Source organism: Gymnoscopelus microlampas, assembly GCF_963454915.1.
Source record: "Gymnoscopelus microlampas genome assembly, chromosome: 11".
Classification (NCBI taxonomy): Eukaryota; Metazoa; Chordata; class Actinopteri; order Myctophiformes; family Myctophidae; genus Gymnoscopelus; species Gymnoscopelus microlampas.
In genome coordinates this window covers 15465802-15537890 of record NC_139948.1, presented here as the reverse complement: position 1 = coordinate 15537890, position 72089 = coordinate 15465802, and the positions used below count along the sequence as shown (strand labels likewise).

The window sequence follows — 72089 nt, the reverse complement described above, 5'->3', positions numbered from 1 at the left end:
TGAAGTGCTATCGGGTGCTCTGCTAAAATTGGCATATTGACCCCTGTGAAATGCATTCTGGGAATATCCTGCCTTTAACTTGGCCTTATGGGGCCATTTCTGTTTGTGGTCTTCAGATGTAGCAATGAGGTCATTGTGGTAGGATAGACTTAGCTTAGACCGACAAAGCTAGGTAGGGCCTTTTAGAAATAAAATAATAGAATGAACATTATCATAGCAGCACTGTGCTCTCGTGTCAAACACGGAAGAGGAAGTAATCAATCTATGCAGGTCTCAGTGATACGCTTGTTTTTTTTGCGATTATTATAGCAATTTCTTTTTCAATCATACGAATAATCGAGAAGCAGGTTTTTTTAGATATATTTAGAAATGTTGTAATTTGTATACATCAATGAAGCAATTAACCACTTAAAGCAGCACTATGTAGTTTGGGTAAGTGGCCACTTTGGACACCAATAACATGGCAGCCAACGTCTTTGACTTCATTACCCAAGAGTTTCTGCAAGCATGTCCGACGAGGACACGCTGTGATTGGCTAGTCTTCGCTTTGACAGGCAGTTCTGCCTTGGTGCCTTGGTAAATGCCAGGATGAAACTCGTTGTCTCCCCTATACATAGTAATACAGTCAAGAGCCTATACATTTATGGAAGGATGATTGCTATTGCTTAAAATTTTAACTTTGTAATTTTATGGGACATAATATGCTACAGTGGTGGAAAAAGTACTCTCATTTTTTATTTAAGTAAAAGTAGGCTACCGATACTGCAATGTAGAAATACTCTGTTAAAAGTAAAAGTCCGGAATTCAGAATTTGCTTGGGTAAAAGTACAAAAGTATTGGTATCAAAATGTACCAAAAGTAGAAAGTACTCACAAGTTTTCAAATGTGTAAAGACATTTTTTGAAAATAGCAGATCTACAAGCTCACAATGCATCACATGTATATAGGGCTGAAGTTTAAAGCTTATGGCCTATAATGACTTTCCCAAAATAGGGATTGATTATTAATCGATTATTGTATTAAATTATAAATTATCGCTAATATGAAGATGCATTGGCTATGGTATCCATAGTAATCACCATCATCACGGTGCCCCTGCAAAGTAGGTGGCTGTGAACACGGAAGTAGGGCACTTGTGAGAAGTTGTGACCTATCCATTCTTCCTATCTATGGTGTTGTACCATGGACATGTTCTCAGCTGCCTGAAAATGTTATCAAAACTCACAGTTGCATTGCTCATTGCAGTAAATCATGGCATTTTTTTTTTGTGACAATATAGTGTGGTAGTGCACATTTATTCTGTATTCATTCAAATTCTCTGCATGTTTTCATCTGACCTTTGGACACATTTACAAAATAAACACCACCATTAAGACCAAACACTTTCACTATTCAGTGTCTATAATGGCACTAGCAAGTAGACACATACAGTGAACCATGAATTACTGTGTACATGCTTCTCAGATGTTGAAATACAACACTTCGGAGTTGCAGAGCAATACCTTGTCACGGGGTGCAGATCATATTACCTGACCTACAGTACAATCTGTACACAGTCCAAATCATCAGCGTGCATAAATACATTCCACCCAGTGAAACCTCCAAATATGCACTGGCTACCTACAGTAGCTACACATAAATATACAGCAGCAGCACAATGGAAGCCTCTCAGCTGGCCATAAAAACAAATGTGAAAACATGCAAATAGCTATATTCTGTATAAGGTAATAATGTTGAAGTTGTCTGTCTGTCTGTCTGTCTGTCTGTCTGTCTGTCTGTCTGTCTGTCTGTCTGTCTTTTAATCACACCCAAACTTTCCATAGCAGTGTGTTATGATCAGCGGAAGGTCATGGTTTTTGAAATGTTCTATACTTTAATATTTGACTTTTCTAAACTTTAATTTTAGACTAGAAGTCAAAGGAAGAGGTTGCTTGCCCAAATATGGAGATTCCTGGCATCATAGGACTGACATCATAGATATCTGATCATAGACTGATCTACAAGTACTTTGTGCCTATTTCGTCCAGGCATGTCATGTGATATGTTTACCTTTTGATTATGTAAGGTAGATTCATTTACATAATAATGATGAATCCCTTTCTCACAGTAATCGTTCACAGCCCTATTCTTACATTGACCCCTCCAAGGATTACATAATGTGGACAATGTCAAACCAGTGACCGTCATTATTTTCCATTTGAAAATTCAATTTGTGCCATTCCCTGGAGGCATAAGGCACAATTAAATGTTAAATCCCTTTCGCATTTTGAGAAGTGTTACTACTCTTACTGAACTCAGTGAACTGAACATATTTCATACGAAGCTCACTGAAGAGCTACAGTACGATGGGATGTCTTTAGTGAACCCACAGCAAATTTGCATTGTAAGTGTAATAAATTGACCATTGAGGGCACATTTTTACTACGTGTATCTGCTGTCGTACAGGGTCTCCTCAGCTAGACTAAATATGAGTATTTACTTAACATTACCTCTGTTTCCATGCAACGCCCTCTCTGGATCAAGTACGTGCAGGTTGAACCAACTAACCAGGTCAAATCTGCAGATGTTATTTGCATTGGGCAACCAAGCCTTGCAGCAAAGCTTTGTCTCTTCATCCCAGTCTTCCTCCTGTATTAAAATTAACTCATGTAATCTCCAGGCTAATGAGAAGGATCAGGCCTCACAGTGTGTGACAATATAAAGAGGTTATGGGGCCAGAGCATGCTTGAGCTTAGTTACAGAGATGCTATCCATCTGATCTGCCAAGGGCATACATAACATGGATAGTGTGTCAAGGCGTCAGTAGCCATGAACCAGGAGGCACTGTTACCTCACAGCAAGACCCTTGGTTGACTGGGGCTTCCAATGTTCATTAGGGTTTCCTCTAGGTGCTCCCACACCAAAAGACATGCATGTGAGGAACATATGCTCCTGCTTTACATGGGAATGAATGGAACTATTGTGTTTTTTCTTTTTTTGACAAATCAATTTAAACACTTAAGGTGCTGTAAATGATATTTTGCTTAAAACAAAAACGTTTTTTGTTAAAAAGTTAAAGCTCTCTATCTGACAGGGGGGTTTGAACATACTCAGTTCTCTTGGGGGGGGGCGGGGGGACCCACTTTTGGGATGAAGAAAAAAGAAAAAGAAAAAACCTCCGACATCTGCACTTCATGGAGTACATTTTTTGTACCGAATTAACTGAATTAATAATAATCTTTAATAAAGAGAAAATACATTTTCAGGTGCATTACAAATGTCATTCAATCAGGAAAAAAAATAAATTTATAGTGTTCTTGTTCCAATTGTGTCTGCCTTTTCCCCCAATCATTTCCAATTTCACTGTATCCTGTAACCTCTATGAGTTCTCTCTCCTGATTGGATGAAATTGGTATCCTGACCTGAACATTTTCTGTTTACTAAAGAGCTGGAGAGACACAGAGACCCCTGTTACTAAACAAACACTCCACAGCAAATACTACATATATCAATTATTGTATCTATAGCAATTATCACTATATAGATATAAAGCTATTTAACACTTATTTTAACAACCAAAAAATGATTTACAGCACTTTTAATGTAGCATTACAGTTTCTGCTTACAACTTTTTGAGAGCCAGAATTGCACAAACAAATCAAGTATTGACCTTGTCTTGTTTACAGTGTGCAATATGTCATCTGAAGTTATAGTCCAACACGCCATTGTCCTTTCACGAGCTGAGTAAAGGTTACATTTAGCATTTAGTACAGCCACCTGTTCAACACTCTATAATTGTTTAAGCCCAGCCAGAACTGAGCAATCAAATCATCCTAACCTTGCACATCCTCAGAGCACAGTGGTGACAGAGAGACACAGAGGGGTGCTGTCATTGGACAAGCCCCCCAGCCCCCCCGCCCCCCCTCAGAGGCAGCCTGAGTCTCTGTCCTCACTGGCTCATTGTGCAATCAAGCATCCACAAATGAGAGACCCGCATGCGCTGTGTTTAACCTTCACCCTTCTTTTCCATGGATGCAGGCCCAACCTGGGTAACATTATCCCCATGCAAACAGTCCAACAGTCCAGCTCCTGCTCCCCTCTCTCTCCTCTCCTCTTGTGCTAAGTCGGACCACTCTAGTTCATGTTGTGCCACAGACAGCTGCTGGGCCTGTTTACTGCCAGCGCTGCTTTGCAGGGTACAATTCCTCATACTTGGTCAATGTCAGCCACTGTAGGGCCTCACTGTAGGGCAGTGAGGCAAGTACACAACCCCATTACTTGAGTCAAAGTATTGGCACTCCTGGTCAAATATTGCTCAGTGAACTTGCTCCAGTGCAGTATTTGAGTTAAAGTACTGAAGTAGGTATAGCTTGTGTTCACAACGTATTTACAGATTCATTAAAGGAGTTGTTCACACAAAAAATGACTTATTGTCTCCGCCCGGCCAAACGCATGGCAGAGACTATGTTTTGCACCCTGTCTGTCCGCGCGCGCGTGTGTGTGTTTGTGCCTGTCTGTGAGCAGCTAATTTCCGGCACTGTTGGGCCGATCGCAGCAAAACTGTGCACGCACACTCCCTGGATGCCAGAGCAGAACCGCTGTCAACCTATCGGCCTGTCATAGCGCCACCAGGAGGTTGATTTTTGCTAAACTTATTTTTTCGCTTTACTCGTACATTTTGTACATTTTGTCCAAATATCACACAAATCGGTACACAGTATTTCTAGTCATTAAACAAAACTGGTCTTTAAGATTTTTATGTTCCATCCTGATTGGCTAAGATTGGCTTCCAAAGTTTGCAGGAGTGCTCCGTTTTGAACAAAATGCCTCAAATAATGAACACAGTGTGCGATTTGCATGCACATTCCCACTAGGTCGAGGAAGAAATGCCACTTGACATTTTGTCAAATCAGCCTCATGGTGGCTCTATAACAGGCCGATTTGCGTTTTTACCTATAACTCCACCGATTTGCATAAAACTTTGTATGCGCACTCCCTAGAGGCCAAGGAAAAACCTTTACCCTGCATTTTTCACATCTGCCTTTTATAGCGCCACTTACTGTATGTAAAACAAACTTTTTGATATCACTCCTTCAGATTTTATCAAAATGTCACGCAAATCGTTAGACATGATTTCCATAGTCATGTGATCAAGACGAGTCGGTTAGATTTTTCATATTTCATTTAAGATTGACATCTAAAGTTTGCAGAAGTGGCCCGTTTTGAACAAAATGCCTCAACTCATGAACGCAGCAACCGATTGTGCTGAAACTTTGCACGCACATTCGCACTACATTGAGGAACAAATGCTGATAGCCTAATTTTTTTCTAGTAAATAACGGTCCATATCTATCTGTCAGTATATGAATTAATTACATAAATAAACAGATGAAACTTCTTACTAAAATCTATATTTGGGATTATTCCAGAAAAGAGATTCCAGATATATTCTTCTGAAGTTTAAACAGAGATACAGAGTTTTATACACTGCGTGGGGTTACACCTTGCGTCATCACGTCAGCCGTCAGCTGTGGCCCTAGCTTGCTTCGTTTCCTGGGAAACCAGGGTTGTTGTGATATATATGCACAATGTTTATAACAACAAAACCGGAGGGCGATTTTTGTAAAACCCATTTTTTGATACAGATTTTTTCAAAACATCGCGCAAATCGGTACACATTATCGCTATAGTCATGTGATCAAGATGGATCTGTCTGATTTTTCATATTCCATCAACATTGCTGGCCCACATTAACCTACCTGATCTGGCTCCGAGGAGCACTTTTTCTAGTTTTCTATAAATTACACACCCCATGAATTCAATGCTTCATGGGGTGTGTAATTGATAGAAAATAAGTCATTGTTTTGGGTGAACCACACCTTTAACTCTCATGAAACCACCTTGGATGTAGAGCCACTATGCTACTCAAAGCATATATAAATGCCAAAAAAAACTTCAGCAAAGAAATAGCAAGTGAATTGGCGTTTCTTTTAGGATGGGCCAGCAGCTTAAGTAAAAATAGCATTTTTAATACAAATCTCCCCACAAGGAGAGTAATATTGCGCGTGTGTGTGAGTGAGTGTGTGCAAGCATAGTTGTATGTGTACAGTACATGTAGGCATTGGTAGTCAATCAGTGGGATTTCTGTAGATGCAGATTCTACATAAATTAAAACCAACCTACTAGTTAAAATCCCAGTTAACTTCATAACTGCCCAGCAACACTGCTTTCAGGGAGACAGCCTCATATGTTAATTCTATTAACCACTTAAACCCTTTATACCTAGTAAGTTAATACTTAGTTGACCAGCAGGGTCGGCTCTGTACTTGGTTCACTCTTTCTTTCCCTCTACGTCAAATCTCTTTGCCGGAAATAGTTACAAGCTCACAAGTTGTAGCCTGGCATGGCCAGACTAATATCACTGCGTAGATATTAGTCTGGAACTTCGGTGTGGAAGATTCATTTCCAAGGGGTGGTTACAAACTGATTCAAACGTCACAGCAAAAAAATGGTCCACTTTGAGTAGTTGGTCACCCACAACTCTGGGGTGAGCGAAATGTAATTTAAACCGTGGAATGCCAGATTAATCTGCAGGGTTAAAAAATGTTTTGCTGTTGCAGATTTGTTTGGTTTCCAGGCTACACACGTTGTGGGCATTTGGCTAATGTTACCCTCAGAATAGGGACGCTATAGGGTTCCAGTGAATAATTCACAACCAAGTAAAGTCTTCAAACAATGCTCATTTTGAGGCCATGTCCACTTAGTTTTTAAAGGCAAAACAATTGTGTTCTGTGCAGTCAAAAAATGGGAATGACTTGTACTTAACTATCCATCTCAAATTAGATGAAATAGGTCTGGTGGCAGTTAGATGGTAAGTTTCAGCCTGGTCAAACTATTAAAACTTTAAAAAGTCCTTAAAGTCCATAAATTCTTATTCAACGGCTGACTGTAAATCTATTCTTAAAGGAAACAAGTAAAACAACCTTCATAGAAATGTAGTGGAGACAAAAGTACAACATTTGTCATACGAAAACAAATAGTCAGGTAATATTCAATACAGATAAAGTACAGTACTCAAGTAAATGTACTTCATTACTGTCCACCACTGCTGTGGGGTCTGTCCCACCTTGAACGGCGAGCGTTGGATGGTGCACAAAGCACCATTCTAAACAGTCTATAAAACCTGTGATCCTTCCCAAGGGACAGTTTATGGGAATTTAATATTGTTTTACTTGGGGTCACTGGAAACTATTAGAGGGGGGCGAGGTGTTTATGTGGAGATATGCACAGTCAGGAGGTGCCCGGGGTCAAACCTTTTGCTCTTTTCTGCGCCAACATTTGGACAATGCCTGTCTACTCCTTCTATTTCTCTTGGAACAAAAAACACATTTGCACCCTCCAGAGGACCGCTTGGTGGGCTCAGCTATTTGCACCTGTTATTGGACTCTTTATAATTAACCATGACTCTCTGGTGATAGTCACTGTTAAGACATAACATATTACTAACATAGAATAGAATGAAATAGAACCAAGAGCGTGCACAAGGTTACAAAAGAAACCAACGGAAATCGGCTTGGCCACTTTCAACCTGGCATACCTATTTTGAAAATGTCATTATAGGCTTTATCTTCAAAAATAGCAAAAATAGCAGATCTAAACGCTTGTTGTGAGATTGAAATTAAAGGCAACTATATTTCTGTACTTGAACACGTGCTTTACATGTGATTGCAAAGCAATTGCCAATCTAGAGTTGACACATGTCTGTCTAAATCTAGGATATAATATCTGAAGTATTATGCATAATTGTTATAAGTATTCATCTTGTGATGCAAGAGGAGCTCTCACAAACGGTCAAGTGTTTTGAGCTTTCCAAGAAAGAGAGTTTGAAATGAAGTAAACAAATGAATGGTGAAATAAGTATTTGGTACTGCCATTAGTTTTGGTTACATTTAGTCCTAAGGGAAAGGCTTAAACTGCTGACCCTGTAAGTGTAAGAGAATGTTCTACAAGACTAAAATGATATCTGATTGGAAACCTAAACTGTTAAATCTACGATATCTAGAATAAAAGTGTATGTTACAACTGTATAAAGTGGTTAGTTTTAAGAATCAGTTGCATGGAAATATGCTCATTGTACGGATTACGTATACCCTACAAAAACAATATTATTTCAAAAGATTTAAAAAAAAAAAAAAAAAAAAGAATAAATACAGGTCAGGTGTTTGTTTTTTTCAAACAAGATTTCAAATTTTATTTTGTATTAATGTAAGAACAATGGCTTCCATTATAGCATGCTAACTTTCCAGGAATAGAAAGCTTGCAGTTTCTACTAGCTTGGATTCCCCATCGATGATGTCACTGGTAGGCGGGTTTCTGAACTGTCCACAGCCCTCCTCTGAGACACAGACCGAGTAGACAAACATGTTACCATAATGAGCATTAGTGAGGACTAATTATATGAATACAGGTTGAAAATGGGTGAAGTCGTCCTTTAACACTGCCAGACTTATTTCAAGCTTTGTGGTCCCTCTGCCACGATTTTGCGATTATTTTACCTTTTCAAGTAGTTACAGAATATTTATCTCCAGTATGTTTAATCCCCTGATGGTTGCTAATTACTGAGGGTTGTCAGGTGTGGTTTCACAAATGTCAACAAGGTCATTGTGACTTTGTTGACATGTGTTGTTTGATGTTTGAAAATGTTTTGAATTTTTTTAACATTGAAGTGAATGGAGCAGCAACTTTTTGGATAGCGTTATCTCCTAGTTCCTTTGAGAAAAACGAAAAAATTATAATAATAATAATAAAAACTTTTTTTTAAACCAGGAATGCTGTGTCATTTTAGATTTTTGCGCTGGCTATTCAAAAATAGCAGATATACAAGCTCACAGCGCGGCACAAAGCTATTTTCGAACATTTTTGAGAAATCTTGAAAGTGTGAGAGCTACTGACTTGGAAGGCATTTGTAGAATCGGCATCAGGTCTTAATGGGTTAATTCATCATGTATTTTTGTAAATTTGGGTCCTGGGTCCTTTGGGTATCAAGCAAACGTTTGGGAACCCCTGCTTTACAAGGTGAATGTCCTGGAGTCAAGGGGTCAAAGTGCTTATCTACTACTACTACTACTACAACAACAACAACAACAACAACAACAACAACAACAACAAGTGTGATACAAATATTTGGTAAACTATTTGTTGTCAGTACACAAGGCTGTCTGAATGTTCCTGACGTTTATGGCACCTGCTGTAAACAGCTGATGGGAACTGACTGAGAGCACGCTGTATCTTAGATGAGATTCCCAGTAAGATCCAGGACTAAATGTCCAAGCCTGTTGTTTGTCCTTGGGAAGCACACTCACACGGTTCAGACCAGACCAGTATGTACTCTCCCATATGATGGCATATTACATTAGAATCATTGGTCAGATTGAGACTTCAGTATTTACTGGATCCTACTTTATTTAGCATATATCATTTCATGAAATAATACATTAACACTATAAATCCCTCACTGAAGCTGTACACTGGAAGTAGTAAATAAGACATTCTATCTATCTATCTAATATCAACAATGACTGTTTTTTAGCACACTAATATCTAATATCACTGCGAGGGCTATCTTTTTCTTATTTTTTCACTGGCAGATTCGTCTGGTTTCCAGGCTAACTGCAGTGGCCTTCCATATTGGATGAAATAATAAATATACATTTCATTTTGTCAGCATTGAAAGTGATAAAGCCGTACAACTGACAACAAGTCTCCTCAGATTATGTATGGGTGGTTTGTTTTAGACTTCACCTAGGGTTTCTTATCCTGCCTGTGGACCTTCGTCTGCATATTGTCCAGGGAAGATATTGCACTTATGAACTTCAGGCAGTACTATTTGTCAACCAGTAGGCGTCCTACCTGACAACAGGGTCTACATTTCTCAATGGAAGAGTAGGGAGACCAACCACCGCAGATATGCTAGTTATATTGTATTAACCATACAGACTGGTCCAAATGACCAGGTCTGTAACCCCTACCTTGACATTAAAAAGTTTGAGAACCAATGTAATAATCTAATTAAATAGTATTTAAAATAGATCTTCACTCATTGGTGATTAATTTGAATTTCCATGGCAACTATGTGCTCATGACTTTGCGGGGGGTGGTGGGGGGTTGTCAGCCGCAACTTTAGAGTGTGGAGGCATGGGAACCATGAGGGTCATGCTGTGTGCACGTAGAGCCAGATGGCAGACAGTCTCCTTTTGCACAGCAAATGGTGCCATTTACTTGTGGTTGGCCTGTGTTCTGTGCATGCCTCGCTAACTTGGTATGGTGGCTCTGAAAGCCCTGAAAGCTGGCAGCCTGTCTATTTGTAGGATGCACGTCACACAACTGAATCTCTGCATACACATAATGGGTCCACTTAAACCTCATTCTGTACTTTGTCGTAGGCTACAACAGTGTCGCTTGCCGAAAATATCTTGTTTTTGGGGGGATTTAAAGAAGAAAAGGAAATTGCCATCATGGGAGAAAATATCAATTAGGTGTCAATGTATGTAGAGTATGCCATATGATGTCAGTTGATGTTCACTGTAAATTGATTGACAAATGTCCCATTATCTATTTGTGAACCAAACTCATTGGATAATTTGATACTCTCATTAATAATCAAATTATAATCTTAGGGACTCTGCTGTATCTAAGGTGTACTGGGTCGGAATGCACAGAAATGTTCATGTTATGTCAACTGGGATTCTCAAATGGGCACATTCCTCCTCAATTCTGGCACCCACTCTGTTTATAGGGAAACAACTGTTGATAAAGCAACAGTGCCCTGAGGCTTGCTCAGCCAGCTGACCTATTTGCAGAGGAGCGAGTTACCATGGGTACCCTATATACACAGTACTCATATTCCCTTCCTCCGGCAAAAATACAGTCCTTCTGGACTTGTGACTCCCACTCCAGCCACAAGGTCCTGTTGGAGTCTATGGAATCTACTTAAGATAGCTGGAAAAAAAGTGTTTTTTTTTATTCTATTTTTTTATCCCACGATTTTGTAACCCTGTTTTTTACACCCAGTGCCAATTGTCTATGTAATCCTGGGCTACACTCCCTCTGCCAACCTAGGGAGGCCAGGGCCGAGCTCATGCCTCCTTCAATGCATGAGAGCCAACTGACCTTCTTATCACCTGACAGGGGAGAGTTTCCCTGGTTGGACGTAGCGCATGGAAGGAACACGTTATTCCAACCAGTTCTCTTCCCCTCCATCAAGCGCCCCGGCTGGCCAGGGGGAGGCAGTATAGTGACCAGGATTACTGCATGTTTTTGTGAGGGTACCTAGCCTAGGAGACAGGGGGAGAACATGCAAACTCCACACAGGAGGAGAGAACACCAATAGTCTGGTTTTGAATACAGCAGTATGCAGTGTACCAGTTTGATAGTTGATACACTAGGAGTGCTTTAACGACACACCTGCCATGCTATAGTGATATCTTGCAAATTGTCTCTGTCGGGTGGAAACCTCATATGTCCAAAACTGTTACTTTTCAGGATTCAAAAGTAGCAGATCTACAAGCTCAAAACGAGCTTGTGGATCTGCTACTTTTGATACTTTTGTGTGACGCTGTAGTATGATCAAGTAGGGCGGGGGTAAGCAACCTTAGGCACGGGTGCCATCATTGGCACAGGGGACGTGATCACTGGCACACTGGCATAAGTGTGAGAGAGAGTGTTTTTCTTATAAAATACAATATTTTAAAATATGTAGTCAATTAGATTAAGTCCCCTCACATCTGTTTGAAAATTACATCCTGCACATAATTCTACATTGATTTAAACTCTGAACTCTGACTGGGGAGGGAGTCTGGGAGATACAGTAGGTGGTTATTGTAAAGACTAGTAACTAAAGTTTTCTAATAATTGTAATGGAGTCAAAAATTTGCCTCTGAGATGTAGTGGAGTAGAAGTAAAATAGTCCAGTAAAGTATAGGTACCTCAAAATTGTACTTAAGTACAGTATTTGAGTAAATGTAGTTACTTTACCCCACAGCGGGTAAGGTTATTGAACCCCAGTCTTACCGAGAGCACTAGCCATAACAGACTGGTAGAAGAACGTCTGCAGCATCCTAATGCACACACCACACCAAAGGACCTGAGCCTTGCAGGAAAAACAGTCTGCTCCGCCTTGCTAAAGAGTGCTTCTGAGTTGTCCAGACCAGTCTGTACAACTTGTTCAGGTACACTCCCAGGAACTTGTAGTTGTTCATGATCTCCACAACCTCCCAGTGGATGGTGCTGAGAACCGGAGGTACATCCTCTTGGTCGTGTGGTAGTCCACCACCATCTCCTTGGTCGTGCTAGCATTGTCCAGAGGCAGTTCTCCTCAGTGTTGTCACATGTGGTATTTCTCACACGCAGGAAGTTTTACCACCAATTAAATTCACTATTGAAAGGTTTGATGTTCATCATGTGATGTTTTATCAATAAAAAGGCAATAAAAAATATATTTTATATTACAAGTAGCATAAAAGGGTGAAGATAGCCTTAAAATGCTTGGAGCATTGTGCTTCCTGGAGCCAGATTTAAAATATGGTCTCCCTGTCCATCTTCCTTGCATCTCTTCACTGAGCTTACTGTAGGCATTGAAGAGGGCCCTGCAAAAACTATTTATTTATTTTAATAGCCCATAAATTACAAATTGATTGCAATGTATAACCTAAATACTATTGAGATACACTGTTGTTACATTGGCGCCTCTGAAAATATCAATTTTAACAATAACAATTCCTGTTCGTGCTCAATGTCCCACTCAATGATCTAAATAGCACAAGGTGGCACATGGTCAAAAGCGTATGGTGCCAATGCCTTGGGGGAATGTCCAACTAAAAATATGCTATCTAGCAGATAATGTGGGCACAAGGCGCTGCGGGTTAGTATTTCATCTCTGAATTAACCGTGGGTGTGGATTGGGTATGTGTCTCTCACATTGTGTCCACCTCACAGCTACTTTGCACCAGTGATCCAATATGGCCATATAGGAGATGTCTATCAATATGGAGATAGGAGGTTTCTGCCCGACAGCAACAATATATATTTTCAATCAGGAAGCACAGGGTCAGTGTCAGTCTAGCATGTTTCAACTCCCTGAATTATCTAAACTAGACCATACCCGGTGAAGTGCGCAGGCGAAAGTAGTTGCAAACGTGGGGTTATTGCACGTCCTGTCGCACGTCCCCCGGCGCCAGCGCGATGCGACGGCAGCGCGATGGTAAGTTTCATGTGATTTAGAGGTGTTTTATAGAGCTATGTTTTGAGAGGCATCAGACTTCAATAACAATCATAAATAGGCCGATATCTCAATAACGGAAAAAAAAGAATGTTTAAAAAGAATGGAAGGAAGGAATCAAATTGTACCAAAACAACAGTGACGAGGGATCCACATATCTAAAAGGCTGGTATGCCCCTTTAAGCCTAAGCAGCATTGTTATATTATTTATGCACAAAGACCATACTGGGCAAACTCCCTTCATAGACTGTGTAATCTCTTATCATCCACCAACAGCTGTTATGATTTTCACTCCACTAGATACTGTAGCTGCTCTACTAGGTACCCAGGATTTTATCACATCAAACTGTTGGGCAACATTATGCAATTGCATGAGCCAAGTAATGAAAAATAAATTAATTTGCTGATATGTGTTGTTTACTGGTAGAGTATGTGCATGCATTTGTTTATTAAATCTTAAGAGCAGGCTTTGTTGTGCCTTGAAAAACTTTACAGAAACATTAGTTTGCCTGTTAGCAGGCCTCGAGTTTGATCAGAAGATTGTGTTTGTTTGCCCTGAGTGCACAGAAAAAGATAAATGCTTTATACGTTTCTTTAGCTTTTAATTATTAAAAACATGGCTGTTGTCAGCTGTCAAACAATTAATTGCCAACAAATTATTATCAATTAATTATTACTATTTTGGTAATAATGGCATTATATATAAAAATGACAAAGAATTGTCAATTTGTATATATTGTCAGTATGTAAATTGTCACCGCATAAGCTTGTAGATTGGCTATTTTCGCTATTTGTCATGTGACTAAGTATATACCGTGTAGAGGGCTTAAGTGGTTAAACAGTACATTGGCTTGGGTCACAACAAGCATGGGTCAATATTTGTGGGTCAGAGTAGCGGAACGTCCTGCTTTGGGGTCATCTTATCAGTGTCCCTACATGGATGCGTCTCTACAGGGCTGCTTGACCTCCTGCACTCCACTGTCGCTTCAGCCCAACACAACTGATGCTGGTGATTGCAGCTGGCATCATAGTGTCTCTCTCTCCCTCTTCCTCTCTCTCTCTCTCTCTCTCTCTCTCTCTCTCTCTCTCTCTCTCTCTCTCTCTCTCTCTCTCTCTCTCTCTCTCTCTCTCTCTCTCAACAACCCACTGAGGATTACTAGCTCCTGATTTAGATTCTGGCTCTAGGCCTCTCTTCCTTTTAGCCGGCTACGCGTGCTGTCACCGGATCATCCTCGGCCCGAGCGTGCATCTCCCACTGGGCTCTTGGTGAGATCCACACCGAGAGACCAGGTCTGCAGTGTTTACTGTCCAGTAATCCAGGTGTGTTCGCAGAGTATGCTGCCTGGCAATCACCCCACGCAGGCATATTACCAACTTCCCCCACGGAGCTCTCGGTGCCTGGGAGCACTTTCTGGGAAGAGGCTCATGAAGCCACGCGCAGAGGGGTGGGACAGAAACAGCAGCGTTTTTTGTATAATACAGCCTGCCAGTTTGGCAGAAGGTGTGCATTTCCCCACACAGCCAGTGTGCCCGAGCCCTCTTTATATATCCAGGTTGGAGACATAGCAAAGCTGTGAAACTATATTTATGTGAACTGAAGGAGAAAAATGTGTCAGTCAAAGGAACTGGGAAGGGAAATAAAGCCTGCACACCGCAGAGTGTGTGACTCCCAAAGTGTTTGACATATTACATTTATGTTTTAGGCTTTAATCCCTTCTTCAGCCAAAGGAATTGACATACATGTGGCTTCTGGCAGTGACACACTGACCTTTGGAAACGACAAGTTTAACTTGTCTGTTCGTGAGTATGTCTGGACAAATATTCCCATATATTATGGAAATGCCTGCCATCACAGTACTGATGATGGCGTTCTTAAGGCAACGGTTTCTGTTGTGTGTGATGTCATACCAGAGCTCAATCAGCAAGACAGGCAGACAGACAGACAGGCAGACAGACAGAGGGAGGGAGAGGGAGAGTAAGGGGGGAGGCAGGTTGTAACGTCACCCTAGGGAGCCAGAACATGTAGCACAGCTCCCCAGCCAGAATCGAACCAGGGATATTATGATTATGTGGTCAACTCACTATCCTGTGAGTGGTGTACGCGCACCCCTTGAAACAACTGTTTTTTTTAATGAGGATTTTTGCTACAATCACAAGCAGTGAAAATAAAACTAAACTAAACAACATTTTGAAGTCACTTATTTTTAGGATATGAAACCACTAACCTGTCTCACATAATCACATATGAGTCAGCTAAACAAGAGAGTTAAGCAATCCGAAGCTGTGTGGTTTGTAAACAGCCTACGGATAAGCTCCAGTAACATGTTGTTGATAACAGGACAATCTTTTGACTTTGGGTTCATGTTGGGCTATTATCGACTATCCGGCCATATATGGCTGAAATATGTTATGTTGCAGCATGTAAAACTGAAAAGGTTGACGTTTGTTTGTTTTTCTTTCTTCTTATTATTATGTTTTGGATTATTTCAATTGGATAGTAGAGAGAACTGGGGGAAGAGATGAAGAGATGATGTGGTCGACGCACTGTCCAGTCAGCTACTGGTGACCCACTAAGGACTGAATTTTTAACCAATTTTTTTTTAAGTTAAAAAAAATTGTTAAAATAGCAGAATGGCTATTTTCTCTATTCGCCGTATGACGAAGTATATAGAGCTTAAGTGGTTCATCCTGCATGAACCCTGGATGAAGGAATAGTCACATGGGTCCATGGCCTCTTGCTGACCTACACTATACTACTTCTTCTAGATGAATGCATTTTCTATGAATGCGTGTACTCTACATTTTATAGTTGTCAGGTGTTCTGATTCGGTTGAACGTTTTGTTTATGTTATTCAAGAGTGGGTGAAAGCATATCTAGGTGACAGCAATAGCGGGTGACGGAATACAGCCTTTGGCAAAACAAAAAGAAGGTATGGATATTTTCAGTTGAAAATGTGTCATTTCCGTTGAGCAACTGGGGCGTGCAATAAACCATAAATTAAGCATAATATGGCTTTCCTGTTGAGGTTGCCTTGAGGATGACCCCTGAATTACTTTCTACCACAGATCCCAAACAACTAGTGGTGTGTAAGTGTTTATTAAGACCTACATGAGCTCCTTTCCAGTAAGACATACTTTGAGGCCATATTTACCCACTAGTCAGCTCACATAGCAACACAGGTTTATAGCTGATCCAACGAGCAAATAACATCAGTGATGCTTCATTTATGCTCTGCTGTACGTCGGTGTCGTGCACCAAAAATAGCAGATCTAAAAGCTCACAATGCGTTGCATCTGCGACACGTTGTGAGCTTGTACGACAAAGGCTTAAGCAGTGAAACATGAAACTTTGGAATAAGTGTCCTTTCTGTCAGGGTCTTGTGGTGATAATGTTGCTCTCCACAAACAACCACAAACACCTGAATATTTAAACACATGGGGGGCGTCTAGGTCATTTGACAGAGTGCAACATGCATCCTAAAGGGCAGGTTAAGGGTGCAGGCTGCATCTATACATAGCCATCAGCTATGTGTATAGGCCGCGACGCGTGAGCACTATTACTGGCAGGTATCCAAGGGTAACCTCAGCGTGCAGCAAACAAACATTTTCCACTGGTCTCTGCTGGAAAGGAAGGAGGTGCTGTGTGGACACGAAGGAGGGAAAGCTACGAAGCGCTATTATCACCCCCCGCAAAGGGCCACTACCACCCAAGCCATGCACCCACTACCACCCACCCCCACCCAACTGCCACTATAAGAGACTGTGGAACTCGATAGTTGCTTTAAAAGGTCTCATCCTCGAGCCGCGAACATTCAATTACTCTCACCTCAATTTGTCTAGACATGAGCTCCTGCCTCTCTACAGACGCCTATAATAACCAGTGGTGCAACATACGTGCTGAAGGAACCGGCAACAGCTGGGATCAGTCCCATCATAACAGGAATTCACTGATCATTTACACTTTAGATGTGACATAACTTGGGCAACTGCAGGGGTGTGCTAATATTCAGATCAATATGATTCATTACATACATGCTCCAAAAGGAAGCCCAGTATGACTTTTTAACAACTTTTTTTATGTTCGTAGTTACTCAAAAGGCAAGCTGTCAAGTGATAGCCTAAGCCTTGGCATTTTGAAGGTGAGTATAAGCAAACTTGTTCAGTTTATTTGACTGGAAAGCAGATAGGTCAAATATACAGAATTAGGGCTCAATCAAGAATTAGCATCACTGCGAGATAAATAAAGCCTGGATCCGGCAGAGGGTTTCCCCTCATGGCATAGCAGCATCTTTATGAGAGTGTTAGTAAGAGAAAACCAGTGGATGGGAGCCATGCTGGAAGATTCTGTGAAATGTCTCCAAGTCCACATGCAAAGCCTTGAAGATCCTGTTAGAAGCAGTTCTAACAGCTGGTGCTACCAGCTCAATGCTATGTGTGTGGTACTCACTGATAAGGTTTTTGTAAGTGTTCATTTCTATGAAATTCTCCCAGTGCAAGACAAAATATTAGCCCTACTAAGGGCTGGAAATGTGATTACCAAAACCATGTGACTTTTTAATGCCGTGTAGAGAGTATGGTTAAATTTAGAAGTTAAATTTATGGCCCTTTGACATGACAGTTGGCAAAGATCACAGTCGTCACTCCCACACTTAACATACTCTATATAGCTGGATTCTATTGGTCTAGGAGTTTGTTCCGATGTAAAGGGCAAGTTCAGAACATATTTCATGTGAATTACGACCATGTCTATGTAGACCTCACGAAAGAACAATATTAATGACATAAGTACACAGTGATTCACTGCCCCTAACAGATGGCAGTAACATTAGCCTAAATGTTGAAAAGTTGTGAATGAACTAGGTCTCTGGAAATCAAATATGAGTTCCCTCTGGTCTAGGAATTGGGCCACCAGCTGTGATGCAAGCTAACAAAATCAACAAATCAACTGCATATTCTAGAAAGAGCTCTTGTCATACTGATGTCATACTGATGTTTATTTATAGATTATACCCCTCTGTGATGGTTTTAAACAACAACTTGCCCTGATTCAGAAACATGTGACTCTCACACTCCTATGACCCATGCTGTCCCTTTAACACTCCAAAATTAGGAAATGCCTCGCATCCAAGCCTTGCACAAACAATAATTTGAAGCACTGAAATCCTTTAATTTCACTCAAGGGTATATAATATTGATTAGTTGTTTCTATGTCTATATATTAGACAACTTAAGCAACACTCATACAGTATGTGTTTGGGTCAATACTTCTGCTTATGGTTGTCAATAGGTTTTATGGGCTAAAGGGGTGGGAGGGAAACGAATGAGCATGTGAGCATAACGTGGGAGGGGCTGGACAGGGACCACTCATTTCTAAGCTCAAGTCACTCGATATTTGACCCTAAAATAGCCCACCAGAGGATATATAGGGACCCTCTCCAAACGGCCCCATCAGATCAGAACTACTGAACTGTGTGTCAAGGCAAAGTTACTGTGCAAATGCAGTTTCAAATGTAGACGGGAGAAATAACACAAGAGATACGAGTGGAAGGATCGGAATAAACAAAAAAAAAGAATAATACATGAAAAAAAGAAAAAAGGGATTATGATACAGAGCACCGAGTGAAGTGGAGGCAAGGCATTTGGAAAGTGTGTGTGTACTGAAGAGGCTGTCGCAGGAGCTACTCAAGTTGGGAACCAAAAGGATAAGAGAGAAGTGAAGAAAAGACTATAAGAGTTTGTATAAGGGACATAAAGGATATTTTTTTTCCTTTGGCTGGATTTTGGTGTGTGCTGTTGTGTTGGATTTCTCCCGTCCCTCCTCCTGGGCTGACAGCATACAGGGGGGAGGAAGAGTGGCATCCACAGCAGGGATGAAGTACAGCTACCATGTACCGGCGTCATCGTACACCCGCGCTTCACAGTACACGCCGACACACTACACCACTGGCACTAGCCATTACACTCCTACACACTACACACCAACCAACTACTCATCCACGTATTCCTCCGTAGCAAAGTACTCCCCGACAAGCTATACCTCGTCATGCTTCACCCCATCATCATCATCATCATCATCAGTATCATCATCATTATCACCATCATCATCATCATCATCATCACATTACACGACCCCATACAAGTCCACATCGACGTACATCCCCTCATACAGCAAAGGATCACGATACAGTTCAACACGACAATCAGGTGCGAAGGAGACTCGTGCGAAGGAGACTCGTGCTCCTGTAATAGCACCAATAATAGTACCCGTTCAAGAACCTCCAAAGCGAGTTGTGCACTTCCCCAATGAGATCATCTTCCAGGACATTGTCAGGCGTGGAGACATGGAGCAGATTGGACGGTTCATGAGGGCGAGGAAGGTTCGCGTGGATACTGTCTTCCATTCAGGTGAGTACAGTAACACGGTCACTCTGTTTTCTGCAAGGCCCACCAACCTTTTCAAAGCAGTGTTTGAACACTCAGGGAATGGAGGAAACACAGAAAAGACATGAAATTATCACACAGGCCTAACAAATTTTATTTTATTAATTTTTTACTGTGTGTGTGTGTGTGTGTGTGTGTGTGTGTGTGTGTGTGTGTGTGTGTGTGTGTGTGTGTGTGTGTGTGTGTGTGTGTGTGTGTGTGTGTGTGTGTGTGTGTGTGTGTGTGTGTGTGTGTGTGTGTGTGTGTGTGTGTGCACGCACTAGGTATGGCAGCACTCCATGAGGCTGTGCTGACAGGCAACCTGGAGGTTGTCAAATTGCTGATAAAATACGGAGCAGATGTTCACCAGAGAGATGAGGACGGCTGGACGCCTCTTCACATGGCCTGCAGCGATGGCTATCCGGAAATTGCTAGGTCAGCTATTTTCAATTTAGCCCGCTCTTTAGATTTTACTGGCACAGCCCGTGCCATTAATACAATCTAAAGACGTGCTTGCTTGCGAGTGCTGTCCTTCTCATTGGAATGTAGTTTACGTAACGTAAACGAAAGATCCAGCACACATTGAAGGTAGATTAGTGAATTATAGTTTGAACTTTCATATTAAATCAACACATTTCTTAAACTTTAAAGCTTTACTTACAACCGAATATGCTTGCTCTGTATAATATTACATGCGTCTAAGTATAATTGCCTACTTTGTCACGTGATGGTGTCACTCGCCAAAAGTGACTATATTGTAATTAGTAAGTAAGTAAGTAAGTAGGTAAGTAGGCTACGTAAAATAAGAAGAGACTCCAACTTGTAGGTCACAGATATCAAGTATCAACACAGAGCAATTCAAAAACCTGGACAATTCCGGATCTTCACAGTACACAGTACGCAGTACACAGTACACAGTACACAGTACACAGTACAAATATATTATCAGAAAGGTTACTACTAATTCAGACAGCACAAATATAATTTAAGTCTGACTGAATCACCAGCTGCCACTTTGACTCTAAACATAAACAGTGGTACTGTAGGATAGAGATTTCATTAGTCTGATTCTCTAAGACACTTTTAACATGTAACACAAATGCATTTGAACCCAGGTTTCATGAACATGTACAAAAGATAAAGATAGCATATAAGTTGTTGTTGTATGAGATAATCAGATCTAATTTAATATCAGATAATCAGTAAGTATATTTGATTTGACACCCATGCCATTTTCAATAGTGTGGTTAATATAACCTTATTGATTTGCATTCTACCACCATATGCAGTACAAATATGCTCAATATTTAACCTTTTGCCACATGTATAGACATATTTGTAGAGCTATATACAGTGGCTCAAGAGATAGAGCTTCTTGGTTCGATCCCCGGCTCTCCTGGCTGAGTGTCATAGTGTCTTTAACCCATTCAATCCGGGAACGCATCGGTGTCATTTTAGATTTCTTTGGCTATTCAAAAATAGCAGATCTACAAGCTCATAGCGCGGCACCGAGTGCTGCGCTATGAGCTTGTAGATCTGCTATTTTTGAAAAATCTTGAAAATGTGTGCAAATCTTTCAATATATATATTTTTAAAGCGAACATCAAAATAACTCAAATCTTTGCTTCTGGGGGGGTCCCTGGAACAAAACATTTTGAGATGGGGGTCAAATACATGTTCACATGTACACACAATGTTTTCTAAATCCTAACAGTATGTTGCTATATGATAGCAATGATACAATGATTTGTATTTGGCTGTGGACCCCCATCTCAAAATATGTTGTTCCAGGGACCCCCAGAAGCACAGATTGGAGTTAAAATTGAATTGTTCGCTTTAAAACATATATAAATATTCAAAGATTTGCACACATTTTCCACGATTTTTGAATAGCCAAAGAAATCTTAAAATGACACAGACGCGTTTCTGGGCTTGATGGGTTAATCAAGACACTGAACCCCTATGCTCCCGATGAGCAGGTTACATGGTTGCCTCTGCCATCAGTGTGTGCATGACGTGTTCCACTGGTGCGGTTTGTGTGAATGTGAAGTACATTGTAAAGCTCGAGTAGTCAAAGACTCGAAAAATAGGAAATGCAGTTACATGTCTAGGCATATATTGGAATAAAAAAACCTAACTAATCAAAATTTAGTTAGCTCTGCAAGTTAGCAGCTCAGTGGCCTTGTGGTTAGAATTTCTGTCCAGAGATTGGGAAGTTGGGGTTCAATTCCCTGACCGGGTCATACCAAAGACTAGAAAAATGGGATCCAATGCTTGCTTGCTTGGCAGTCAGCATTCAGGGTTAAAATTGGTCCCAGCGACATACTGGCATCATGAACATCATGACTGGGGGATGTACTTGTACATCAAGCCGCCCCCCCCCCCCTACAGAAACAGGAGATAGGTTCTTTTCCACATGGCTCGGGAACAGTTGGTTCCCAAGGCTACTTATTCATACTTTGCATGCTTTGTTGCAGGTCAAAGTCAATGTAGAGGATACACGAGTTGTGCCACATGACAAACTATGACATTCTTGAAGGGCAGTGATTTCTCGGGCGTCGCCAGCTAAATGAGGAGCATAGTTTAATTTCACTAAAACTCAATTTAATTGAAATTATTACAGTACTAAAAAAATGTATGTATGAGGGACTAATCTTTTTTCACACAACTAATTTCATTTTATTTTTATTTTTATTGTTGTAGGTATTCTAACAATATCTTTCAATATGGACACAAGTCATAAGTTTGAAAACCTCTGTTCTAGGGTGTTATTATTATTATTCACAGTTCTCTCATTTTTATTCCCCACATAGATACCTGCTTGCTATGGGAGCCAGTACAGAGGCAGAGAATGAGGGAGGGGATAAACCAGGAGACCTCATTGACCCAGAATGCAAAGATCTGGCCAAACTATTTGAGACAGGCATCTGTGCCTGAGCACAGACCTGTGAGAGCTCAGTGTGAAAGAATGCACAGGGTGAACTGCACTGACATTTGAGACTGGAAAACATTCAATATGGAGTGCACCATACAGTGCCGTACACAGTCAAATCCTCAGTGTTAATTTATCAGTTTGTAACTCTGAGAGGGTACACACGTAACCAAATGGACCATTTGGTTTTACCATCTCAGAGTTGAATGAATACTGAGGATTTGTGCCAGGTGGGAAAGATAGCCAGTGCTCGGACCACGCCTCTGCTCCAGCGAATTAACTGTTTTGTTTTGTTGTTATTTTAATCGGGGGTGATACAAATAATTACTTTCTTCTTTCTTTGTTTTGTAACCATGACTTTTGAGCTATGCTTTGTAAAGATGCTTTTGTCTTTCTGAAGCTTTGCTTATTTAAAGCTGTTGGGTTTTTTCTCCTCACATGACTTTACTGCCACTGTGTTCATAAAGTGTTTGATTTTCACCTCAATTCATTCTGCCAATACAAAACAGGGGGGAGGGGACAGTTATAAATATTATATATGTATATAATCTGTGGTGCAGGTCTTAATATTGATTCCATGAGAAATGAGGAAAGTAATCAAGTAATAAGATAATATATACATATATATATGTATATACTGTATATATATATTTATGTCTATGAATTTCTCTTGTGCACTGTTGAATTCAAGCATTTTATCGGATGTATATCATATTGCTTATATCAACCTAGCAAATCAAGCAGCTAGGTTTTAAGGATGCCTTTTGAAACAAAGTGCTTTCACATCATCACATGATAGTTAAAACGGAATACAATATATTGAAGCTAGATTGACGCGTCGTACTTGAAGAGTTAGTGTCCTCACTGCTGGGCAGAGCGAGGAATAACTAAATAGCTACTTCATTGGTAGGACATCAATCAAACAATGATATGCATTTGTATTGTCATGCTGCCATTTTCCCCTCCTGGGTATTGCTGTTATGTTCTTTATGAGAAACGGTGTGCTGCAACTATAAGAAATGTCTGCAATGAAAAGTCTTATAATTGCTTCTTCAAGAATTATTTTTGTACATGTTTTCGTAAATAAAGACATATTTTATCAATATGAAACGTCTGTGCCATACTTTGTGCCAGAGGGGGTGCTATCAAAAGAAGAGGCATGGATCCCCCTGACCCGTCCCCACCAGCAAATCGAACTCTGCCTATCCTATCCTATTATATAGTATGAACCTCTGTCAGTCAGTCAGTCAGTCAGTCTGTTCCGCATGGTTGCCCTCAGTGGGTTGAGCAATTGATCTGAACTTGCACACTGGCATTGACCATTCGCATATGCAGACAGTTTTTCACTTTCCTAAAACGTAAGCTGTTTATTAGCGTTTTTGTGTAAACACCAGAGATTCAGAGTTCAGGCTATGGGATCTGTCATCATGGTTACAGCCCCGCAGGCTATGAGATCTCTAGCCACTGCCTGAACTTGGCTTTTACACACATACACACACACACACACACACACACACACACACACACACACACACACACACACACACACACACACACACACACACACACACACACACACACACACACACACAAACACTGCCAGAGTATGGCAGGAAGGCAGAGCCTGCAAACTTATATAGAACTGTTTTATGAGCGAGAGGGCGCTTTGGATATAATCATGGTTGTGGGCGGCAATGATTCCACTACGGGTCGTAAATGACCAGGTTATCACACAACACGCCAACACGATTAAATCAAACTAGTAAGGCTACTTCTTGGCCTCAATCACAAAACCCATCTAACCCCTGCTCATTTTGCTAGGATTGGATGTCTTAGGGTTGAGGACAGAGTACAGCAACTTGCTATGGGGCCTGGTCTTCAAGATACACCACAACATTGGGACCCCCCTGTATTTGTCAAAATACTTCCAAAACGTTAATGAAGTCCACAATCATAACACCAGAGGCAGCTCCACGAATCATGTTCAACCCAGATTTGGCACAACATGCTATTCATCAAAAATGTGGAATGCCTTACCAAAAGGAGTAAAGGAGTGTAAAACCCTACTCACTTTCAAAACTGCCCTAAAGATACACCTTCAGGAGGCTGCAATTCGAAAATGGCCCCTGTCTAAGTCTTAACCTATCCCCCCCTCCCCTTTTTTTCTTCTTCTCTTGTACATATTTTTCACTCTTCATACCAGTAACCTGTAAGCTGTTTGTATGACGTTCTGTATAGTAGTGCGTATATCTGTCTGTCTCTTATATGTCATCATGATTTGTGTGCATGGGGATCTCATCTTAAACAAGCTCAGTGCTTAATGAGTCTTCCAGTTTAGTAGACCTTGTATTGTGAATTTGTACTTCCATACTGTTGTTCTCATGTCTTACTAAATAAAGTACATCAATCAATCAATCATATCGAGCACATAACCCAAAAGTCTGCATGTAGTTTCGCTACGCACATCTCCAGGTATGGTCTAGTAAAATGTTGCATCATGGGTCCAAGTTAGGCCATGAAAATAACAGATTTCTTCTGAGCTCAGACTTGAGAAAGCTGTCCTGTGTGTGTCCTCTAGATGGCATCCCAGAGTCATGGAAACGATGGGAGTGTCAGGGTAAAATAAAAGCCCACAGAAATAAGTTTCCCAAACAATGGATTGGAACAAATTTTTGTGTTGCGATCCCATTTTTTTGTTGTGAGTGAAATGATGTTTTTGTTTTCAAAATAATTTCAGAAATTTTCATCAACAAAAAAAAACTAAATACTATTCCATACATTTTAAACACATACATAGTGAAAATAGCTGGTCTTACAAGCTTTCAGATTTTTTTTTCTCCAATTTATCCTTTAGGTCTCTGCTGAAAAAGTTTGTGAACCAATGGTCACCGTGGTTCTCAAACATGTTAAAGACACAAGCATGTTAAAGACCACTAAAGTGATACGTATTAGGCTGAACCCCATCTAAAATGTATTTGTGTCAGGGACCCCATATGAGAAGGTTTTTACTGTTAGGAAAGATTATAAGCACATCATTCTACAACTATTTATATCATATTAAATAATAGTGAAATTAAACTGTTCCTCATTTTGCTTGAAGTGGGATCCCAGGGCCCCACTTTGAGAACCACTGGTCACACATAACCTTTACACTACTATCATAAATAAACAATTTAAAACAATGATCTCCTGACCCAGTAATTATGACAGAAATTATTTTTCTGCTTGTTGTAGTACTATATACTATCATTTTTATATTTTTCATGAATGAAATATTTTATACATTATGCATAACTTACACTAATACTACTACTACTACTACTACTAATAATAATAATAATAATAATAATAATAATAATAATAATAATACAATAAAATGAATAATCAATTAATAAACAACAACCACAAATAAACATAAAAATAGAAGAGTTCTTTCACTTCCGTTTCCGTTTTGGAAATGATTGGTTGGCATTGGCAACGTTTCCAGCCAGGCCTTGGTACAGCCCGGGTACAGCGTACACACACATTAGTCTGGATATACAGGAAAGCTAAAGAAAAACACGTCAAAGAAAAGGTATAACGGACTAGCTTGTAATTGTAAACATTGTTTGACATTATGAATTCAGTGCATGAATCGTTTAAGGCCAGTCAACCTCTAGTAAATGTCTGCGAGTTAAACGATGCGTTGCAAAGCTAGCTGCAGCTAGCCTCGATAAGACATCAGTGTATTTGGGTTGCCATGTCCGCTTATTATAAGCGACTTTGGGCTTATTTTTCTGTAAAGTTGCTTGTAAATATTGGTTAGTTGCTGGTTGTGTTTTTTGGGGCTTGTGTTGTTGCTTATTTAGGCTTGTTTCCTAAATGTTTTAATTATTTGAACCAGTGGTTTCTCAAGTATTTTCATGAAAATGTTTTGTGTCAGGGAGCATTTGTGTTGTTAGAAAGTTTAAACAAATATTCAAAATATTTCACATTTTATTGCAAGTTTTTGAAAATAGCAGATTGCAAACGAATAGCCGATTAAAGTGCTCATATGGCCCCATAGTCGTTTCTTTTTGGCTTGTTTTCCTAGACCTGGTTGCTTCTTTCTCTCACCGAATCTGGCAACACTGCCCGGTTAGCATCTAGCTAACATTGTGTTAGCCAGGTTATTAATCCATATTACAGTGGGATAGCGATGTCAACACATAAAGAAACACCCACACAACAAATCGGCTGGTATTTCCCTGTGGTTTAGACTAACTGTCAATGACCAGCCTCGGCTCATAGTTATGCTATTATTGTTGCCTGGCTAGACTGCTTGCTGCTAACAATGCTAATGTTAGCCTAAAAACGTAAACAAAGCCCTCTAGATTCGCAGCTTGGTTAGTGCTCAACTGCTCATACGCGGTGTGTTGTTTACCACATGGATTCTTAAACTATTTTAAAGTCATGCAGACACATTTGGCTAGGATGTGATTTTGTCCCAAGGAAAATTACCTTTGCTGTTGATTAAATATGATATTGGCTACACACGTCTACACCATCCCATGGTTAATACTAGTGATTATTGGAGTTAAAGGCCAGCTGAAATGAAAATTATGTTTCATAATGGGGACATACTGCAGTCAACAATAGATGCCAAAAAAAGAAAATGAGAATAATAATGATTATAAAATGTGTGTTTTAAAAATATATATATATATCAAAAGTCCAGTCTCAATTGCCTCCTGTCAAACAAAAAAAAGGTCTGTAACTCTGAGAGTGTACAAATGGAACCAGTGTGAAAGTGTACAAATGGCACTCCGAGTTATGGTGGTCCTTGAAATAAAAAAAAGTTTGAGAACCACTGGTATAGCAGACGTTAAGTCCACATACCAGCTCTGACAGTGAGTGTGATGAAACCGGTTTCGGAAACTGTTCCAAATGGGATGGAATCGATTCCGGTTCCTTGATGTTGGATCCGGTTCCTACGGTTCCGGTTCCCAACCCTAACATCCACGTGGGTCGTCGCACTCGTCAATGGCCAAAATCAGAGCTCATAACCAGATACAAGACGTTTCGTTGCAGTTCAATCCTGCCCTCATCGCTGTGATTGGCTGAGATGCACACAACCCCTGTTTCACTAGGATATGCGTCACAATACGGAAATTATATATTTTCCCAAAATACAATTTCATGTCTTAACTTTTAATTTATACAGTGTACTCGTCCTGTACCCTGTCATTGACCCCTGCTTGTCCCTTGACCCCAGCATTAAAACCACTCGTTTACATTGCTATACATGACTGTAAAGTGACTATATTACTTAATGATCGTCTCATCAGAACAAGGTGCTAAAATGTACCCGCTATACAATTTGTAATTGAACTAAGTTGGTGTTGTTGATTAAGCCTAATCATACTTTCACTGGAAATGTTCTATTATCCATTCTTATTCAACAGAAGACTTTGGAAACTTCCTGTCCTCCACAAAGTATCCATTCACCACAGAGGAGCAAAGAGCAAGTGCAGACAGACTGCAAACAGAATGACCAGGTCTGAGGACAGTTGATGGCTATACGTAATGGTGCCACAATATTGTGGTGGTGGCATGATGTTACTTTAGATTCCAGACTTAAGCACTTAATATCATCCTACATATAACAAGCGCTGACACATTTTGACCACAGCAGCCCAGCCCTGATGAAGACCTATTGTGGTCAAAACATGTTGGCATTTGCCTTGTTTTAATATAGTGTTTTTCCACCTTCTACCAATGAGTGCCCGGAACCTCTTTTTTTCGCACTCGAAATTAAGTACTTTGAAACCAGCATCAGTCTTAGGCAGTATGATTTAGCAAGATATACTATCTATATCTAGTAGTTTGATGATTGATTTCAATGGGAGCAATGTGAAAAATGATTGACTTAATTCTAAATCATTGACTAAAATGATGATCATTTCAATTCTTGAATTTCACCCAGTCTGAGAATACAATTTGAATCCGTTGTGGCTAGTAATTACAGGTGAAATCCATTAAATGAGATTCCCACGTTTAGCTTTTGTAAAGATATTGATAATGTATCACCCATGACTAATTGTCTAGCTCTACTCACATAAAGAGGAGCACTTTTTCAGAAATCAAATGCATCAAATGTACTTCCTCCAGTTCATATTTTGTACTGTTGGAGAAGAGGCCTTTTGTGGTTTAAGTGACACAATACTGCTGTGCGCTTCTAACAAAGACTTTGTCTTTGAAGTTTACAAGAAATTGCAACTAATATCTTTCAAAATGGCAATATATTATTTTGTCCACATAATTAAGTCATAAAAAAGTGGTATACTATAAATACTCTTGACTTTGCTGTTCTCATGTTTGTGAAGCTCATCTGCTCCCAGGATGGTGAACAGTTATAAACGGACTTCCAGTCCCCGGTCCCCTACTAACAGTGGGGAGCTCTTCACTCCTGCACATGAAGAGAATGTGCGCTTTATCCATGATAGTAAGTGAAACCTGACATACTACTTTTTCTTTTATTCATACAATATTCTTTGGTTTCTTTTCTGGTGGTTTTCTGTGTGCACTGTGCAGATAGATGCACTTTATTTGTCTGAGTGCGAGAGATTGTGTAACTCCATTGATGAAACATGCAACACAAATAAAAGTGCTTATAAGACCTTGCCTGTAAGAAACCAAAAATCACTAGCATACCTTTTTACCTTTTATTCAGTTGAACCTCACATCTTCGCCAGCCTGTATTTCAGTCTTTCTCCTCATGTCCCCACCAATAGATTCAGCATCCTCAAGCACGATTCTCAGCACAGGGTGGATGAGGCTCCTGAAAGGGGATGAAAAGCAGAGTTAATGTTGTCTCCGTTTCCTCCTTCACAGCTTGGCAGTGTGTGCTCCGAGACATGAGATCAACACAAAACAGTGAACGCAATGACCGTGGACCACAGGAATATGTTGAAAAGAACCCAAATCCTAACCTACATTGTAAGTGCCTGGCAGTTACAGCTTGTGTCCACCAAAAGGCTTATGCTTATTTCTCACTTCACTTGACAGGAATCCCCCCGATTTTAAACCCGATTGCAGATCGGCAACTGGAGCCATTCGAGGGCAACAGTCAGCGCTAATTATCCTTCAGTGTGACTTTGCTGACCCACCGTCAACTCCTTGTTGGCTGACAAACTGACAAAGACTGTAATCTGACCGTCATAAAGTCTGCACATTAAATCTGACTCTGAAATACCTTAATCTGCAATGACTTGAAACAGCCCTTATCCTGCCTTCACAGCACACAGCCATCAACTTGTTCGACCAGTCACCAGAAGTTCAGCGAATGACAAGTTGATGGCTGCCTAAACACAGGCTTAGCACTGATCTAGTCTCACGGGAGACACTCGATTAGATACATTTCTAATTTCTGGGCCAGAATTTTTGAAAAGTGGTTAAAGACTGCCACCAGACGACAAAAAAAATGTTACAGGCATGATTAGACCAACCATGTAGCAACTGCGGACTTCTGTTACAGCCCAGCCAAAGTGAGATGTCCTTAGACTTTTTCTCTGGCAAAACCTAGACATGTTGACTTGTGATTCAGACCCTCCGATGTGAGACTATCAATGATCAAACCCAGTGCAAATAACACCGTCCTAACTCTCTGTCTGTTCTTGCAGCTTTCACACCAGTGGACCTAAGTGACCTCAAGAAACGCAACACACAGGATGCCAAGAAGTCCTAGTCTTTCCTGTGATGGTCTAGCAGATCTTTTTCTTCCCTCCGCCCGCTATCCTCTGGAACTTTTCCCCATCAGCCCTCTTGGCCAGTGTAGCTCAGACAGCTGATCCCTTCTCTAAACTCTGGACCATATACCTACCTGTTTCTCTCTCTCTCTCTCTCTCTCTCTCTCTCTCTCTCTCTCTCTCTCTCTCTCTTTCTCTTTCTCTTTCTCTTTCTCTCTTTCTCTCTTTCTCTCTTTCTCTCTCTATCTCTCCCTCTCCCCCTCTCTATCTTTCTCCATAAGAAGGAACGCAAGAGGACTGGGATTTCAAAAACAGAAGTTCTCCCCCCTCTTGGATCAAATTTGTTTTTTAAACTCATAAATTGTTCATATGCATTCTGTTTTTATGTGAACGGGACTGACACATACTTTCATCTATGCTGACATCCTGAAACTGAGGCACAAACTGTTCACAAACACTGCACAGGAAACAGAAAGACTGCAGTCTTAAATAGGAACACCAGGTTCTTTACAAATCTACTAATTTGACCTTGGAGGCAAATGCTGAAGGGCTGACTTTTATGTTTTATTTTTCTTTGTTTTTTCGGAAGATAGTTTGATAGATAAATTGTAGAAGTATTGGAATGGCCGTATTAAAATCAGACTATAGCTCAGTTTATACTCCATCGCATGACAGTGTCTCTTGCCGACAAGAACAGATCTTCAAGCTAACAACACGTCGTATCACTGTCGTGCGACAGTATAATATTAGGTATAAGGGTGAGTGTTGGTGGAAGCCAAATACAATGTAGAATGCCAATGTTTTTAATATAAATTTCCCTCTCTAGTCTAAAAGGACTTAAAGTTGAGATCTTCCCCTCGGTTGACTTCCCAGCCTTGAAACAAAAGATTGAATAAAAGACTTTTACAATATCCCTACTTGCTTTGATGTTGAATAGATGCCAAATTGAATGCTATATGTACTGCACATGATTTTTACTATCACCATCTAACATCTACATTATGCACATGAATTATACTTTTTTCTTCCAAAGACCACAATTGAACCGAATATTCCATTTTGCCCACAGAGTTGTTTGGTAGCTAGGTCCAGCCTAACACTAGTTAGTAAAAGTAAGATTATTGTATGATGATTGGAAACAATTAATGAGGATCAAAAAGATGCTTTCACTGCAGACCTTTTGACGTGTTATATAGTTTAAACACAGCATTAGGCCATAAACCCCAACTAATGTTTTTAAGCTCATTTGCCTCAGCTGTATTTAACTCTTCTATGTCTGCTGTGAAAAGGGTCTGTTAGGGTCTGTTCTTTGGTGTCCCTGTGTACCAGCATGGACAACTCCTGTATAGTTAACTTCATGCTGGCACGCAGAAACATCTCAATGAACAGGCCCAGCTTTTACTGTCATTCTAAGCTGTGGTTATCCCTCTATGGCAGTGATTCTCAAGGTGGGGTCAGGGTACACCCAGGAGACGGTCCAAGAGGGTTCCGGGGAGTCCCAGCAAATGATTGATAGTTCATCTTCACCATTACTATTACATGTACAAGTAAATACAACTAGAGAACCTCCAAGAATGGCTATTACCATCACAGTTTCATTATACATAATGCAACTACATAGTAAAGGAATGCAGTACCATATGACAGACCACCATATAAATTATATGGCTAACAAGCGTTATTTTTTAGATTGGGGTCCTTAAAAAATATCGTATCAAATAGGGGTCCATGGCCGAATACATGTAGGTCCTTGACCTTGAAATTGAAAGGGTTGAGAATCACTGCATCGTGGCATGTCAAAATGTCTGCTGTGAAGAAGGTCTTATGAAAATGTGACGAGATTTCAAAATGTGTTCCTGCTATGAACCATGGATGGATAACTGATCTATAATAAGCTCGGATATAGAAAGTATTGATCGGTGGGAATGGGATCATCTGGGATGATCTACGACACGGAGGCGGAGCCTGCAGACGTTGCGGGATTGTGTTACAGCTACGTTACGCACCCAGCGTTGCCAGGTTTTGCGAGAGAAACAAGCAACCAGGTCAACGAAAACAATCCCAATTGAAGTGAGCCTTCGCCCTTCATTGGCTATTTGAAAATAGCCAATCTAAAAGCTCACATCGCGTCACGATGCAACGCGTTGTGAGCTTGTAGATCGGCTATTTTCACAAGAAATGTATTTTTCAGATGGGGGCCCTCAGACAAATGTATAATAATGTGAGGGTCCTTGACTTGAAAATGAAACACTGGTTTAAACAACATTTAGGAAGCATTGAATTTGAGGCAAGCCCAAATATATATACTTAAGTAAGCCTAAATAAGCAACTACGCAAGCACCAATATCTACAAGCAACTTAACAGAAAAACAAGCCCATTATCGCTTATAATAAGCGGACATGGCAACACTATACGCACCTCCCTCTATATAACCCAGCTGGCGCACGTCATTGATCATTCTCCATTGTAATTATTCCAGACAGACCGCTTAGAGAGAGATAGGGTTGCGTGTAGGTAGGGACCAAGGAAGAGGCTAGGGTGTACAGTACTACCATTTTCTATTTCATTCAAAAGTTTAGCTTTAGTAAGGCTCGGGCTCATAATGGCCGATAAAATGGATATGTCCTTAGACGACATTATCAAACAGAACAGGTCGCAGAGAGGAGGAGGAGGAGGCCGCGGTGGAAGAGGCCGTGGTGCTGGTCGTGGCGGCGGCGGCCGAGGAGCTGGCGGCGGTGGTGTCGGCCGTCTTGGAGGAGGAGGAGGAGGCCCCGGGGGAGGATTTGGCGGCCGGGGCGGCGGCTCCGGCCCCATGAGGGGACGACAGAGCCTCAACCGTGGCGGTCGAGGCAGACCGACGCCGTACAGCAGGGTATGAGCAAAGTTAGAGGAATCATGGGCAGAGAAACGGGAGAGCCTGAGAAATGCCTGGGCGACATCCTACTAAATCTTCACTAGCTACAACCGGCTAGCATGCTAGTCAACCACGAGTGTTTATCCTCCCATATAAAGAGGAACGCTCACTAGAATTGCGGTTAAAGCATTGAAATGGAAGTTGTGTGCATACTAGTCTGTCCTCTCCCCCCCCCCCAACCCGTTTGTGTTTTCATCCTTTTTTTTTCTTGGAGAAGAGGCTTTTGGAAGCGAGCTAGCTTGTCGGCCATGTTGGCTAGCATGCTAACGTTGGGATCGTCTGCTAATCTACACAAGGCCGTTGGCGGCGCCATTTTGAATCCTCAGATCTTGTGGTAGTCCTCAGCGGTCAGTAAGCAGTGCTTTCACCCCCTCCCAAGTGTTGAAGCGATGGCAAAAGGAAAAGGCACCTCCTCGCCGAGAAATGCATCAACAAAAAACGGAAGATGTACCTCCTCTATTGGAGCTTAGCGTGTGGTCCTGGTTGTCCCGACCGGGCGGCCTTTGTTTGGGAGTGGCTGGCGGGTTCACACGACACTGCCCGTCGGGTGGCTTTCAACCGGTGTGGCTGTTGATTGTGGCTGGAGGTGGAGCAGTGGACTTTTAACCCTCCTGATAGTGCTTATTTTAAACATACCGTCACTACTAGAGTGTGAATGAGTAACTAGTCTCTCCGGCTCCCAACCAAAATGGCGTGGTTTCAAAATGGACGCTCGCATAACCTGCCATTGCATAGTATGGATAGATGACCGTTTTTCCTAGCTTTATTTCGCTCCAGCCCTCACTCACGGACACTTCTTCCATTCGAGCCTTTTTATGGCTGTAAATGAACTCTTGGGCGGGCCAGGGACACCTCGAGCAACGCCGGAGGCAACGCTGTTGAGGACAACCAGTGTCTACCTGAGGATCATCTCCCTCGAGATGGCCGTCTGGGGAGGCGCAGATGGCAAGAGAAGAGTGGGAAAAATTGGTAGATGGGTGGGCAGTTAGTAGTGGTTTTGTATAGGCTTAGAAATTGTGGGGCTTCTGCCATAAGTAATATGGGGATTCTTCCATAAGTATGTGAATAATGTGTAGTGGTCAGTGTTGGATGTTAGTAACATTTGCCACCTACATTGTTTTTAATGGAACCATACATGATGCATAGCCCAGTTAACAGGAGCATGTATAAAAACTACTGTTTTAGTTCTTACTTCCAATGTATTTAATTTCTTTATGTATGAACTGATGTACTTGCACTGATAACCTGCATGTAGTAGTGATTGGGTGGGCAGAGAACATTCGGGACCTTCTTGGGGGGAGGGGGAGCTCTGTACACCGGCCCTGTTGGAAGTGGAGCCCCTGCTTGCCCCAACACCCGGCCGTGTGGACTCTGTGATTGACAGAGACAGGCGGGTCCTGAAGTCAGCAGGTGCGTTCTCTTTCATCTGTTGCAGCCTAAACAGCTTCCGGATAAGTGGCAGCATGACATGTTCGACAATGGCTACAATGCAGGCGGCGGCGGAGGAGGCGGCGGCGTGGAAACCGGAGGGAAGCTCCTTGTCTCAAACCTCGACTTTGGCGTCTCTGATGCAGATATCCAGGTACTGGCAGAGCCCTTTGTGATTTTGATGACCCAAGATGGGCTATATTTAACTATAAAAGCAAGCAATGCTTTTTGAAATGTTATGATCCTGACGTGGGTGTCTCATTCTTTCATAGGAACTTTTTGCCGAGTTTGGTACTCTGAAGAAGGCTGCTGTTCATTATGACCGGTCTGGAAGGAGTTTGGGGACTGCAGATGTCCACTTTGAGAGGAGGGCAGATGCCCTGAAGGCCATGAAACAGTACAACGGCGTGCCACTTGATGGTATGTCTAGCTTTCATAAGGCATGTCAACATGCTTTGGCCTCTTGACTTGACAAGTGAATAACTATTTGTCTTGTGTATGTTTTTAGGGCGCCCCATGAACATACAGCTTGTCACCTCACAGATTGATAACCAGCGGCGGCCTCCCATGCAGGGGTATGTGGCACCAACTAATCTGTTTATTAATTAAAACTGGCCTCACTAGTTTTCTTGACAGTTGTGTAATTGACTTTTTTTCCTTCCTTAGTATGAACAGAGGTGGCGGAGGCATGACTAGGCGTGTTGGTGGCTTTGGAGGCATGCAGAGAGGACGTGGAGGCCGCGGCGCAGGGGGACCCAGAGGCCGGGGGAGAGGTGGCCGTGGTGCTGGTGGTGGCCCCAAAGTGCAGCCTACTGCAGAAGAACTTGATGCCCAGCTAGATGCATACAATGCCAGGGTATGTTCAGTGATGGATGGCACATGTCTATTTTTTTTATTAAATTGACTGTATAAAGAGTTTCAGGGAAATAAGTGTATATTATGTCTTTTTTTTCAGCAACCTAATTTGTGTCTTTTTTTTGTCTCCTCATATGGACACCACTTAAGTGGTAGAGCCATTGTCCGGTTGTTTTCCCTTCCTGTCTGCACAGAAGGGCAGTTCAGCGTTGAAATGTGCAGGATATTTCGTGTACCTTGTTTTTCTCCTTTTAAATGCTCAGTGTTTTTTACCATTTATGTTTTTGAACAAAAAAACTGGTTTTGACTGTAGGTTAGGGGGTGGGGATTTCCCTTTGCCTATTCCTTTCCCCTGTAGTTTGTGTAATAAAACCTGCAGTACATATTAACCATATATTGACTCTGCGTTTGTTTGTTTTTATTGTTGAATTTTCATACGGTTAAAGGTATGTTAAGTGATTTACTTTGGTTAAAATAAGTGTTAAAAAGCTCTATAGTCTGATAGTAATCATTGCTAGATAGAGTGGTTGTCCTGTAAAAGGAGTCTCCTATGTCTCTCCAGCTCCTAAACAAAATGCGTTTTCAGTGCACTCTCCTGATTGACTTAAATTGTGTCACCTACCTGAAAATGTACTCTTGTTTACTAAAGAGCTGGAGACCCCTGTGACCGAATAAACGCTGTGTTGCAATGATTACTCTCAGAATATAATACTTTAACCTTAACAAAATTACCAAAAAAATCACACTGCTAAAGTATTTTAATGGTTATTGTTTCACACTAAATAAGTATAGTTGCAAGAAACAATGCAACATATAAGTCTCTCATTAAAAGTCTGACCTTTACTATTCCCATGAGGAATGTTTATACAGGTATGTTAGACTGGGTTAATAATGGGATGAATGCTAGTCTTAAAATACCTGACTCTGCTAGCTTTGCTCTCTTAAGCTAAAATATTGATAATACCAAATGGATGACAGAGTTCATTATCAAACTGCCTATATGTGCTGCCGAATTTGTAAGCCTAACTTCAGCAAAACAACTTGGGTGGAGATGGCCAATGAGAATGTGTTGTGTAACTAATGATACAATTAACAAACCATACACTTCAAAACGACAAATTGATTTCCGCTCAATCCAGAGTATTGGACACTTTTGAACGTCAGTATGTTACAACCACTAGATGGCAGCCTGCTTCTAAGAATGGGACTAACTTTGTTAGTTAGACAATCAAGTTTAGCTTATGAGTTGAGCTCGGTTGTGTAAAATAGTGATAGCATCGTACTACAGTCAACTCGTGTATCTCATATTCGATATTCCAATCACAAGGTTCCATGTAGACTGCTGGAAATCGTTTTAAGTATTTGAATTGGCTATTTTCTGAAGCACTAAGTGATTTAAACAAATGTATTGATTAGCTAATGAGGCATGTCTAGGTGGCAAACATAAAAACCATAAGCTTTGGGTATTGGTATTCCCGGAAGCTGCGATGACGAGCGCTGTGCGACTTAAAAAACGGATCTAAAGTTCCCACGAACAACGTTTCCTGTATGGCACTATTTGTTTAAATTAAAATGAAAGCATAACCGGTACACTTGTCCTACATTACAATGTTTTATTCTTAGAGAAGGTGAAAGTCTAAATGAAATGTAAGTTATACGATTCCTAACCAGTCTGCCGTTCCATTTGGGTGACCTGTTCAGTCTGACAAATACTTGGTCAATTTGACTTCATCTAGCAAGCTTAGTGAACTGTACAACATCGCAGTTATTGTGCAACCTGTGGATCCGTTGCTATTTTCAGTGAAAGCTTATCACACGATAACAGAAAAGATACTGGCATAGAGTCTTGAGAGACTCCGCTCAACCATATAGGGTTTGAGTGGTTAAAATTACTTAAATACATTCAAATCAAATCTAGCTTGCATCAATGCTTTTACTGTGAAAGTATTCCACCGGAAATGGTAGTGCTAATTGTGTGAGACTTGACATAGCAACAAGCTGGGGCTCGCATCGCCATTCAGACCATTTCAGAGGCGCGTATTCCAGCAGCATACTAACTACAGCAGCACAAAGGTAAGAGCCGACAACCATCGTTTAACTACACTCTTCAAAACCACGACTTTATGTTTGAAGAAGGTTTTTAGGGCTTGAGTTGCGGCTTGGCTGTTTTGGTTGGCAATTATAAGTCCATCTCTGGTCATAAATAAGACATTGTTAGTGAGGTTAGACACCCAACGAGGAACTTCCAACTCCGATGGTTTCCTCAACTGTGTCGCGTGTTGCTCTAGACATACTTTCATTGCCGTTGCACAGTAATCTGAACGGTTTTTATCATTATTAATGTTAGTATTTTCTGCGAAGTTGGATGGCAGTTGGAACAGCAGCCAACGTGAGCTATTAACCTGGATTTGATCTGTGAGATATGATCCTCCAGCCTGCATAGTGCTCAAGTGACATCAGTCGAGCCCTGTGGCCCAAGGGGTATTGTTGCTCAAGTATTGTTTATTTTACACCAATACATTGATAGCTGATAGGGGACGATGATTATTCATTTAAGTTATCTGAGAAGTTTGGTTTACCTCCGAAAATGTATGACTAGAGTTTATCATGGCGGCTATTAGTGTGTAAGTCACATTTTCTCTCACACTTCCTGGAACTGACATGGCTTTTCCATCGGTGGAGGAGTTTGAATGTTGGATTTCTAGATGATGGCTCAAGGCTCCTCCACACCCTGTCTGTGTCAAATCAACCATTTACTTACTAAGTACATGCACTCAAGTACTGTACTTTAGTAAAAATTTGAGGGGAATATATTACCTTTTTAAGGTACTATACTTTAGTTTTATTTCTTCTACTTTTACTCCACTACAAATATTTTAAAACTTTAGTTACTTCGTAGATTTTGATTATTATTATTATTACAAAACATACATTAACCACTTCAGCCCTATTTAAACATTGTCTATCTGAAAATAGCCGACCTGCAAGCTCACAACGCATCCTGATACACCACATTTTAGACAGAGGATAACTTGTTAAACGGGACATAATGCATAATGAGTCCTTTTACTTTTGGTACTATATTCGCCTTTACTCAAGTACATTTAGTTTACCTGACTTTTACTGTTTATGTAGTGTTTCTACATTGCAGTATTGATACTTATACTTAAGAAAAACAAATTGAATACTTTTTCCACCACTGTAAAAGACCCGTTCAGGCACTGTTGTTGAAAATGCTTGTATCCAATTGGTGTAGTGGTGTATGTCTGGAGAAATGTGTATATAATCTTGGCAAAAAGTTCCAACAGTGACCTGTGTAACATTCGCAGAAACGGTGACACGTACTCCGAATGCTGCCAACCTTGTTCATGTTGCTAGTGTTTGCAAAGTTCAAAGACTTCTGCTGCAGCTAATGTTTGTTCATAAATCCCATACTGAAGGGACAGGGGTTTCTTTCTTTTTTGTTTTTGAAGGAATTTATCGTTCTGAATGACCAACCAAGCAGAGTTCAGTCACTGTTTATGTGACTATCATTACTTTATTGCCTGCAACAACTTTCAAACAATACCCAATGATGACTTTAATAATTCCCATAGTGGAAATTATCAAACAGAAACAACCAAATACAGATATTAGAAATGTAAAACAAAGGAAAAAAAGTATCAATGTACTCAAAGTGGTGTTACAAGTGTGCTATATGTTATCTGGTTGTCACTGCTGCTGTGTAGCATTGGCTTACTGGAATCCTTTGTCTTTGCTTGTTTCCATTCGCCTCAACATATATTTCCAAATGGCTGTGGAGAGAGAAAAGTGCAGGTTGTTTTCTTGAGTTTTCCACTAGGCAGAGTTGAGAAGAGTCATAGGAGAATGCACGGCTGGTATAGTGCAAATGAATATTGAAACGGTTTCAAATATTCAGAATGAATGGGCTATATATTTAAACATTTATATTTGTGAGTTGTGACAACACTAAATGCAATGTCCACTGAAATATAAGAATACAGAGTATATACCTTTAGTATACCCTCCACTACGCTACTGACCGATCTGACATACTCAACCTTAAGTTAACGTTAGGCTGAATGTATTATAAAGGATTGCACTATAAACGATTGCACAACAGTTTACACAAGCCAGCTCTACACATAGCCTCCCTTTCCTTCCGTTGTGTGATGAATGACACAGTACTATATCAACTTGACTTATTTGACTTAAGCCCTTTGCTTTGTAGTATATCAAGTGGTTCCATAATCACTTAAGCCTTATTTTATAATTATAAACATAAAGAAAAACGTTACAAAAATGATATAGAAAGTAGTTAATAGTACGGAAGTTAAAGGCACTGTGTGTCTCTGACGGCACAAGAACCACAGCTGTGAAATCCCAGCATACAAACCAGATGTCATGTCACTAATCTGACCCCATCGGTAATTGTACAATTTGACAGACCACAAAGCAGTGCTGCATTTCCGCATTGTACTTTAATTCATATTTAACCAAAAGGATAATTTCCCTGACATCTGTGTAACTTAAAATAAATGCTACAAATTCAAGTGTGTGTTTGCTACAAGCTACTGATGACATATAAAGTGCAAAAGAAGATTCATACAGTTATTTTGTCTAATCATTCATGGACAGTGGGAACCCATTATGCCCATGAGGCATTGCGACTTTTATTTATTTATTTATTTAAAGTTATTTTGGGGACATTTTCAAGCCTTTAGTTTATTTGTCAGTGAAAGTGGAAAGAGACAGGAAATGGCAGGACAGAGAGATGGGGAAGGACATGTAGCAGGGCTGTCCAAGGACTGAGCCTCATGAAGACATTCACTCCTCTGCATCTGTAAAAAAGAGGGATACTTTCTATTCTACAAAAGTTCTATGCTAATACTGTTTTTCCGCACCTTTTGTCTTTTTGTCTTGTCTAGTTTTTTTGTTCACCTGTCATGAAGTGGCACGTCAGTGGCCCACAGGGAATACACACAGGGATACTTAGCAAGCCTTTGTACAAGATCCTTTATTGTTGCAATCAATATATAAGTAATGTATAAAGGGACTTAGGAGAGCACAATTCTTGGGTTTCGACTCAACATTGGAGCGATATGAAAAAATGGTAATACAATAGAAATGGCATTAAATAGCATTGCGAGCAGCTGGATGAGATCTTTCTTTGTTGTTAACTTCCTATTACAGTTAACTTCCTATTACCCTGTGGTCCATTAATAGCCAGCACATCAGTCAATCTGCCAGTTTCCTCCGTTTAACAAAAAACATCTCCTGTGGAAGTGAAAAGCTCACATTCAGGTCTTCATTACACACGCTAGCCTGTTGTTAATTAGCAGGCTAAATCTAGGCAAACGCATTGATTCGTTAACACTTTTAAAATGTGCTTTCATCATCATTGTATTATTATGGGATATATGCTTTTGTCCAGCCATTGTAATGCTATAATTGTGTCCTGCATTGTTCAGTTCTTCCTGTACCTCTACAGAGGCTGTTGCTGGGGGAGGCAGACAGAATGGAGGCATGTTTCTGAGTTGGGCTGGGTGATATGAATTCAAATCAGTATTGTGGATTATTTCAAACTTTTGCCTTGATTACGATCAATGAACAATTATTAAAAAAAAAAAAAATACCAGATCTACTTGTGATCTTTTAGATCGGCTATTTTCATACTCCACCATTGTACAACAAACAAAGTATGTTACAATGCAGGGTTAAGTTGACAATCTGACATAAGGAAAGAAAAAACGAGTTCTTAAATAATGATTTGATTTGAAGTAAGAGTTGGTTATTGCTTATAAATATCAGTTTCAATATATTTTCAGTTGATTGCCCAGCCCTATTTCTTAGAGTCTCTAGTAGAGCAGAAGGGAGAAGCTCTGACCTTTGAGCTGCCATAGTTGCTCCCCTATTCACTCCCTACTTCCTGGTGTTATTGTTGTATATACAATCTACATTTCTTAGTGAATCTATCATTGTTGTGGAGCATTTTGTTTATGATAAAGATAATAAAGATCGTTACATGACATTTTGATTTCCCAGTAATCCTGTTATCAATGCGCTGGCCTGTCAGTGGGCCGATGGCATTATTACACCAATCCTCTGTATTCCTTTATCCATCCATCCATCCAATAACTCTGAGAGCTTTCAGCGAATCTCTTAATTATGCCAACATTGTTCTTTTGAAGCAGTTTGTTTATGCTTAATGATGAAGATGATACAGATAGCTGTGTCATTCTGATTCCCCAGTAATAACCTGTTGCCAATGCAATGACAGTATTACACCAATCCTCAGTTTTCCTTTATTGTAACTCGGGAGTCGGGAGTGCTCTCAGCAAATCTCTTAGTTACACCAACATTGTTCTTGTGTAGCAGTTAACCGGTATGCTTAATGATGAAGATAATAAAGGTTGCTACGTTGCTTCCCCAGTAATATAACCTGCTGCCACGCTCTGGTCCGAGTATTATACCAATCTATCCTCAGTGTTCCTTTATACATTGTACCTCATAGAGTAACCAAATGGACCCCGAATGAGATTTCTAAACTGTACACTGCACTGGTCTCTTGTCTCAATGCAGCCATGTTCAGAATGCATGCTTGACCCTAACCAATAACCATGGTGAGACTTGGGTCGTGGAATTCTGGATCAATCAGCAATCGATGAGGCACATAGGAGTAGAGACAATATTCTAGGCGGTGATGATTATGCTTTATGTACATGATATCATGGTCAGAAGTACATTAACACTCATGTCAGCGGTACGGTAGTTCTGCCTCGAGCACAGGGATCATAGTTATACTGTCGCTGCTTCGAGGACAAACTGAACCATAACAAGATAGGCTGTACCAAAACAATGGCTATTGGGCCTAGTGGAGACATTTAGGCACTTACAAGCTGTCAAATATCATAATGTATTGTAGAAGTATTAAGTGATGGTAAAATATAAAGGTTAGATATAAGCAGCCATATGACTTCTTCCTCACTTGATTGACAAACGCCCTCATCAGAATTTTGTTGTTCTAAAAAGGCACATTAAGATACTTTATCAGTGTTTTCTTAAGCTAAGCATTTTTAAAACATGTTTTAAAGACCTTAACAAATACAACATCTTTTGAAAAACAGCATAAAATGATTACCTTAAGCATCCAAACATAACTTAAAGGAGTTGTTCACCCAAAAAAAAAAACGTATTTTCTATCAATTACACAACCCATGAAGCATTGACTTCATGGAGATTCTTTTGTTTTTAAGCGCATTCCTAAGCCAATAATTTGATGACCAGCGGAAAGATGCTGATGTCTCCGGTAGGAGACTCAGAGTCTCCTTTGAGTGTCCTACCGGAGAGACCGTCATCAAATTATTGGCTTAGGAATGTGACAAAAACAAAAAACTCTCCATGAATTCAACGCTTCATGGGTTGTGTAATTGATAGAAAATAAGTCATTTTCTGGGTGAACTACTCTTTTAACTTGTCTCACACCATGTTTTACCTATGAAGTTAAACATGTGGACTAAAATCTACTTTTCTGAATCGCCTTTCTTTTTAACCAAAATAACTCAGTTAACTCAATTGTTTTTTACTCTTAATGCATGTGTACAATTTATAACAAAAAGTGAAATTCATTTTGAACAACACCCAAATCAGAAAACACTGTCTCTCTTCCTCGATAATAGAGTGCATTGCATCAGCTTTGCCAACAGTTTCTGGTGCAAGGCGCTTTTTCTTTGTGCAGCACGACAGTAACCAGGAACATGCCCCTTGACGTTGCCATTGATTGACCCAGCATTTACTCTTTCCATTTATAGAACGGACCACAACATCCCCAGAACACGCTTAATCAAATGTAAAATCAGGCGCATCTGTCCTTGCAGATAAAATCAAGTGCACCTCTTTGAAGTGAAACCCTTTGCTGCACATTACATTACAATGTGTGGTTAAGCACTCTATAGGATGCGAGTCACTAGTGTCTCTCCAGGAAAAGGAAGCACCCCAATCACGTCGTGAAAGAAAGAAATCGCACGTACGGCTGCTGGCCTGCCACTATAGTGCACACTGTTAAGACTCGGCTAGCAGCGCTAACATAAAATGAATGAAAGACTGATGCCAATGTGCTCACGGTGTAGCATCAATCCGAATCCACACATCAGACACACAGATGAATCCAGTGCAGCGAAAAGGGAAGAACTGCAAAGGTTTAGGCACACTCACGAGAGCCTTACTGACAGGGAGGATCAAAGACACTGTGTGTATGTGTGTGTGAGAGAGAGACATCTGCAGCACAGCGCTAATGCCAAGAGACAGTGAGCACTGTGCAGGGGCCAATGGCTGCCAACTCAAGGCAGATTTTGAGCAAGTCTCAAGCGAATGTAAATTTCAGAACGTTGGACTCTGAAAATATTCTGTTTCCAGCCTAAACTAAATCTGAGATCAGTATGTTTGTACCTTGGTTTTGAAGAGGGCTACAGGCCAACGTGTGTCTTATTGGATTCCAGACTAATATGTTTGTAAGACCGCTTGTTGATGGTTGCTTCAGTCTGTGTGATGCGTTGAATTTTTCATTCTGCCGTCAGCCTGACTGACCCATCGCCTCATGCGTGTGCAAAGACAACGGTGTGAAGACAGCGCGGTCAGATGAGAGAATATAGCTTTGCAGTGCTATTGAAGACAGGAGATTTATGAACTTGTATCATCTAGCTCAGGGGTAGGCAACCTTAGGCACGGGTGCCAACATTGGCACAGGGGAGGGTAATCACTGGCACACTGGCGTGTGAGTGTGAGAGAGATGATTTTTGGTTTACAATCAAATATTTGTACAAATGTAGTCAATTAAATGAAGTCCCCTCACATCTGTATACAAATTACATCCTGCACATAATTCTACATTCATTCAAACTCTGACTGAGGAGGGAGTCTGGGAGATAGGTGGGTTATTGTCTAATGATCATCGTCCTGATATGAAAGAAAATACTACGAAAGAAGAGAAAAAAAGTTGTAAGTGTGTCATAATTAAACGTAATGTTGATATGCCACGCTGACTGTCAAGAAAATAAAAACATGGCACTTCATGTCAAAAAGGTTGCCGACCCCTGATCTAGCTTTTCCATGTTTCAATGTGTAGGGTGCAACAGTTAGTTAAACTAATTGATTTAATTGATTATAATAAAAGAGTAATCAATTTTAATTAATCACTTTGGGAGGAAATTGGGAACTTTCAACCAGGCATTCCTATTTTGGGCATGTCACAGGTAAAAACTTTCAAAAGTATAGTAGCTAAAATAGCAGATCTGTAAGTCGTTAATCAGATTTGTAATCGATTGAAAAATCTCCAAGAAAATGATCTGTAGTTGTAGCCCTAAACATGTGTGTAGAGGGTTTGCCAAATGTATTATTTTCTTCACACAAGATCCTGATAAGTCCCTGTGCTGTAGACCAGACCACTCACTGTTTACTTTAAGAAGGCTTATGTTATCATCTCTGTCTCAGAAGGGCACACTGTATCATCTCTGTCTCAGAGGGGCACACTGAACTCAGTAATTGATCTTTTCAGCTTCCCGAGGACACCAAAAACGGCTCACTTGGGCATCTTGTGAAGCTTGTGCTGTTTTTGGCGTGAGACTCCCCATCGGACGACTAAATATACAGTAAATCTGGCTTAAGAGGTTTCATCTGGGGAATCCTCTTGATTTGTGACCACTGACACTTCTAAACACCCCTACCACCTCATTAGACGTAATCCTGACCTCTGTACTTTTCTTGTTGTGTTGCTAAGAGACAGTCGCCTAATCTCCCGTCAGCTCCTCCAAAACCCCTGGTGTTTTTTAATGGTGAGCTCCTGAGCCATCTGAGCAGATTATCTCGCTCTTGGTGCCCTGTGCTCACCGGAGGCAGGCCTGTCACAATTATTACATAATCGCCTGACCACAATTATTTGAGCTAATTGCAATTATAATCGTTGAGAATCATTTCCATTCAAAAACAGCTGGATGAAACAAATTAACACAAATGTCATACTTCCATCATTATTTCCATATCGTTGTCCTGGCTCATATAAACACTTTCAAGCTGGCGTCACTCTTTTGGGCTTTTAGGGCATTTAAGATTTTCATACGTTTTACACAATAGTAATCTACAAGCTCACAAAACCCCGATGTGACACATTTGTAGATCTCACAGCTTGTAGATCTCTATTTTTTACTTTTTTTTTGTGGGACAAAATGATGAAGAATATATGGCCTGTTTTGATCATATTTCTTTTTACTGGTTATTGTTAGTCATTTCTTTGCACATTTAAATTCTTTGTCATAATCTGCCCTGTGCAATTTCTGTTTACAAAAGCTTAAAGGCAAACGGAAATGTATTTATGTATTGCCAAAAACGATCGTCATGATCTAAAATGTCATGACAGCCCTAACCGGATGCAGCGTTGAGCGGGTAATGTGGAGAGAAGCATGAGGTTGAGAGGTTCAACAGGAGGTGTTTTTCTTTCTTTTTTTTTTTTTATCATTGTGAGGATGATGACCCCAGAGTCTTCCTCCTGGAAGTGGTGCAGCTGAACAATGGCTAGGCCTATGTATGGCTCTGTCAGCCTAGCATGCAGCAACTTTGTTTGTCTGAGCTGCCTGACCCCGAAGGAGGAATGCATTTAGCTACAGAGTCCGTAATGTCCATATTGTTCAAACTAATCAGTTTTATTGAGTTGTCAGCGATGTCCGTTAAGCTGACACCTCATTCATTCATTCTCTGCTTGACTGTCTAGGTGTTGACTCGGCTGTTGAACAGCTCCTAGCCCTATGGCCACACTAAAGGTTGGCTAATTGTAACCTTGTTACTCAATACACGATGACAGTCATGTGACAATTGAAAGGGACACATGCTGAAGTAGTACACATTAGCCGCAACCGCAAGCATGATGTCATCATGCACAACGGCGAGCAGGTCCCACACTTATTTGCGTAGGCTATAGTCTATTGTCTTGCTCTGAATGTGAGGTCCTGTTGTAAATACCAGACTAAACTGATATTGGATGACTGGGAGGAGGGGGGGGCAAAAGTTTGTGAACATATTTTAGCTGCTCAAATCTCTGCTGCTGTTATTGCTGAGTTTGTGTTGTTAAGCCCACATTTAAACATATATTGTATTGTCCATGTTGGACACTTGATTCCGTCCATTGCGGTGGTGTAAACTAGCCATCAAGGTCACCATTTAAACCAGTACCTGTGTGTTTGTCCTAGAAAATAATGATTCAGGTTCTCAATGACGAAGCTCCTTTTTGTAAGCCTACAGACTGTGATTTTTACAGTCTATTAGGTTTGTTGTTACATATCAGACTATGTAATGTGATTCCTGCTTATCAGTCCTGTCACACTGTGTAGTATATAACTTTTCCACTGTCACTCACTGTGTGACAGGTGACGGTGCTCCCTGGAATAGCTTTGTGGCAGCTGTCAGATTATACAATTAGGCCCCAAATCTCGGCTACAGCCAGAACTGCGTCAGAGGCTAGTTCTACATGATGGATCCGCTCATAGTTGGGCATCATTGAAACCTTGTGGATCACTGTATTAGGCTTGTATTCTCATGTCGCATGATCCATGTGCCCTTGACACAGTCCAGATTCACACATTTATACCCGTGATGGATGTCCAGTTCTCCCAGCTGGAGCAGCCTTAACCCGGATTTATTCTCTGTCCGTGCGCCAAAAATAGCAGATCTTGTGAACTTGTAGTGCTATTTTTGACTGATAGTGAGTCATTCAGTGACTGTTTGTGTTTTTGTGGATTGTTTGAATGTTAATGGTTTTGTATACAGTACACCATGACAGAAGTGAGTACAACCTGTGCAATACCACTTAAATGTCAAATGATTCAAAGTTTTATAATATTACAGTAATTGCTTCACTCCTAGGTTGAAAATTAGGGTATTTGCTATGTAAAATGAAAAACTAACACTTGAGTTCTGGTAGGGTCTTTATTTTTAATATAGTAAATCTAAACTGTTAGTAACTTAAGTAATGCTGAGATTCAGATCTTTTATTTCTTAAATACTTCATATTTCCACCTTTTATTTTGATGATTTCTTCAATCCTCCTTAGCATGGAGGATACCAGTGTTGAGAGTCAGACAATTGTTTTTCAGCTGCTCTTTGCTGGAGGGATTGTGTTGCTCTACCTTTCTCCTTAAATTACTCCAAAAGGTGTTCTATTGGATTCAAGTCAGGTGACCAGGTCAGGTCATAGCCTATTATTCACTATTGTCTTCCTTAGAGGCTCTAATGTGATTTTGGCAGTGTGTTTTGGATCAGTATCATGCCGGAATATTCGTCTTCTGCCAAGCTTGTGGACACTGGGAATCATCTTGTCGGCCAGTATTTTGGCTCCAGAGGCATTCATTGGTACTATCTATATGTGTCATTTCCCTCCCTCTGATTTATCGCCACACCACTCCTTGACTCCACGCCCTCAGTGAAGGCTTGGAATGTGGCCGGCCATTCCACATACTGCACTTTAGCATGTGAGTAGGCCTGTTACCCCAAGGATGGGGAGAGAGCGGTAGAACCCTAGATGGACGGGAGAAAGATAGGATAGCCTTACAGTGATGTTGCTAGGTTTTCAATGTAATGGGTCCTGGGATGCAAGGGTGGTCTTTTAGATGGGTCCCAGGGACATTTTATGGGTCCCCAATTACACGTCCCCCCCCCTATCGTTTTCTTTGATCTCCAATCTCCATATCTTCTATGCGTGTGTGACTGTGTACATTATATCCTGATGCAGTGGATCTCAACCTTTTCAGGCAGCGACCCCCCAAAATAATCATATTTTAACTGGGGACCCCCCACCCTGAGGAATTAGGAGTTGAGGCACTTAATTTAGTTTGATTCAGTTCCACAGATACATATTGTGAAAATAGCAGATCTAGATCAGTGCGACCCGTTCCTGCTTTTCAAGACCGATACCGATATATATACATATATTAAAAAATCATAAATATATTTTTTCAAATGTATATGATTCTGTAGTATTAGCACACCTTATGGTAAGAAATACTAGTAGTGGGCAACAGGTGGATTTAACATACCTTTGACCAATAGAATACATTTAATCATAGAACCTTTTAATCATTATTATTATTTTATTTTGTATTATTTATGAATGTAGAATTTATTTTTACTATTTATTGTGTAGACTGAAAACACTGGCTTACAGTGGAAGTATTGGCAAATAAAGAAATAGGAATTCAAGAAATAATGAAGACATACTGACAATGCCTATGAACATTGGCTTGCAGTTATTGCACATAGTCAACATGCAATAATACTATTAGGCTTGTCATTGAGAAAGGAAAATAAAGTTGTCTTTTTGAGGAGAAGTGGAACCTTATAAGTCACTTTAAGTTTAGCATGAGGGAGAGGGTCTACCCTCTTCAGGGAATTAATTGTTATGATATCTCTAAGCTACAGAAAACATCCAGTTGCCTATTAAACATACACAAGACACAGACGATAGACAACCGGTTACTTACAGCTGCCATTAATTAGTGCTTTTGTTTGCCTTTGTGGTCAAATCAGGGTCAAATGCATAGGATCAACGAGCCATCGTTAACCTGCTAATGTTACACAGCTGATTGGCAACATGCATTAATCCACCACATACATCACTCTGATCTCCAAGCAAGTGGGAGAACACTCTAAAATCGGGGATTTTACTTTGGCTGGTCAATTTAAGATGACAGCAGCAACAGAGATTAGTAGTAGACCTGTATGTATGATGATCAGTTATTATTCCAGACAGTGGTCTATCCAAGACGTTTTAACACGTTTAAGAGCAGGTCCTCATGCCGTCTCTCTCTCTCTCTCTGTGTGAGTAGCGTAGACTAACAGCGAGGGGCTGTGCTGCTGCTTCTGCCACACAACGCCGTTTAACCGAATTATACTTCTCCAGTACAACGGTGTCTAACCGGAGAGTTATACTTCTCCACCGACGGTGCCTAACCGAGAGAGTCCATGTAGATCACAGCTGACAAATATTATATATTATCGGAGCTAATCGGAGCTGCGTCCCATGGACGCACTAGGGTTGTCATGAATGCGTCCTTTCGCAATATGGTGCGTCAGCAACGCAGGACGCAGGCCTACGAGCATCTCTGCCTTATCTGCTCACCCCCAACGCCCTTGTCTCTCTGACAGGGAGCCCCTCGCTCATTCTCTCAGAGCGGCATGCGTTCGCACACGCAGCTGAGTTGCCAAAACAGCGTACTGCTGCCGGAACAGGAATTTCTGCTTTTATGAGAACACGGAGGCCCCGTTTTAAAAAAAAAAGAGAGAGAGAAGAAGCTGGTTCTGTGCACTCGGTTCCTGGTTGGACAACGTCCAGCTGTTTAATTTCAGAATCAGATCACAATGCAAAGCAGAAGAGGCGTGGATAGCGAGGGGCGTGGACAGCGAGGCCTCTGGTGGCGCTGAGTGGAGTTTATTAAAGTCCACAGGCCTGTCACCTGCAGGGCTGAAACCAGTGCCTGCACTCCAGTGTGTTTGCACTGGTGTGATTTGCTGGAGCTGTTGCTAGGATGGCTGATAGCAAGCTGGTTTGCTTGTGGGATTGTAGTAGCATTTGTGTACATTATCTGAAGCCTCCCGTACAGTTTATCATCAGGTATGAACTAGTCTCTCTATTTACTGTAGGAGTGGATCCAAGTTTTTTCTATTCAGTAATATGGTGGCATATACCTGTATGTCTCATTTAGGAAACAGATTTACATTAATAGGCTCCATAGTACAAAACTGGTACTTATAAGCTTTTTATACTTAATCTATTAAAAGATAGCTAAGATGTGATCAGCTATCTTTTAGTTGCTGAAGCAATGCGAACCATTTCCACCTACACGGATCTGCCCTAAAATAGTGACACTTGGGTTAATATGGTGAAATTAGTTGGCAATAAATGTGAGGAAATATGACAAATGTATCTTTAAAAACTTAACCTCAACACAAACGTATTTGTCTCGAAGGGTTTTACTGACCCAGAGAGAAACTGATATCCACTGTCCTCAGACCTTGGGCGAAGAAAAACTCCACGGGGGTAAAAAAAAAACACACTCCGGGAACTGGGTCAAAATAAAGGGGATAAAGGATGTACTGTTCCCTGGCCATTTGATATCTGGGATACTTTTCTGTTAGTTGTCAAGTTTATTTACATGGCACATTTCATATGACATGCGTATAGCACTAGACTCTTATGTGCTTCTATTAGTTGTGAACAAAATGTTGTTCATGTCCGTGATACCATGGACTTCCTGTCTCATTGTTGGGTAGGCAGCTTCCTTTTGACCACGTCATGCACATTCTTACATTGTTCTGGCGTGTGCATTGTTTCAGCTGCTGGGGGAGGCTAAGACAGGAGGATAGAGCTGGACCCTGTGATGATGAGCTCATATGAACATGTGGCATTATTAGGCTGGGCTAAGGAAGGTTGAGGAAGTGGATTTATAGTAATATTGACAGACGTTAAGCAAGAGAAACAGCATTGTAGACTAAACGATTGAGATTGAAGTCCCTGTTGACAGCAGATGAGTTTCAGATGGCAAATTGCATTTAATGTGCTGAATTGAACTGGCCTGGTCATCCTGTCTGGCTTTTTCTTCATCTCACTGGTATCTCTGATACCATCTGTTCCGCTTAGATCACATTTGCATCAGACGTTTGACTGGGTCAGCCTAACCTCGGATGGAATGTTTAAGTGGAAAGTGTATAGAATGGGGCTGCGACATTGACCGTATGGGCAGGGCCTTGGCAGTCATTAAAACACACACACACACACACACACACACACACACACACACACACACACACACACACACACACACACACACACACACACACACATCGTTGCACATGCTCTTTTAACCACTTTAACCTGGCATCCCTGTTTTGGGCAATTAGGACACATTTCTCCTTTTCTTTTTTTTATGCATTTACAAAACAATTTATGTTGTGAGCTGAGCTTGTAGAATTAAAGATTAAAGTTATTAAAGAGATAGTTCAGCCAAAATCTCTATCAATTACACACCCCATGAAGCCTTGAATTCATGGAGATTCTTTCGTTTTTGTCGCATTCCTAAGCCAATAATTTGATGACCGACGGAGACTCAATGGAGACTCTTTGAGTCACTCTGCTGGTAATCAAATTATTGGGATTAGGAATGAGACAAAAATGAATTCAATGCGAGGGGTGAACTATCCCTTAAGTATATGGCCTGTTTTGGCCATAGTGCATTATGCCTTGGTATATTTCAGTAATAGGCTTTGTATAGTGCCATTTCTGTTTTACAAATACAAAAGGGCAAACAGAAATGTAATTCATATGTCCCAATGTTCAATGCCAAAAACACACTTGAATCGTGAATCACATTTATTTGTATGACAATAGACCCATTAAAACATTTTCGATTTTAGCGTTGGCCATTCAAAAATAGCAGATATACAAGCCATAGCGAATACATCTGCTATTTTTGAAAAATATTGAAAGAACTGCTTTAGAAGGCATTTGTGGAATCGGCCTCAGGTCTTAATCCTCAACTAACATGTCATGATGTTGACAGCCCTGACTGACTGGACCTACCGCTGTATGTCACCTCTCCATCACAGTTCATCCACGCCCTCATTCTATCCACTAGTCTGTTTCCCATGTGAGTGAGTTACTGCAGATCTCTGTTCAGAGTGGAGTGAGATTGGAGGGCTGACCACACAAGCTCTGTGGACCAGTACAGTATATAATATTATGAATAATAACATACAATTTTATGTAATGTATTGTACAATTGACTGCGAAAGCAAGTGATTTATTGTGCCCACATATTCACAATTACATTTCCACATTTATGCATCCACTCATGTTTTTCTTTATGTTTATTAAAGGATTCCCATTAGAGACACATGAATGAGCCTCTAGTCTTCCTGGGGTCCTGAACAAAGCAAATACAATAACAATACAGATGTACAACTAATATACTGTACAATGTCCGTCACATACACTATATACGTGCACTCAATTGTCCACATCATTTCTGCCTGTCTCATACAGTGACATGTATGCATCTTTGCACACACATTGCCTCCCCAAGCACGTACTTTATTAGTACTTTACGTACCTTATTAGTACTGTACGTACTTTATTAGTACTCTATTTCTATTCCAAGTATGTGTGAATATGAAAGGGTGTTGAATGTCACAACATTAGGTTGGTTATAATTATCTTTGGTCGTACGCCATATGTGTGCAATTTAGTGATCAAATAGTAAAATAGAACTTAGATTACGCATGTGTAATTGATTTGATCAGTGTAGATTAAATTACTATAAATAAAAACAGATTCTTGTCATTCAGTTATTTGATGCAGGTGGAAGCAAGCTAGCCAGACTGATCAGCCTTCTACATATAAGTAGCATCTATATGCAACAAGCCTACTGACAAGACAAGGGGCTGTTAGATAGGCCAGTGGTTCCCAAACTGGGGCTCGGGGCCCCCCAGGGGGTCCTCAAAACCTCAAATTATTGTTGGGGGGGCCCCAGATGATTAGCTTAGTGTGCAACATTGTTTTCTCACTCAACAGTAAACAAAACAACATGCTGTATAAGTGTATACATGGTATCTGCACATTTCTAAAGTTACAATTTAAGGACTTAGACCCTTTTAATACCAAATTGTCAAATATTACGTAAGAAAGAGGCAAACATTGTGGAAATAGCTGAGCTAGAATCTCATTCAAGCTCACAACCACGCCTCGCAGTGCGAGGCGCTGTTGTGACTGAGCTTGTAGCTATTTTGTAGCTATTTTCACAATATTTCTCTGTGGAACCGAGTCAAACTAAATGTAATGCCTACAATTCCAAATGCTTGTCGGGGTGGGGGCCCCCAGTTCAAATATGATTATTTTGGGGGGTCGCGGCACTGAAAGGTTTGGTAACTCTTGAGATAGGCCACCACTCAGTCAAACGAAAGCACTGTCTTTTGCCATCGATAAACATTTAATATAGGCTTGGCTCGTACACGTGTAGACCAGATGTTATTTATGAAAGCCTGTTTTATACAGCATTGTGTCTTCATTATATTTATGAGAAAGGGAGTGAGCGCCATCCACAGCTTCATAAACCATTCCGTCAACCCCTCCATATCTCTGGGATGGCGAGAGGAAGACTGATAAGGCTTAATGCTGCTCTCCCTCCTGTCTCTGCTCAGCATCAAGCCTCCCTCTGTGCTAATCGGTAGTGACCGCTAATGCACCGCAGCCGGGCGCAGAGAGCCACATTAGCGCCGCTGGTTTCCTGTTGGCCCGCAAGCCGAGGACGGGCGGCCGGTGGCCGAGGAGAAATGACAGGCAATACAGAAGGAGCACATCTCAGATAATGAATCTGTTTTGATCCCCCTTCTCCAGCCATGGTTTACCTCTGCAGTTCACAGCATGCATGGCTGTCCCATCTTCTGTCTGACTGACCAGCTCTCTGTCTATCTCTCTCTCCGCTCTCTATTTTAGCCTCATAGTCCTAGACTCTGTGTGTGTGTGTGTGTGTGTGTGTGTGTGTGTGTGTGTGTGTGCGTGTGCGTGCATACACATGGTATTGGTGTACCCTACACAGAGGCATTGACAGCCAGAGCCCTGCCCTGGGTCAAGGTTCACAGAGGTCACCCTCTAGGTAAAGAAGTAAATCCACAATAATCATGCTGCAGAGGCATCGCTGACACACGCCACATGGAGAACAGGTTTCATTAAAGCTCATGAGTCACCATAATGGGATCTGATTTTTCTGCGCGGACCTCTGACTTATTTTAACTTATTTTTCTCCTCTCCTTTTCTCTCTTAATGTATCCACTATCACCCCCCCCCCCCCTCCCCCATCTTTCTCCTCCTCCTCCTTATTCTGCTCATCTAGAGTCCAGACTATGGCTGACGAGCCGGATCCCACACCAGAGCAGCTGGCGGCCATCGCAGCGGCCAATGACGATGGCGAGAGCGGAATCAACTACAAAGCACCCGCCCAGAAGAGCTTACAGGAGATCCAGGAGCTGGACAAAGAAGACGAAAGCCTCCAAAAGTACAAGGAAGCCCTGCTGGGCAAAGTAGACACCTGCAAAGGTGTGTGGTGGGATTTTTACACACACACACGCGCATAAAGTTTTATGGCGTCATTGGCATGGCTGTGGGCCAATCACAGTCCATGCTGTGCAAACAACTTCAGACAGCCATGAAATCTCTCTAATCCCTGATGAAGTAGAAGTGAAAGAGAAACTTATGAATGGAAAACTTGTGATGTTGAGTTGACTTTACCACTGCACCACCCGAGCGCCTAAATGCGATATTTCTGTTGAATGTTCAGTTGTATGGACTCGATTCTAACGAGTGTGCAAAATAATTGCGATTTACTCAGATAATTGCAAACAGGTGATTATATATAGTAATTGTGACAGGCTTAGTCTGTGGGCACTGAAGAAGAAGAAGGGGAAAAAAACAGGTCATGCCATCGTCTGGGTTCCTCTCAGAGCTGCACTGTCAGCAACTCTGACAGGTTGATGATTTCCAGCATAGATCTTTAGACTTGATGTTGTGAGCCCACGGCCCCGCAAGTCACACATTTATATCTCTGTTGTTGGGCAGAAAATCTCCATATTCTAACTTTTTTTTTTCTTTCCCGTAAATTAACGCCACACTACAGCATCAAAAAGTAGCAGATCCACAAGCTCGAAATGCAGCGCAAAGCGACTCATTTTGAGCTTGTAGATCTGCTACTTTTGAATTTGAATCCTGAAAAGTAACCGTTTTTGTTTGGACATGAGGTTTCCACCCGACAGAGACGATATGTGTACTGCTTGATGGATGATCATAACATATTGGAATTCCTCCTTGCTGACAGTTGTTCAGAGCAGGGAAGGAACAGAGACTGCTGAACCTTTGCACCCCGACCATCCATAGTGACCTGCATATTTGACTCTTTTTACTGACCAGTACAAGCTTCAGGTTATGACTGGGTTACCCGCCCGAGCAGGCAGCCTGTTCAACATTAAACAAGGAATGTCTGTTGTTGCGGTGCGCGCCCAAGGCGTTTTTATTAGAAGTGAAAGTGTTGGCGCAGAACAACATGGCGTGTGTTCAAGTTAGAACCAGGGAACCAGAAGCAGCCGTAGAAGCAGGGAACCAGAAGCAGTGCAACCGTCTGATTAATAAATAACTTTGAGAAGAAGAGCTAGAGATTTTTTATAAATGTCAAGGAGGAACTTAAAGGGATTCCTAAAGCATTCCTAAGGCAATACTTTGATAGCCTCGATCTTCAGGCTTTTATTTTCCTTCGCGTTTTGCCAAAATAAGAGCTTGGACCAGCCTGTTGACGTTCCTGGAATAGGAAGTGGGTGATTTCCCCAACCAACCAGAGTGCAGTGGGCGTCGCTCCAAATGTTGGCTTATAAAAATATCCATGAATTCAAGTCTCCATGGGGTAACTAATAGATAGAAAATCTTTTTTGGGGGGGGGGGTGAACTATCCCTTTAATACAGGGGTTTTCAACAGATTTTGACCCAGGGACCACCATCCTGACCAAGAGCAACCTGGGGACCACCACTATAGTGCGTGGTGGGTCCATCATAGACCAACCCCACACAAGTGGGGTGGGGTAGTGCTGGGGGGTTCATGCACCGCAGGGAGCTGGAGAAAATAGCTATAATGTCAGTATAATATCAAATAAAATACAGTGATTTTGTTTGAATATGATGGAATATGATTAAGGATTACTGTGATTATGGTAAGCTCACATTTAATATCACATAAAAGTAAAAAATAAAAAAAAACATATTTTTTTTTAATGCATGGCCAGGGACCACCTGCAATACCTCCGCGGGCCACCAGTGGTCCGCGGACCACCGGTTGAAAACCCCTGCTTTAATACACTGATTTCTTTCATAAACTTGACATGAATTCATAAAGATTTTACCTGTTTGTTCCTTTGTAGTGGACCCCACCGCACCTAATGTCAAGGTGACGCGACTGACCCTGATGTGTGAGACGGCCCCAGGCCCCCTGACCCTCGACCTAGAGGGTGAGTAGTAGTCAGTGGTGTAAAGTAACTAAGTACATTTACTCAAGTACTGTACTTAAGTAAAATTTTGAGGTACATTTACTTGAGTATTTCCATTTTTTCCAGGTATGCATGTCTAGAGTTAGAAAATATGTGATAGAGTCAGACCAATGTTAGCTTTATGGGCGCTATCATGCATTTTATTTTATAACACTAGGCGAAAATTACATGGTTCAATATATGAAAACATACTACTTAACCCCCCTAAAAAATTATACCAAAAGTCCAATATGGCCGCCAGGAGCTTAAATGGCTATATGACACTGTTCAACCTAGAAAGGTGGTTTCGGTGTCTAACCCTAGGTTTTAGGGTTCAAGGAATGTGGCTGAATCAGTTAAATTACCATCACTTAATTATTTATTGCCAAATCAAAGATGGTGTCCCAAGGTAAGGTTTAGTAAATTATGTTAAAAACAACAAATTGTATTGTAGTTGTGTGAGGGAATCTGTGAACTTATGGTGATTCATATGGGGACCTGGGGGGGATTAATTTGTGTAGAATCTATTTCTAATGTTATATTTTCAATTGCTGGTCAGTAAAGATTTTACCTGACACCTGGTTGGACGATAAGGTGCAAGAGAGACCTTGATCTTACCTTTAGGTCAGATCAAGGTCTCTCTTGCACCTTATCGTCCAACCAGGTGTCCAAGCAGGCAGCAGATATAGTCACTGGTTGACATGTACAGTATTCACCTCAAAATTGACATGGAGCTGTTTGTTGACACCTTGCAGCAGTGTTGATTTCGTCAACTAAAACTATGACGAAAAATGTCTGTTGACTACCTTTTTTCACTGACAAAAACAAAATAAAAACTATGACTAAATATACTGACAATTTCATCAACAAATAACAAGAAAGAAATGACTTCAATGAAGTCATATTCTTGTGTGTGTGTGTGTGTGTGTGTGTGTGTGTGTGTGTGTGTGTGTGTGTGTGTGTGTGTGTGTGTGTGTGTGTGTGTGTGTGTGTGTGTGTGTGTGTGTGTGTGTGTGTGTGTGTGTGTGTGTGTGTGTGTGTGTGTGTGTTTTCATAGACCTGATTACTTGTTTTTCGGATTGCTTGTTTCTCTTGCCAAACCTGGCAACAGAATCTGCGACGCTACACGCTAATAATGTTTTTTATATAAGTGGTGGCAACATTTTTAGACACCACACAGGTCTTCCCAACAATAGCAAAGATTGAAGTCAGTGTGAACATGGCCAAATAATAACTTAATAGCCAAACTAGGTCTAATGAAGCACGCTAGTATTTAGGCTAACCCTCCTGCCTGAGGCTGCAATACAACTTGCACTGTCTGCAACTGTTGCAGTGTGTGAATGAGGGGAGCGGACAGCGGCTGTTACTGCGGGGGGCGGGCCGTCTCCCCATTCGTGTCGCCATTGGCTTAAAGGAGTGAAGGACAGCCAGGACAGCCAATGACAAATAGGTGTCGCTTACCCATAGCTTGGGAGGACGAGGCCGCCCGTGCAGAGTATGGGAAAATATCCCCATTGGCTTAAAGGACAGCCAATGACGCAAATGTGTCGAATGCAAATCTGTAATCTGTCAAAGCGATGACTAGTAGGTCAAGCTCAAGCTTGTAGATCAACTATTTTCGGTCTGCAGATCGGCTATTTTCGGCTTGCAGCTAAGTGAAAATCATTTCGTTGCCATCACGCAGCCAAAAATACATAACGAGGCTAAAAGTAAACATTTCAGATGACTAAAATATGACTAAAACTAAACAGAATTGTATTCAAAAGACTGTGAATAAAACTAAATCAAAATCTGCTGTCAAAATCAACACTACCTTGCAGGTATGCTGGAATCAGCCAGGACATATGGGATGCATGTTATACAGTCATTCTTCAGCTGCATTGCAAAACTGATGCAAGGTTCAGCACTGGAAATGCATGTGCTTGCAGCATATGGGGGGCTGACAGGCAAGTTCAGTGGTAAGTCCTGAGTGTATCAGCTGCCCTCTTGAAGTGGTCAAGTGGGCCAAAGACATTTGAACAGATACAGCTGTAGCCTACCTGGACACACATCTCCATCCTACTGGCTGACAGTGGGTAGACAACTTAATTCTTCTTACACTTCACATCCACCAGTTTGAATGTGCAGGGAGACACATTGACAGTACCTTGTCACCTTTTCTCTCAGGACGCACATGATGAAGTACTTCTTCCGTGCTGGCCATGTGCAGTATGCTTGATATCTAACCCAGTGATGCATGTGCTCCATGCCATAGAGGCTAAGCTAGACCTTGTCTGTCAGCACCATTAAGCAGAAGCTGTTGAGCATGTTGTACACCTTCAGTATTGGCAATAGATAGTGCATTTACTTATGATGAGGCAGACATCAGCATGTCCCTGATGCAGCCATCTCTGGAAATGGTGTGATGGTGTGATTAAACTGATGTGCTTGTCCTGTTGGTGTATATATTGGGGTGTATCAGGTGGACCTACAGTGTAAAGTACAGATGGAGCATTGGGATGGGACAGTCCTGTGCAACCTCTTATACGTATGGCAAAGCCTTTACTCATCTGCGAAGAGAAAAGCCTGGTCATGACCGAATGCACAGAGTGTCTATAAGGGGCGGGACTTCCGTCGTACGTGTTTCCCGGAGAAATGTTTTTCGACCACAACACCCGTTTCATTCACGAGAATGTAAACAGATTTGTAAAGTGTCAACAACATTTCCTTGGGCGGTACTTTAGCCAAATGCCGTTACTTCCGTTTAGACACTCAACCGGCTGGGTCTTGCCCAGTGTGTGGGTGAGGTGGGTGCCTCCAACACCGACCAACCTGTTGCACCACATGTGGGCTCATTTACAAATGACTTTGTGGAAAGTGGCAGACCACCTGACAAGTCGTTTGATGTCACAAAATGTGGATGTGAGATCCAGGGTAGTATCCCATTGCTAAGGGTGACCTGGCACCGTCAGAGCTATGTGACATGGTGCAATATCAATTTAGGGCACAGAGTAAGAAGTGCATCACTGATGTACTGTAACTGCTCTGGTGAAGATGGTTACTGATGACTCTCCTTATTGACTCTGCCAAGTCAATAAGGAGGATACTTGTAAGGATGAGGTAGAACAGGATGTGGGTAAGAGAATTCCGTGTGTGCCAATCAGGAGGGCGAGGGCCAGGAGGATGTGATGGGTGGACTTTCTGATCCTGATGTAGTTGCAAAAGATACATATTGCCATCATGTTGTATCATTTTACATTCATGTTGTTATGAATACCAGTTCTTGTGACATGTTTATGACAGTTTTCACAAAAATAAATAGTGAATTAAGTGAACCATGAATGTTCATCAATTTGTTGTTCTCCCAGAGGTCAAATTTAACCTTGACCTGACCTTTAACATGTGAGATTGACCTGATATTAAAAAATAACATCAGGAATGGATTCTACACATATGAAAACCCTAAAATAAAATAGGTATTACACAGAGGTATTCAAGGACAAGTGGATCAAAAGTAATTTCTTAGCCAGGTTTTTAGTAGCCATTTTGGATATTATTTTTTTTATAGAAGTGTATTTTCAGATGGGGGTCTGTGGCCAAATATATATCAATTTGGGGGTCAAATCTGGTGGAACCACTGTTTTAGATGCTGTGTTCCCCACACACACAACCCAAAAGTTGACCCACTGTATAGCTCTGCCTGAGTCTCCCCTCTGAGCATATTGAATGGCTGTAGAATAAGGGTTTGTGTTTGGTGTAAAGAGACCATGGGGTAATTTGGCTCCCGTAATATTTTCCATGCGAACACACAGGAGTGAAAGCGAGGGAGGGGGCGGGGGTATTTATTTTTTCTTGCCTTTTCAAGCAGGCATACTAAAGGAATGGAAATGATCAGCAATAATTGTTCTCCTCCAAACGTAGCAGGAGTTATTCATTAGCAGGCCAATTAGTACTGACAATGATGACTATTTAAGTGGGTTATAGAGACATTTGGTTGATGAGGCTGCCATGCTGGCGTGCCCTCCCACGGCCCACACACCAAACTACAGGGAGAAACTAGGCCAGATAGACACTCTGCCACCTGGTGGCCAAATCTGGTAATACCCCATCCAGCTTTCCAAAATGTTAAACTGCTCCAACTTTGAAGCTGTACCTTAGATATTTTTGTTAAATCTTAAAACAAGAGATGACTGAAAAATAGCAGGACTTAATCGTAACCAATTGTGTCGTCATCCATCTGTTTATGCTATTTTGTCATATCATCGTTTAGGTTATTGTGTTTTGGGAAACATGCTGTTTTTATTCATACAAAATGTAATTGAAATGTATAGTTTTATCTGATATGCAATGGTTTCCTTCTTATTTTAGTTTTCTCAAAAGCATCTTGTTGTTTTCTCTTGATAAATCCATCACTTAGTCAATTTCTTCCCTCTTTTGCTCTGCTCTATCAGGGGACCTGGAGTCTTATAAGAAGCAGTCATTTGTGTTGAAGGAAGGAGTTGAGTACAGGATCAAAATCAGCTTCAAGGTGAGGTGCTTGCATGTGCATGTACGTACGGTACACGACATCCTTAAAGTGTGTTACATTTTGTAGTGTTCCAATGTAAACAAATGGATCCTTACCGGTCCGTTAGGTTACATTGGTACCATCGCAGAGTTAACATATGGATACATTTGAACAAGCACATATTACACAGTAAAATATTTTTACTGTGTTATGTGCTTGTTTCAACCGGCCTGGCATTTGGCCATTTCCAAACAGGATGTGACATCACAGCTGCCCTTTGGTTTCTCCTGCAGGTCAACAGAGATATCGTGTCAGGCCTGAAATATGTGCAGCAGACGTTCAGGAAAGGAATGAAACGTACGTAGCTCATCTTCCATGCATTCTGTCTGTCCACAACTTATCATAATGAATAAAACCTTATTTTAACCAATCTGTATGATAGAGTATGTCCATACAATATAACTCAGTGGTTCCCAAACCTTTCAGCTCAAGACCCCTCTAATTAATGGATTTTTTTTTTTTAATGGAATTCTTTGGGGGGATTTCTTTGAAAATCTTTTGAAATGATTAAAAACAAAATGTAGGAAACAAAAAATAAAGGGGTATTCACTCGCGACACATACAAATTGGTCCTCGACCCACACATGGGTGCCGACCCACTGTTTGGGAAACAGTGATATAACCAGTACATCATTCTGAAGTGGTCGGAGGTCTCCCTACACTTCCATTGAGTGTCGGGTAGGACACCTACTGGTGTACAAGCAGTACTGCTGCATGTCATTCCCCGACACACTCTCCCTCCATTGTGACTATCAATAAAGGCAAGAACATTAAAATAAACAATAATAATAATGTTGACCAAAAGTTGCAACAAAAAATATTATGCAAGAAAAAGAGAGCGAAGATGACTGTTTCATCGGTGCAACTACATGATGTTTTGTTTGTATTCAGTGCACTCGCTGTGTGAATCCATGCGAGTGTGTTTGACATTGCTATTGATTTTCCCAGGCTCCCAGTGCCGTCTGTTGTTAATCACTGCAGCTCATCTGTTTAGGTTGGTGGAGAGACTTGTTTACTTTGGCTCTACCTCCACAACCAGTTCATGTCCAGTTACTAGTTCAACATTGGCCTAAATATTTATCACATGTCCAGTCCGCTGGCCTCCTTTTTTTTTGTCCTTCTTAAAGGGAAACTTCGCCAATATTTAACCTGAATCCTATTGTTCTACTACTGTGTATGAGGACATGCAAAATCTGACGTAACATAACTTGACAGTGCATCCTGTGTCTCGAGAGCTCGCTCTCAAAGGCGCGGGGGGAAAAAAAATGTCTGGCGCTTTTCCTCAGTGAAACGATAAGATCCAGGTTAATACAATCTGTGAAGTCATCCTTTAAAATCTGCATCGAGGGTTAAAACGCATTTTTTGTTAGTGGGAGGGAAGCCAGGCGGGGGGTGTTTGCACAGGAGGAGTATAATGGAGGCACTACGTCCTCCCAGTGGCACTGACAGCCTCAGGTGAGCCAGTTGGATACAGAAGCAGTGGCAACACAGAAATGAGTGGGGAGGGTTAATTGACCTAACGACTATATTGGGAGAAAAATGATTGGCTACTGTTACAGGAGTAGTTACCCAAAAAATGACTTGTTTCCTATCAACTACACACTCAATGAAGCCTTGAATTCATGGAGATTTTTTTTTGTCACTTTCCTGAGCCAATAATTCGATGTCATCGGTCAATAGGAGACTCAAATGAGTCTCCACTGGTCATCAAATTATTGGCTCAGGAATGTGACAAAAACAAAAACAAAATCTCTTTTTTGTCTGCGTGTACAAATGGAATCATGTGGACCCAAAAGGGTCCAATTTGAACTTGCGGTGGTCCCCGGACCTGACATTGAAAACGGTGACTTAACCTCTCCTTTGCTCTCTCTGCCTCCTCTATATCCTTCCCGCACAGTCGACAAATCGGACTACATGGTGGGCAGCTACGGGCCGCGTCCGGACCAGGAGTACGAGTTCCTCACCCCGCTGGAGGAGGCGCCCAAAGGCATGCTGGCCCGCGGCACGTACAACATGAAGTCCAAGTTCACCGACGATGACAAACACGACCACCTGTCCTGGGACTGGAACCTCACCATCAAGAAAGAATGGGACTGATCCTTTGAACCAGCCCACCTCCCCCCACCCCCCAACCCCTGCCGCCCCTACAACTCCTACTGTCAAGTCCCCCCTTTCTTTTCTTCAACAGTAAAATGCAATTCTCAAGAGTGTACAAATGTAACCAAATGAACCTGTAAGGGTGTCACGGTTTCACCCACGTTCTATACAAGTCATTGCTCGCTAGCAAAAGTTGTCAGTTCATCAAACAATCTTCTCCAGTAACTGACCTGCCCACTGCCCAATGGTGGTGATAATCCACCATTGCGAGATTGCCTTTACTTAATAAGGACTCCTGGCTTCCTGTGTGTGTTTTAACAACGTTTCTCAGAGAAATCCCTTGGGTTCTTCAGTAAGGGCTTTCCAACTTTCAGTGTCCGCACATCTGCGTTTGGGTCCTTCCTCCTAACCTTGTGACGGCGGGTCCATTTGGTTAACATTTGTAGACTCTAGAGTAAACCAGTGTATCATTTTAACACTGACGATTTTACTGTGTACTTTCTGTCTGCCTGCCATCCCCCACGGCGTCTTGTTTCTTGATGATGTTTATTCATTGATGATTAAAATCAATCAAGGTCTTTGCTCTCTCTCCGTCCATTCCCATCCTCACTCTTCCAGTCGGGACTCCTCACTCACGCCTGGTTTTCATGGTCGGTTGCGTGCCGGTGGCACGCCTTCTAACACGGCTCACAACGTTTTCAAAGGCGTGCTGCCGGCACCTAACTAAGTATAACATCAGGCATCACTCATTCCAGTCACTTACATCATCATTCCTCTCCTGCAAAATCCCCCACCCTCCACCCTAACAATCGTTGGACCAATGTGTACACTGTATGGAGAAAGCAAACAATGTGCACAGTCATGATTTTTGTGGTTAGTTTGTAATGTGTGTATATACGGTTAAACACAGGATAACAAAAAAAAATATCTGTTCAAACGATCAATATTAATGATCGTGGTGACTTCCTGCATCTTTGTATGATCCCACTCACTCCTTTTCTGTACTTATTGAGACCCCCCCCCCACCCCCCAACGGTGAAAATATTTTCGAATGATTTTTTTCAGATTGTTTTATATAAATGTGTAACGACCGCAATCTGCCTTTGGAAAGAGTGTTAAAGGGAGGTGGGTGGTTTTGAGGGAGGCATTGTTGTATACATGCACAGCAGCTATGTGGACCACTTGGCAGTCACTACAAGCCGCTCAGCAGATTGTTTGTACCTGGTTCTGCCTCATTTGTTTGTTGGAATTCAGAGCAGCTCTGGACATACCAAGTGGTTTAGCATCCCTGCAAAGTCTGTGCAGGGGAGGGGGGGTGGTGGTGGTGGAGGGGACCTAACTTGTAGTATTTACCACCAGCCTGTGTGAGGCGGTGTTGTAGTGCAGCGGTTCTCAAACGTTTTAATTTCAAGGACCCCCAGTTTGGTACGCTTTAGTGCATGGACCCCCATAACTCTGAGAGTGTCCACCATAAAGGTCCGTTTGGTTCCATTTGTACTCTTTTGGAGTTGCAGACCTGTAGGGGTCCATTTGGTTCCTAACAATACTTTAACTGGGGAGCCCTGGGGGTCCTTGGACCCCACGTTGAGAACTGCTGTAATATAGCCCACTGTAATATAGCTCACACACCCCCGTCTCCCTGCTGAAGGTGAGGCTGTTCCTCCTCTTACCAGTGTGTTGAGTTGTCAGTTGGCAGGCATGTGACCTTATGAAGAGAACCCTTTATGAAAGTCATAATGTAGACTACCTATTAGACCCGTTTGCCTTCAGAGTATATATTTGCCAGGGCGTCATGCTAACCTACTTTGACAAACGCAGGAGTGTCGGGGCGGGTTAAGTGCAGGTGCTACTTGTGATGCCTTGTTTTGTTTTTGTTTTCTGCTCTGTTCTGTTCCCTTCCGACCCTGTTAAATGTCCAGTGTTTCCTTGAATGAACCATTTTCTAAAATTATGTTGTTTTGCATAGTTTTATTGTTAGGGATGTTGGCTGGGACCACAAAGTGTCCTCTGGCCACCGTGGCCAGTTTTCAAGTTGTAACACTCCATCAGCCAGAGAAAAGCCCTCGCTTTGTGGCAATGGTGTGTATGTGTTTTGCACTTGTGGGCAGTGAGGAATTTCACACAGCGTCTGTTAAACCGCTCACCTCGTGTTACTCAATTGCAGGATTACCAACCCTGACTGTGCCTCTAGCCTTTTAAAATGGCACGCTGTTCTCTATAGACCTCTTTTGCTGTCTTGTTGGGGCACTCAGGATGAAGTAAAACAACTGAAAAATTCAGTAGTCTGTAGTCTGTATCTCAACTTTGACCATGTGTATAGACGGAGGCGTATTTCATCAGGCGCTAGCAAGGCATGCCTCGAGTTTCAAATGACACAAAAAATGGATTCTAGCATGTGACCTTTTGCTTGTTTTGATACACTCCATAACCTCAGGGCAAGGCTGGATCCCATTGCTTTATCTCTTGTTTCATGGACTGATTTTCTGTATGGGCTGGATTTGATGTGTGCTACTTTTCTGCGCTACCTGAGATTACTGCTTACCCTGTCCACAATAAAGTGTTAAGACTGGGCCTACTTGTGTGCTGTTGTTATATTCATCAATACAAATCAAGAGAGAGGCTGTCTGGTAATCAGAAGGTCACTGATTTGACCTTCCCGCAGACTCAAGTTTTCCAATCTGTCTTTCATTACTAGAAATGGAAAATGCATTTTTAGGTCGGGATATCAATTTGATCTATTTACTAAAGAGCTGGAGAGATGGGGAGACTAAATAGAGCTTTACCTTTTTAACAAAACTAAAACGTATATCCCTTGAACCCCATTTAATGTGAAACTAGAAAATGTGCTTCTCAGAGCACAGGTCTCCGCCAGTACTGTTCCTGATTAATCCTGTCTTACCTCACTTCAAAAGATATAAATGATCTTTTGAAGTGACACCTATTTATAGATCTCTATTTCATCATGCGTCTCGCTAGCCAATCAAAGCACACCCTTTCAACATATTGTCACGTGTCACGTGAAGCTTGACCAATGTTAGCTTGGTGGACACACGGAAGGAAGAGTACGAAAACATAGTCTCCTGGCGGCGACAATTGCTTTCCTTACATTTGCTAGCCCTGTTATTAAATCAAAAATAAATAAACATTTATTATCTCTGCTGTCGGGTAGAAACCAGTTATGTCAAATATTAACTTTTCAAGAAATAAAAAAAACATGTTTTTAGAATAACACAATACTGCCTCATCAAAGTTGGTATGGTGACTTTATACATTGTGAGATACTTGAATATGTCATGAATAGCTCTGATGTATTAAAAATAAATAAAGTTGAAATATGGAGATGGGTGTATTCTGCGCTACAGCAACGTATATTATATATTTGTTTTATTTTATTTACATATAAATATAATATAACATTTATCACACCCAGTGTGCTGTGACAATGTGGTTAAAGTTGCAACAATTTAATTTTACATTTAATGGCGTCCTCGCCTTGTCAAAATATCTAATTCTACTATTGGTTAGCGCATATTCATAGATTGAACTAGTGGTCAGCACATATTCATAGACTGACTTCTTGGCTTCAATCTCTAGTGATATTATGGTGCAGGTTGGAGGCACAGTCATGTTCCTTGTCTTCCCTAATGGCCTTACTCAGCTCCCCACCAATCCCTCCAAGTTTACAATCGACCCTGTGGTGCAGCCTATGCTTCAAATCTGTTTTCAATTCAGACGTATTATGTCAGCCTCCACCCTGATGCCTCTAGTGAGGAACCACCTCCCACCCATCACTTGAAGACACCTCTCACATGTTGTGGCAGAATCAAGGTACTAAGCTTTTTTTTTTCTTTTTAGATCTTTACAAAGACGTTTCTTTCTATAGCTTCTCAGACTTAGTTTAAGATTTTAACTTTTCTAAGTCAAACCCCATCAGAGAGATTATCTGAGATATACGACAAGTTTATGACCTTTGATGATCACCCTGTAGCCAAGGGCCTAGCAGCTGCTTGGGAACAGGAGCTGGTGGCAAATTGGCAGACCAGTGGTGGGATTAAGCTGAGTACAGAATCAAGTAGGCCTACACCTTGAGCAAAGGCTTGAATTTATACAATATTAGGCAGAGGTCTTCAACAGGGGGTCCGCAACCCCTAGGGGGTCCGCGGAGGTACTGCAGGGGGTCCGCCAAATTGTTGTTTGATTAAAAAAAAAACGTTTTAAAAACTTTTTGTTATTTTATTTTTTTTAAATGTCAAAATGTCTTTAATATATATATATATATATATATATATATATATATATATATATATATATATATATATCCGATATATTATTAGTTACGGGTTTAAAGGAGCCTCTTCACTGAAAGTAAGTCAATGAGGAGCATATTTTAAATTATCAATTTCTTGTCAATGGAGAAATTATTTTTTATTTCTTGTCCACCTTTGGAGTTACATCATGATGGCAAGGTAACTACACAACCCAAACCTCTATGTGGTCTTGCAAATGTGGGGTTATTGCGTGCCCCCCCCCCCCCCCCCCCCAAAGAAAGATTAGATAAAGGTAAAAGCCAAAGTTTGTACTTTTCCCCCTTTAAATGTCCATTGCCATTGCATTGGGCGCTTAAAGTTAAATATTTCAGAAACTACAAATCATTTCAAAGTAAAACATCTCAAGGATGCATGCCCACAGTAAGGTGGATTTTTTTAAACTGTGAATGGAGTTTCTAGGTGACGAAAAAATGCTGGTGACGAAAAAAAGCTGGTGACGAAAAATGACGAAAAATGCTGGTGACGAAAAATGACGAAAAATGCTGGTGACGAAAAGTGACGAAAAATGCTGGTGACGAAAAAATGCTGGTGACGAAAAATGCTGGTGCTATCGTCACCAGCATTTTTTGTCATTTTTCGTCACCAGCATTTTTTCGTCACCAGCATTTTTCGTCATTTATCGTCACCAGCATTTTTTGTCATTTTTCGTCACCAGCATTTTTTCGTCACCAGCATATTTTTCGTCACCAGCATTTTTCGTCATTTTTCGTCACCAGCATTTTTTCGTCACCAGCATTTTTCGTCATTTTTCGTCACCAGCATTTTTTGTCATTTTTCGTCACCAGCATTTTTTCGTCACCATCATTTTTCGTCACCAGCAGTTTTTTTCGTCACCAGCATTTTTCAGCATTTTTCGTCACCAGCATTTTTCGTCATTTTTCGTCACCAGCATTTTTCGTCATTTTTCGTCACCAGCATTTTTTCGTCACCAGCATTTTTCGTCATTTTTCGTCACCAGCATTTTTTGTCATTTTTCGTCACCAGCATTTTTTAGTCACCAGCATTTTTCGTCATTTTTCGTCACCAGCATTTTTTGTCATTTTTCGTCACCAGCATTTTTTCGTCACCAGCATTTTTCGTCACCAGCAGTTTTTTTCGTCACCAGCATTTTTCGTCATTTTTCGTCACCAGCATTTTTCGTCATTTTTCGTCACCAGCATTTTTCGTCATTTTTCGTCACCAGCATTTTTTCGTCACCAGCATTTTTCGTCATTTTTCGTCACCAGCATTTTTTCGTCACCAGCATTTTTTGTCATTTTTCGTCACCAGCATTTTTTGTCATTTTTCGTCACCAGCATTTTTTAGTCACCAGCATTTTTCGTCATTTTTCGTCACCAGCATTTTTTCGTCACCAGCATTTTTGCGTCATTTTTCGTCACCAGCAGTTTTTCGTCACCAGCATCTTTTTCGTCACCAGCATTTTTCGTCATTTTTGTTCACCAGCATTTTTTCGTCACCAGCATTTTTCGTCATTTTTCGTCACCAGCATTTTTTGTCATTTTTCGTCACCAGCATTTTTTCGTCACCAGCATTTTTCGTCATTTTTCGTCACCAACATTTTTTCGTCACCAGCATTTTTCGTCATTTTTCGTCACCAGCATTTTTTCGTCACCAGCATTTTTTTCGTCACCAGCATTTTTCGTCATTTTTCGTCATTTTTTGTCACCAGCATTTTTTCGTCACCAGCATTTTTTTTGTCACCAGCATTTTTCGTCATTTTTCGTCACCAGCATTTTTTCGTCACCAGCATTTTTTTTGTCACCAGCATTTTTCGTCATTTTTGGTCACCAGCATTTTTCGTCATTTTTCATCACCAGCATTTTTTTGTCACCAGCATTTTTTTCATCACCAGCATTTTTCGTCATTTTTCGTCACCAGCATTTTTTCGTCACCAGCATTTTTCGTCATTTTTCGTCACCAGCATTTTTTCGTCACCAGCATTTTTCGTCATTTTTCGTCACCAGCATTTTTTCGTCACCAGCATTTCTTCGTCATTTTTCGTCACCAGCAGTTTTTCGTCACCAGCAGTTTTTCGTCACCAGCATTTTTCGCCATTTTTGTTCACCAGCATTTTTTCGTCACCAGCATTTTTTCGTCATTTTTCGTCACCAGCATTTTTCGTCACCAGCATTTTTTCGTCACCAGCATTTTTTCGTCACCAGCATTTTTCGTCATTTTTCGTCACCAGCATTTTTTCGTCACCAGCATTTTTCGTCATTTTTCGTCACCAGCATTTTTTCGTCACCAGCATTTTTCGTCATTTTTCGTCACCAGCATTTTTTCGTCACCAGCATTTTTTTTGTCACCAGCATTTTTCGTCATTTTTCGTCACCAGCATTTTTCGTCATTTTTCGTCACCAGCATTTTTTTGTCACCAGCATTTTTTTCATCACCAGCATTTTCCGTCATTTTTCGTCACCAGCATTTTTTCGTCACCAGCATTTTTCGTCATTTTTGTTCACCAGCATTTTTTCGTCACCAGCATTTTTCGTCATTTTTCGTCACCAGCATTTTTTGTCATTTTTCGTCACCAGCATTTTTTCGTCACCAGCATTTTTTCGTCACCAGCATTTTTCGTCATTTTTCGTCACCAGCATTTTTTGTCATTTTTCGTCACCAGCATTTTTTCGTCACCAGCGTTTTTCGTCACCAGCAGTTTTTTTCGTCACCAGCATTTTTCGTCATTTTTGTTCACCAGCATTTTTTCGTCACCAGCATTTTTCGTCATTTTTCGTCACCAGCATTTTTTGTCATTTTTCGTCACCAGCATTTTTTCGTCACCAGCATTTTTCGTCATTTTTCGTCACCAACATTTTTTCGTCACCAGCATTTTTCGTCATTTTTCGTCACCAGCATTTTTTCGTCACCAGCATTTTTTTCGTCACCAGCATTTTTCGTCATTTTTCGTCATTTTTCGTCACCAGCATTTTTCGTCATTTTTCATCACCAGCATTTTTTTGCCACCAGCATTTTTTTCATCACCAGCATTTTTCGTCATTTTTCGTCACCAGCATTTTTTCGTCACCAGCATTTTTCGTCATTTTTCGTCACCAGCATTTTTTCGTCACCAGCATTTTTCGTCATTTTTCGTCACCAGCATTTTTTCGTCACCAGCATTTCTTCGTCATTTTTCGTCACCAGCAGTTTTTCGTCACCAGCAGTTTTTCGTCACCAGCAGTTTTTCGTCACCAGCATTTTTCGCCATTTTTGTTCACCAGCATTTTTTCGTCACCAGCATTTTTTCGTCATTTTTCGTCACCAGCATTTTTCGTCACCAGCATTTTTTCGTCACCAGCATTTTTTCGTCACCAGCATTTTTCGTCATTTTTCGTCACCAGCATTTTTTCGTCACCAGCATTTTTCGTCATTTTTCGTCACCAGCATTTTTTCGTCACCAGCATTTTTCGTCATTTTTCGTCACCAGCATTTTTTCGTCACCAGCATTTTTTTTGTCACCAGCATTTTTCGTCATTTTTCGTCACCAGCATTTTTCGTCATTTTTCGTCACCAGCATTTTTTTGTCACCAGCATTTTTTTCATCACCAGCATTTTCCGTCATTTTTCGTCACCAGCATTTTTTCGTCACCAGCATTTTTCGTCATTTTTGTTCACCAGCATTTTTTCGTCACCAGCATTTTTCGTCATTTTTCGTCACCAGCATTTTTTGTCATTTTTCGTCACCAGCATTTTTTCGTCACCAGCATTTTTTCGTCACCAGCATTTTTCGTCATTTTTCGTCACCAGCATTTTTTGTCATTTTTCGTCACCAGCATTTTTTCGTCACCAGCGTTTTTCGTCACCAGCAGTTTTTTTCGTCACCAGCATTTTTCGTCATTTTTCGTCACCAGCATTTTTCGTCATTTTTCGTCACCAGCATTCTTCGTCATTTTTCGTCACCAGCATTTTTTCGTCACCAGCATTTTTCGTCATTTTTCGTCACCAGCATTTTTCGTCATTTTTCGTCACCAGCATTTTTTCGTCACCAGCATTTTTCGTCATTTTTCGTCACCGTCGTCACCAGCATTTTTCGTCATTTTTCGTCACCAGCAGTTTTTCGTCACCAGCATTTTTTCGTCACCAGCATTTTTCGTCATTTTTGTTCACCAGCATTTTTTCGTCACCAGCATTTTTCGTCATTTTTCGTCACCAGCATTTTTCGTCATTTTTCGTCACCAGCATTTTTTCGTCACCAGCATTTTTCGTCATTTTTCGTCACCAACATTTTTTCGTCACCAGCATTTTTCGTCATTTTTCGTCACCAGCATTTTTTCGTCACCAGCATTTTTCGTCATTTTTCGTCACCAGCATTTTTTTCGTCACCAGCATTTTTCGTCATTTTTCGTCATTTTTTGTCACCAGCATTTTTTCGTCACCAGCATTTTTTTTGTCACCAGCATTTTTCGTCATTTTTCGTCACCAGCATTTTTTCGTCACCAGCATTTTTTGTGTCACCAGCATTTTTCGTCACCAGCATTTTTCGTCATTTTTCGTCACCAGCATTTTTTCGT

At 41.1% G+C, this 72089-nt stretch overlaps 4 protein-coding genes and 1 long non-coding RNA gene across 7 annotated transcripts; 4 read left to right on the top strand and 1 right to left on the bottom strand.

Moving 5' to 3' along the window:
• Positions 1-18723: 18723 nt before the first annotated feature.
• On the top strand, positions 18724-23640 carry ppp1r27a (protein phosphatase 1, regulatory subunit 27a). The gene is made up of 3 exons (XM_084072140.1): positions 18724-19660; positions 19960-20110; positions 22489-23640. The coding sequence occupies exons 1-3, from the start codon at positions 19126-19128 to the stop codon at positions 22610-22612; spliced, it is 810 nt and encodes a 269-aa protein (XP_083928266.1). The 5' UTR covers positions 18724-19125; the 3' UTR covers positions 22613-23640.
• Positions 23641-26066: 2426 nt separating this feature from the next.
• On the top strand, positions 26067-31224 carry mcrip1 (MAPK regulated corepressor interacting protein 1). Of its 2 annotated transcripts, none has more exons than XM_084072083.1 (5): positions 26067-26181; positions 28031-28123; positions 28952-29070; positions 29460-29564; positions 30248-31224. In XM_084072083.1, the coding sequence occupies exons 2-5, from the start codon at positions 28116-28118 to the stop codon at positions 30310-30312; spliced, it is 297 nt and encodes a 98-aa protein (XP_083928209.1). In that variant the 5' UTR covers positions 26067-26181; positions 28031-28115; the 3' UTR covers positions 30313-31224. The 2 variants fall into 2 exon arrangements, with proteins under 2 accessions (XP_083928209.1, XP_083928210.1); XM_084072084.1 differs by having other exon boundaries at positions 26088-26181; positions 28034-28123.
• A 1563-nt stretch (positions 31225-32787) lies between these two features.
• alyref (Aly/REF export factor) lies at positions 32788-35905 on the top strand. 2 transcript variants are annotated; one of them, XM_084070944.1, is made up of 6 exons: positions 32788-33186; positions 34664-34810; positions 34929-35076; positions 35165-35231; positions 35323-35512; positions 35662-35905. In XM_084070944.1, the coding sequence occupies exons 1-6, from the start codon at positions 32917-32919 to the stop codon at positions 35665-35667; spliced, it is 828 nt and encodes a 275-aa protein (XP_083927070.1). In that variant the 5' UTR covers positions 32788-32916; the 3' UTR covers positions 35668-35905. The 2 variants fall into 2 exon arrangements, with proteins under 2 accessions (XP_083927070.1, XP_083927069.1); XM_084070943.1 differs by having other exon boundaries at positions 35323-35905.
• Positions 35906-37498: 1593 nt separating this feature from the next.
• Positions 37499-65824, top strand: LOC311055680 (rho GDP-dissociation inhibitor 1-like). The gene is made up of 6 exons (XM_084071946.1): positions 37499-37584; positions 54438-54640; positions 56506-56592; positions 61041-61117; positions 61390-61453; positions 63054-65824. Exons 2-6 carry the CDS (start codon positions 54448-54450, stop codon positions 63251-63253), a joined length of 621 nt encoding a protein of 206 aa, XP_083928072.1. The 5' UTR covers positions 37499-37584; positions 54438-54447; the 3' UTR covers positions 63254-65824.
• LOC311055681 lies at positions 65661-66504 on the bottom strand. Its single transcript, XR_014601819.1, has 2 exons — positions 66326-66504; positions 65661-66064 (listed from the first exon to the last, which is right to left on the bottom strand). It is a non-coding gene; the product is annotated as an uncharacterized lncRNA (long non-coding RNA).
• Positions 66505-72089: the final 5585 nt, after the last annotated feature.

Coding starts and splice junctions, on each gene's coding strand:
- ppp1r27a (XM_084072140.1), top strand. CDS start 19,126: ATGAAGTACAGCTACCATGTACCGGCGTCATCGTACACCCGCGCTTCA. Junction 19,661..19,959: donor GGATACTGTCTTCCATTCAG/GTGAGTACAGTA, acceptor TGCACGCACTAG/GTATGGCAGCACTCCATGAG. Junction 20,111..22,488: donor GGCTATCCGGAAATTGCTAG/GTCAGCTATTTT, acceptor TTCCCCACATAG/ATACCTGCTTGCTATGGGAG.
- mcrip1 (XM_084072083.1), top strand. Junction 29,071..29,459: donor TGTGCGCTTTATCCATGATA/GTAAGTGAAACC, acceptor CCTCCTTCACAG/CTTGGCAGTGTGTGCTCCGA. Junction 29,565..30,247: donor CCCAAATCCTAACCTACATT/GTAAGTGCCTGG, acceptor CTGTTCTTGCAG/CTTTCACACCAGTGGACCTA.
- alyref (XM_084070943.1), top strand. CDS start 32,917: ATGGCCGATAAAATGGATATGTCCTTAGACGACATTATCAAACAGAAC. Junction 35,077..35,164: donor CAACGGCGTGCCACTTGATG/GTATGTCTAGCT, acceptor GTATGTTTTTAG/GGCGCCCCATGAACATACAG. Junction 35,232..35,322: donor CGGCGGCCTCCCATGCAGGG/GTATGTGGCACC, acceptor TTCCTTCCTTAG/TATGAACAGAGGTGGCGGAG.
- LOC311055680 (XM_084071946.1), top strand. CDS start 54,448: ATGGCTGACGAGCCGGATCCCACACCAGAGCAGCTGGCGGCCATCGCA. Junction 54,641..56,505: donor CAAAGTAGACACCTGCAAAG/GTGTGTGGTGGG, acceptor GTTCCTTTGTAG/TGGACCCCACCGCACCTAAT. Junction 61,118..61,389: donor GGATCAAAATCAGCTTCAAG/GTGAGGTGCTTG, acceptor TTTCTCCTGCAG/GTCAACAGAGATATCGTGTC.